General features: G+C 36.1%; 5 protein-coding genes and 1 pseudogene across 5 annotated transcripts; 1 reads left to right on the forward strand and 5 right to left on the reverse strand.

Annotated features, from left to right (window-relative positions):
* Nucleotides 1–4,419: 4,419 nt before the first annotated feature.
* On the reverse strand, nucleotides 4,420–6,967 carry LOC115961765 (receptor-like protein EIX1). Its single transcript, XM_031080689.1, has one exon. It carries the CDS (start codon nucleotides 6,895–6,897, stop codon nucleotides 4,420–4,422), a length of 2,478 nt encoding a protein of 825 aa, XP_030936549.1. The 5' UTR covers nucleotides 6,898–6,967.
* Nucleotides 6,945–20,934, forward strand: LOC115961766. The gene is made up of 4 exons (XM_031080690.1): nucleotides 6,945–7,012; nucleotides 19,246–19,690; nucleotides 19,745–20,545; nucleotides 20,731–20,934. Exons 1-4 carry the CDS (start codon nucleotides 6,945–6,947, stop codon nucleotides 20,932–20,934), a joined length of 1,518 nt encoding a protein of 505 aa, XP_030936550.1.
* A 5,140-nt stretch (nucleotides 20,935–26,074) lies between these two features.
* On the reverse strand, nucleotides 26,075–29,154 carry LOC115961767 (annotated as a pseudogene).
* A 9,848-nt stretch (nucleotides 29,155–39,002) lies between these two features.
* LOC115961768 (serine/threonine-protein phosphatase 7 long form homolog) lies at nucleotides 39,003–39,434 on the reverse strand. The gene has a single exon (XM_031080691.1). The coding sequence runs from the start codon at nucleotides 39,432–39,434 to the stop codon at nucleotides 39,003–39,005; it is 432 nt and encodes a 143-aa protein (XP_030936551.1).
* A 3,852-nt stretch (nucleotides 39,435–43,286) lies between these two features.
* Nucleotides 43,287–44,126, reverse strand: LOC115961769. Its single transcript, XM_031080692.1, has one exon. It carries the CDS (start codon nucleotides 44,124–44,126, stop codon nucleotides 43,287–43,289), a length of 840 nt encoding a protein of 279 aa, XP_030936552.1.
* Nucleotides 44,127–57,119: 12,993 nt separating this feature from the next.
* LOC115961771 lies at nucleotides 57,120–58,472 on the reverse strand. The gene has a single exon (XM_031080694.1). It carries the CDS (start codon nucleotides 58,470–58,472, stop codon nucleotides 57,120–57,122), a length of 1,353 nt encoding a protein of 450 aa, XP_030936554.1.
* Nucleotides 58,473–72,089: the final 13,617 nt, after the last annotated feature.

A 72,089-nucleotide genomic window follows, 5' to 3' on the forward strand; every position in this document is an offset into this window, starting at 1 on the left:
TGTTGTGTTGGTTCAAGGTATATGAATATGACAAAAACAAATTATTGTGCAAAGGAGTAGCAACAACAACATATGTCTCAAGGCCAGCAGCCAGCTCTAGGTCTAGAGTTATAAATGAGCCGAGACAAGACAAGTTGCCAAATATGAGTTGATTTCGAGTTCATCACTGAACGAGATTACATGTTTAAGCATTATTCATTTTTTTGTTGAACAAGTTTGAGTTTGTTAATGAGTTTCTAGATCAACTTATTCTTTTTCTGTTAGGTTTTAGAAGTTGGCAAATTTCATAACTTGTAATCTTGTTTGGGTTATATTGTTCTATTATGACTAATTAGAAGAAGGAAAATTGTATAATTTTGATTGCCCTTCGATCATATCTTAAGATCATTGCATGCCTCTCAACATCACTCTTAACATTGGCTCGCTTGATTAGGATACACGGATCCTATTTTCTAATTTGTTTCGTTAAATTGGATAATGACTTGGAACTCATGCTCTAAATACTTAATTATATAAGGGTACATTGTAATCGACTCATAGAGAGACGTTTTTGGGAGGATTGTCATGCGCCAAGTTGAGGAATCACTAAACCTTTATTTCACCATAACCTGCGAGTATTGAAAGTAAATCTTAAGCTGGTGTTGCCTTTGGTGAGATCAAGACTAATGCTATGTTTGGAAGTTTTGAAGGAGAGGAGAGTAGAGGGAAGGAGAGTCGTGGAGAAGAGAGTAGAGGGGAATGATTGTCTTCCACCTTATTTAGATGTTTTTAAAATTAAGTAAGGGGGAAGGGAATAATTAATCTTTTCATTTGTAATTTTGTTAATATAGTAAGGGAAAATTTGGTAATTCATTTGATTAAGTATTTTTATACTCCACTCTCCCTCCAAATCTCTCCAATTTGGGGGAATTAAAAATGAGGGACTAGAAATAGTTCAAACCCCTCCAAAGCCTTCCAAATCCCTCCCCCTCATTCCTTAAAAAAACATCCAAACAAGGTAATTTAATTACTCTCCCTCCCTCTACTCTACTCCCCCTCCTTCTCCCAACATCCAAACATAACATAAAGCCACAAGGCCATCCATGTACTTTAGCCATGGAGATCAAAATTTTCAGGGTGGTCATTGAAGTTGCAAATGTGATCCATGAAAGGATTTCAAGATAGAAGACTCCGAATTACTTAGAGCTAATTATGGGGTCATGCTAGTAAGTTTTCTATTGGCTAATTTGTTAAGTTGATAAAGTGTGCATAAAAAAAAAATAAATAAAAATAAAAACAAGGGGTCTAAATTTACTTTTCATTTTCCATATATAGTAAATATCATGATTAAAATTTTAATCCTTTACCGGCTATCATAAAAAAAAAAATAAATAAATAAAGTTGTAGTTGAAATTATATTATTTTAGTTAATTAAATAAAACAATTTTCATTTATGAATTTATAAAAATTAGATTCACCATTTTTATGTTGTAAATTTATATATCAATTTTACTACCAAATGAACTATTTATATTATAAATAAATTAAAAGTAATAATTTGATAGCTTAAGAATTTTTTTACAAACTTACACAATCAAATCTCAGTCTATATAAGTATATTTTTATATACATTTATATAAATAAATATATAATATTATACAACTTGAATTAAGTTTCATGTTCACAAGCTTATTCACGAATACACTCTCATGTTTGATCTTGGTTCCTTTAATAGTCAAGCCTACATTTTGGCTTAAACTTAACTTATTAGCTAAATAAGTGAACGTAAATAAGCATTTTCTTTAGTCAAACTCAAGCTATTCATAAATACCTCGGTTCATTTATAGTCCACTCTAGGCCTAAGTTTAAGCCCCCATCACAAAAAAGTCCCCAAATTGATAATATAATTTATATATTAACTAGTTTCTCAACCAAAAAAAAAAAAAATCCATAAATAGGCGTGTAATCTTATCCCCACCTCTAAAAAACCTCCAAAGTATTGAGTCAATAGAAACCCAACTCAATTGGAACTTTACATTGTTTCACACTGACACAACTATAAACCAAACAATCTCTCTCTCTCTCTCTCTCTCTCTCTCTCTCTCTCTCTCTCTCTCTCTCTCTCTCTCAAATTATGCATCACCTAACTTAAACTAAAATAAACTTCATTTGTTAAAAAATTAATAATTTTTTTTTTGTTAATTTTAGTGCATGGACTATGATATTTAATTCTCCATATGGAATTAATTTTGGTTTGGATAGTATTAACACATCAATTTATGTGTTTAATCTATATTTTCATGGGCAAGTTGAGGCTATTGGGTGATTCTATTATTAAGTGAAGTTACGTTAATATGTACCTTTAACAAATATTATTTTTTATTCTCGTCACATTTTAAGTTTAGTATCAATATAGAAAATATAACAAACAAATTTAAATAAAAATCTCAAAAAAGAACAAGAAATTCATCAAAAATTATTTGAAGATAATTCTAACAATTAAAATTATCATAACAATGAAAATTATGTAAAAATAATAGATAATTATACTTCCTTCCCTTGAGATTTGAAATAATTACAGTCCATTCAAACCTCATGGGAAAAAACACTGCTCACTTTGACACCCATTGACCAAACTCTGTTAAATTAATGTTAAAAATTATGTGCACTAATTTGTCATTTGCTTAAGGTAGGTGTCCAAAATTATCCTCTCTTTCATAATTAAAATCCATTATTTTAAATTTTTAATTAAAGACGAATTTAAAATATTTTCATATGACTTTTGTATCTTTTTTCTTTTTTCAACAAGCTATGGAGACTGAAGAGATTTGTCGTTGCAAGTCTTTTGATGCTTGATAAATTTTGCATTTTAATTATAAATATAATGGTTATATTTTTACTAAGCATAGTTAAATTTTGGTAAACAGAATCTTATAGAAATTTAGAATATTCTGTTACTAATATAAATATAATGGGGAGTGTTATTTTCTTCGAACATCAATGGAGGAAAGGTTTTTCCCTTCAAGTTTGGGGTGGAATGTCATTCTCCCAAACTTCAAGAGAGGGGAGAGTAATTACCCCTAAAAATAATAACTTTCAATTTTTCCCCAAATGCAAGTACATATGTTAAAAGTATTTTTTCGAAGTGAAGAAAGATAAAACCATACATAAGATCCATTATGTCACAAAAAGATTAAGTTTATTAGACATTATAATTTTTTTTTTTTTTTAAAAGATCTTTACAAAACCTTACTACAAAAACTTAATTAGTAGTTTGCATGTCAAAACGTAATATCAATGATTTTTAAATAAAAAAATTATAAAATAGAAAGTTATATGAATATTAATTCGTTGACATTTTAATATTAAAAACGCCTTAGTTTTTCTTCTTATGACTCAAAATTTATTGTCTTATTGAATTAATCATGATACAACTATAGACTATATGTATTCTGAAGGAGTAATAGACGTCTTACCTTGCTAACCACCACAAAGGGGTCATCATTGCCTCTGAAAATTCCTCCGCAACCTTGCTATGTTCACTGCCGTTGTTACGTAGAGCCAATTCTTCATGTTGTCCAGTAATAAGAAATAGGCATGTCTCCACGAACGGTTCAACAACAGAGAACCACAAACAACCCAAAAACTTATAGCAAATCCAAATCCTGTTCCGACATAAAACCATTTTCCAAATTCATCTTCATCATCTTTATTGCCATAATGAGCTTGGTGACTTTGGTTTGGTACTTCTTCACCTGGACATTTCTGTATAAGCGGAGGCCCACAAAGTGTCGGGTTTCCAATAAAACACTACAAGAAAAAAGACATAATACAACAAGTATTATTACAACAAAAAAAATAATGGAGGTAATATATATACTATTGCATCTCTAGGTTGTTTTTTGTTGTAATAGTAACTTAAATTTATTACATCAATATGAGATTGTAGCAATAATTATTATGTTACATCGAAATGTGTTGTTGTAATAGGTAACCCTTTTTATACATTGAGATATGTTGTTGTAATAGGTAATCTTTTATTTCACATCGAACTATATTGTTAGTATAGTTCCTCGATATGGTTTTTGAATTGCAAAATAGGTTAATGAAAAAATTATTATTCAAGAAAATGATTTATTTATTTTAAAATTTTTTTTGATAAAAAAATCAACCTATTGCAATGAGATTTTTTCAACCTTTTGCCTCAAATTTTATTACAATGGCTTGCATCAACTTTTTTGTCATTGCAATAACACCTATTGCAACGAGATTTTCCAAATAAATCATTGCAATATATGGTACTTATTGCAACGAAATCTAGTGTTGCATAAACCTATTGCCTCAGAGTTTATTACAACAGCTTGCATCGACTTGTATATCGTTGCAATAACACCTATTACAATGACATTAGTTGTTATTGCAACAACTTATTTTGTTGTATTAAGTCTTTTTTCTTGTAGTGAAATCAGATGCTTTAAAGCTTTGGAGTTGAGTGCTTGTAGGAATTTTCCCAGATAAGTTGTTGTATGATAGGTCGATGTCGCTCAGAAAGTTTAACTCTGACATGCTAGATGGGATTTTGCCTGAGAATTGATTCCTTGATAAATCAAGTGATTGTAACTGCTTCATTTGACCGATTGTTTGAGGGATTTCTCCAACTAATTTGTTTCTCGAAACATTTAGTCCAACCAATTGCAAAAGACTTGAGATTTCATCTGGAAGTTTTCCCATCAATTTGTTGCTTGAAAGGTCAATGATCTTTAATAATCCAAGAATTTTATCATACTTATACTCCCTTCTTTTCAACATAAGCCTCGCATTATCAACAAATTCTTTTTCATAAACAAAAGTCATATTAGTATACATAGTATCAACAAATTTAAAGTAATATCTATGAAAGATATCACTGGAAGAGTTCCCAATCTGAGTCATGGCAGTGAAATTGTTGAGGCATTGTGGAATAGTTCCAGATATATCATTTAGGGAGAGATCCAAGATATGTAAATCTTTCAACCAACACATATGCAATGGTATACTTCCATTGAGATTATTGGAATGTAGGATAAGAATATTTAACAGTGGCAGGCTCTCCCCAATCCAAGCTGGTACTTGTCCAAAGAATCTATTGTTTCCCAAGTCTACAAAACTCAACGAACTACAATTTTTCATGGGCAAGGGTAAATCTCCATAGAAACTATTGTTACTCAGACTCAATGTTTCGAGCTGAGTCAACAAGGCGAAAGAGCTTGGAACTTCCCCAGAAAAATTGTTGCTAGCCAAATTCAAAATGACCAGCTTACGCCAATGCATAAAACAATTAGGAAGTTGTCCAGATAATCGGTTCTCAGATAAGTCTAGGTAACTCAAGAACCCACTGCTGATTTTACAAAGAGACGAAATTGTCCCTGAAAACCGATTTTTAGAGAGATTCAACATCATGACTTTAGTGGGAAAAAGTGGTAATCGACCCCTTATCTGGTTTGCACTCAAATCAATTGCAAGACCCTCATTCTCAAACTTTGTTAACATATTTGGTAACCATCCATATATTTGGTTGCAAGAAAGATTTAAATATGCTAATGTAGGAGGCAGGTCTGTGAACCACTCTGCCGGAATGGTATCTGAAATTTGAGCATCGGAGATATCAAGCATGATGATTTTCGTTTGAGTTTGGATCCAATTTGGAAATCTAGGCCCTAACTTGATAGAGTCTAAGATTATGAAATTCAATTGGAAAGTGGGAACCCACTGGGAGCTGAATTCCAAAGTGAGGGAATTCTTGGATAAGTCTAAATACTTTAATTTGGAAAGATTTGAGAAAAAGGCTTCAGAGATCACGCCCCGCAAGCAATTTGAAGTGACAGCCAAATAGTTGAGGTTATATAGGTTTCCAATGGTTTTGGGTAAAGTCCCACTTATGCTGTTATTTCGAAGATTAATTTCTTTTAACAACGGAAATAATATTCCAAAATTATTGGGCCACAAACCTGAAATTTGATTAGATGGTAAACTCAAACCCTCTAATGAGTCCTTTGCACATCCAGACAAATTATTGAGAAGGTCAACCAGTTGTCCTTTGAGAGTGGTGTTCCCCAAATACAATTGTCGTAAAGAACATATACCCCCCAAGAATTTTAGAATGCTGCCGTTTAGTTGATTAGAACTCAAAGACAGACTTTCAAGAGAAGTAAAAGATTTTGAATAATTGAAACTGGGAAGAGATGAAAAACTCATAGGAGGAAGATCACATGTCGACAAGAACAAGCTTTTTAAATTTGGGAGATGACTCACAACTTCCAGCCAATCATTGGCAGCTCTGAGATTTGTGTCGCTAAGGTCAAGGTATTCTAATGAAGATAGATGAGAGAGCCATTCGAGATTTTCATTAACTTTCAAATCATTTCTATTAAGATGGAGTTGTTGCAAATGCGAAAGGTTTCCAAGTTGATCTGGAAATGAACCACTGAGATTGGCCAAAGAGAGATCGAGGAATGTTAAGTTACTAAGAGAACAAATGAATTCTGGGATATGGCTTTGATTAAAATCATGACCCCTGAGATCAAGAGAAGTCAAATAAGGCAACTCAAGTATTGAAGGACTAATCATACCTCGCAAATAATGAACCTCAAGCTCAAGTACATGGCCTGTTTGATTGTCGCAGTGAACTCCTTCCCAGTTGCAACAATTCTTATGTTCATCTTCACTCCGCCATGAAGATAGCTTGCCATAATCGTCAACGAGGACTTTTTTGAACTCAAGGAGCGCTTGTCTCTCCCCCTCTAGGCACCTGATGTTGTTAGCATCTCCAACTCTAGCCCCTGAAATGAATCCAAGGACTAGACTCAAGTGCACCAAAAGCATTAAAAATGCATGAAGAAGTTTCAGGAACCCTCCACCTAGGAACTTGATCATTGTCATGGCAAATGAGAATAGTGATTAATTTTACAGTGAAAGATGGGATAACGATGAAAGTCAAGCTGCGTTTGGTTTGGATTGCGCTGATTTCCAGTGCGTTTGCGTTTTTCGACTTGCGGTTACTGTTTATGTACTGTTCAATAATCAGTAACTGCAAATTTTAACTTTTCTAACTTTTTTTCAACGAATCAATGCACATCATATACTGTTTATGGACCCACAAATTTCACTTTTCAACAACTTTTTCATTAAAAATGGGTTCCACGGTATTATTCACACATTTAAAAATTATTTTGCTACAGTATTTTTCAGTTTTCAGTTTCAGTTTTCAGTTTTCAGCTGTATTCGAACGGACCCTCACTCTTCGTTTAATACCCGTTTGGATTCAACTTATCAGCATCCAGCGTTTTTGTTTTTTTTTTTTTAAGATGGCATTAATGTGGCTGTGGTGGTTTTTAAGTGGGTCACGTGCATTGTTTATAGGACTCACAAACCTTTTTATTTAATCCCTCTTTTATCTTTTCTTTTGCAAATAAAAAATAGTCATAATTTTGTAATTACTATAAGACCAATTTTCTCTGTTACGTTATGCAAGTTGGAGGACTCTTTCATATTGTTTGGATTTTAAATGATTTTAAATATGTATGAGTCCAAAATCATCAAGCTCAACTCTTTGTCCAATTCTTTATGAAGAACATTTCTCACGTATACTATTCAACCAATTCATAGCCCCACTTGGAGATAAAATTTTGGTAGTCCTTATAAGCTCGGCTGGATTTAGACGTCTCTAATAAGAAACAATGGCAAAGGTGGCAAGCATAGCAACAACAAAGACGCCTTCATTTGGAAAATTTTTGCATATAAACAAATGGTCAATTTTGGAGCCATTCTAATTTGGGATTTCAAATGGAGAGTCATAGTTTGGGATATTTTGTTTAATCCCTCTTTTATCTTTTCTTTTGCAAATAAAAAATAGTCATAATTTTGTAATTACTATAAGACCAATTTTCTCTATTACGTTATGCAAGTTGGAGGACTCTTTCATATCGTTTGGATTTTAAATGATTTTAAATATGTATGAGTCCTAAACCATCAAGCTCAACTCTTTGTCCAATTCATGAAGAACATTTCTCACGTATACTATTCAACCAATTCATAGCCCCACTTAGAGATAAAATTTTGGTAGTCCTTATAAGCTCGGCTGGATTTAGACGTCTCTAATAAGAAACAATGGCAAAGGCGGTAAGCATAGCAACAACAAAGACACCTTCATTTGGAAAATTTTTGCATATAAACAAATGGTCAATTTTGTGATGCTTACAGATATGTCCTTTCTTCTATTTCTTTTTATAATTTTATATCTTGTCACACTCACACAACTCTGCTGCGGAACCCATGCATTGATTGGTTGGGTGTTCTCCAAATTACCTAGTATAAGTAATATCTTTTTCCATATTTGATAATTAAAATATTAAAAAAAATTGTTCATCCTTCAAAAATTCAACCAATATATTGGTTCACCTGGAGACTAAACTTTTGGTACTGAGCTCGGCTGGACTTAAGAGGTTAAGAAACAATGGGAAAGGCGGAAAGCATAGCAACAAAGAGTCAATCAAAGACTCCTTCATTTGGAAATTTTTGCATATAAAAAATGGTCAACTTTGTGATGCTTACAGATTTAGGCTCCGTGTGAATGCAGTTGTATATATGGCTATACTGTAAAGATGGCTTTAGAAGATCTAATTGGTTACTACTCACTAACTCGCTCTCTCTCTCTCTCTCTCTCTATAAAATATAAAATATATAAGTACAAAATTTGATTTCAAACATATTTAGAGGCCCCTCAAAAAAAAAAAACATATTTAGGGCCTTAGGGCCAGTTTGAATGGAGGGGGGAAAGAGGGGGAGTTGAGGGGGATTGGCTGAAAATAGGCTAATTTTGAAACAAATTTACTCTACTCTACTCTTTCTCCCTCCCTCTCAATCCAAACTAATGGCGGCTCCAGAAATTTTTTTGAGGGTGGTTATTAAAAAACTAAGTTATACAAAATCTAATAAAAAGAGAATAATTTCATACATTAACCAAAAATAAAATAAAATAATAATAATAACACACACACATGCAAATACATAAAATCTTACAATTTCCTTCTACAATTTTTTATTTTTTAATTTTGAAATCATTACATGATAGTCATATTATCAATGTTGCAAGCTACATCTCTTCAAAAGTTTAGTTAAATAAAAATTTTCTTGGGCTTTTTTTTTTTATTTGTAAGGACCTAATATATTGTTAAGTGGACCAAAATTTAAGAACAAAATGTGACTACAAACTTTGTTATGGTCACTCTCACTAAATGAATTAATATTGTTACATATTCTGAAAATCTAATCAATGAATTGCATGTTCTCTATATTCTTAAAACACGTTAAAATTTCATGCCAATCGGATGTTGTTTTCTATTCGATCCATAATTTTTTTTTTTTTTTGGGTATAATTTTAGACTATAAAAACTCAAAATTTAAATATTTGATGACGATATAACTATTGATATTTTTATCTTCTTTAAATGTTGCAAGTATGAAGGATTTAATAAGAAAATGTAATTAAATGGTGGATTTGTTAAAATTCACATTCAATAGAAAAAAAATATCGAATAGAGTTGTAGCCTTAATTTACAAGCATGCTTGTTGCCAAATTTTGTCTAAAATTTAATTATGTTGGGCCTAAAAAAAATTTAGGGTGGTCACAAAGTTTTTTTAAAGATAAAAAAAAATCACAAATTTTTAAAATTTATACATAATAATTGTATTTTTTTTTCAAAGTCAGGGTGGTCCTATGATAGTATGATCACCCTGAACTCTATGTTGAGCCACCTCTTATTCAAACAAACCATTAGACTCCAACCATCAATAAAAAAATTACATTAGTTTTTGTCATGTACAATGCATGTGACTTACTTAACCCAACGAACTACATGTGCATTGCATATAACAAGACTAATGTTATCTTCTTATTAGTAGTTGGAACTCAAGGTTCTAAACCTATTCTAAGCCAAACTTTTTTCTAATATAAATAATGACTCTTTTTTTGTCATTTATGATAAAAATAAATCATTTTTTTTATGAGAAAAATAAATAATTCTTGTTTTGTAGTAAATGATTTATATTTTATTTATGTACATATAGCGCATTTAAATGTTGCACAATCGACTCTTTCACATAATATTTCTATTTTTCTATTAAAACTTTAACATTGATTTTTTTTTTTTTTTTTTTTTGAGGAAAACATCGAGATATATATGTTCTTTATCACCATAATTTAACTTGTTTGTAATCCCTGTTTTGGCCGTGTGAACTATTGTAAGGTATTATTGATACCCACTTATGCCTTTTTTCTAAATGCACAAACAATTTTACCTAATGAATCCCTAATGCAAGTATATAGCCCCTATTCTTAAAAACACTAACCCAATGTTTGGATGGACCTTCCCCTTCCTCCATTCCGAATAGAACATAAGTAACTAAAAAGGGAATTCCATAAAGTTACTTTAAGGTATAGGCTAAGAAATTTGAGTGGAGGTCCTTGAAGACCTCATAGATTATATGAGACTTGGAAACTACTATACCAACCCCATCGGTGATTCTGGTTGGTGACTATTATCCCACTTGTGATTCTCATTGTTTGATTGGGGAAGTGAAGAATTGGACAAAATCTGTACTTGTAGAACTTAGAATTCTCTTGAATTAATTTATATATAATATTTTCTTCTAAGAACCCGAGGTTTCTTTTGAATGGACCAACAACTTGGTACCAACACGTAAATGTTTATAATGATGATTCTCCAAAAAAAAAATAAAAAAGATGTTTGTAATGATAATATTTTCAAAAAATTTTAATAAAGAGGGTTGAGTCTATTATTAACGGTACAATCCCAAACGGCAGCATTTCTGTCGAAACAAAACAACAGCAACCAAAGGGCATCGTTTCTATTAAAACAAAGCAACAGCAAGGAATACAAAACGATGTCGCTCTATTAAGTGGTAAATCAACCGGTGCCATATCAGAAATAATGTGAATATGTGATGAGGCTGAGTCTGAGGCTTAAGAATCACCTCCAGTTTCAAAACCTCCAGTTTCTTCCCATTTTAAAATAGATGAGTGACATGTGTAAAAATAATGATCAAACTGTGACGGGAAATCTGTGACGGCGCGTGGGTCGACGGCCACCGCGCGTGTCTCCGAAAATGGAGATCAAACTCTTGGGTTTTGCAAATCGGAGGCCAAAGAAGAGATTTGCAACGTCGATTTCGCGAAAGGATGGAGAAAAACTAGTAGATCTGAAGGGAGGCTCGAACTGATGGTGTGACGGCTGTGGCTTCTTCTTCTTCTTTGTTTTTACAGTAGCTTGGTAAACTCAGCTGAAAGAGACGGGGGGAAAGAAGAGAGAGAAAGAAGGAAAAATAATGCTATGAAAATTGTATTTAAAGTTGTTATCTTTTGACCCTTAGGTGCTTTGTTTTGTGCCTTTGGATATTTTTTTTTGACACTTGTCTTGCATCCGGATAAAAACTGGAGGAAACAGGAGAAATTTGAACTAGAGGGGATCCTATCCCCTCATACAGTGTCGTTTAGTTGAGTGAAGATATTTAGAATTAGTGAACCATGTGTTCACCAGTTATTGGTTAAAGTGATTGGCGGGTTTGGTTAGAGTTTTGTGACGGATCCTCCAACGTGTTCAAATAATAACTGCATTGAGTTTGGGCGAAGAAAATTGGCAAATGCCCATTTCACACAAACTTTTCAAAATTTTGCTTCATTTTTCAAATTAATTAAGGGAATGTTCCTGTTTTGAAACTCGATTTTCTAAAAATCGAGTTTCAATTTCAAACTCGATTTTTGGACAATCGAGTTATAGCAAACTGAAAAATTAAAAAAAAATTCTAAGACTACTCGAGTTCCATGTGAAGTACTCGAGTTCATGGAACTCGAGTTTTTTTTTTTTTTTTTTTAATTTCTCTAAGCCCACGTTCACTATAGCTTGAATTTTATAAAAATTGAGTTTTACATTTGGAACTCGATTTTTAGAAAATTCGAGTTTCAAAATAAGGGCATTCCCCTAATTAGTTTGAGAAAATGGGCAAAATTCTGGAAAGTTTCTATGAAAGGGGCATTTGCCAATTTTGGCCGAGTTTAAGACTTAATTCATGTGGATATATACTGTAATCGTGTAATTACTCATTAATCCAACTTAGTTAATTTCTCTCAAAAATCGCTCTCAAATCTCTCTGATGTCTTATTTCTCCCTGGTTTCCTTCATTTTCCCTCTCTTTCTTTCTCTACTTTCTGTTTTCAATACCGCTATTAGAGGACTATGACTACTCACAGACTCACCCCATTATGTAGGCCCACCATTAATAATCCAGCATTTTTTTTTTTTTTTTTAAGAAGCACGTTTTAGCAACTTTTGAGAGATTCTAGTGGGTTTCATGTACTGTTTACAAGACTTACAAAATTTTTTTTTCAACAAAACATTCATTAAAAATAGGTCCCACAACACTATTAATATATTTAAAAATTATTTTGCTACAGTATTTTCAGTTTTCAACTTTTAGTAAAATAAGCGGTATCCAAACACACCCTAAAATTATTCCTATGACCCATTCACTGAAAACTGGAAAGTATCTGGTGAATTGAGTGTATATGTTTTTAATTTGTGAGACTCATATGTAAGCCCCATCCACATACCCCCCCCCCCCAAAAAAAAAAAAAAACTTAATCCTATGAAAGATAGCACGACATATAATCCTTATTTATATTCTCAATTCACTTTTAAATATTCAATTGAAATGTTTAAATTTCTTATATATGTTAGTGATTTAAGTTTTTTATGGAAATATGAATAATGATTACATATTAATTATTTTTGTTTATATCTTTTAATTGTATGCGCATGTAGTTGTTTGAGTTATAACTTATATGAGTATAACTAGATTATATTATGGATTTTTCAAATTTTCTTTCAAATCCTTTTTTTAAGAATTTTATTTAATTCCCATCTCAATTACATTTCTTATTTGTATTTATCTATTGTATGATCATTAATTTTTTATTTAACTATATACTCATTTTTGTTGATTAAATTTCCCAAATATTTTTTAAATAAACTTTCTTTCAATGTTATCTTTTAGTCCTTCCCCTAGATTAAGCTCATGAATCCACTGTTACCTTTAAGTCACTTTAATCTAAATTGCACGAAATTGACATTTAGTGTACATATGGTAATCTCATAGTTTTTAATAGTTTATTTGTATAGTATATATATACATAAATTTTTTATATTAAAAGGATAGTTTGTAAAAGAAGAAAAGTTAAACGTGGAATGTTGTGTCATCTAGAGGAAGAACAGTGAATTTGAATTTTGAAACTTAGAGTTAGTGAACATATTCAAAATTTGAAATTTTAAGGAATAAAATCAAAATTACTTCAAGCTTTCAATTTAGTCTATATATATATAAATATATATATATATATATATATATTTTGATAAGATTTAGTCTATATTTTAATTTATAATGGTTGAGGTGATAATAATTTATGTATTACAATCATGATATGATTCGTGATTTTAATAAAAAATATTATTACATTGACCAAAACATACAACCTTCACATGTTATGAAAATTGAGAAGCACTACATATATGCTATAAGTTTTATTGTATTAAATTTAAAAATTGATGTGTCACCAATCATAAAAATATATTTTAAATATTTATTTATAAGTAAATTGAAATCCATCAATGATATTCATTGCCATGTCAATTTTTAAACTTATAATAACTTTAACATTTTATTGTGAAATTTGTTATATGATTTTTTTAAAAATAAATACATGTGATCGCAACGCATACTGGCCACAATGACTTTAATAACTTTAACATTTTATTGTGAAATTTGTTATTTGATTTTTTTAAAAATAAATACATTTGGTCGCAATGCATACTGGCCACAATAACTTTAACCTGGACTTGACGTTTCTATTTGCTTATTGATGAGGGAATTTGCTTATTGATGAGGGAATTGGGGGAAAATCTCTCATTCACTAGGCGCAGGAGACCTCTCTCTCATGGGCTCCACACGTCTCAGGCGCCTGGCAAAGGGACAGCCTTAATATTGACTCCACAGTCCGCAAGGACCACAACAAGGTGGACAAACCAGCGTGGCTAATTTACATCCAACCTTGAAAATTCGCACGTACTATTCAACCAATTCATAGCCCCACTTGGAGATAAAATTTTTGTAGTCCTTAGAGCATTCCCATCAGCTCTCTCAAAAAAAATACTATTTTGACGCACCAAAAACCTACTTTATCATTTTAACACATCATTTTACAACATACTATTTATCAGATGTTTTATACTTCAATTCTATACATTAAAATAATATATTTACCCAAAACCCAGCAAATATACAAATGTACAGCCCAGTCGCCACCGGTTCCAACAGTCACCGTTACAACCACCGCCACAACAACAACCACCGCCACAAACTACAACTACAATCACCAGATCCTCCAACAAATTTCAAATCCAAAAGCCTCAACCAAAAAAAAAAAAAAAAACTCAAAATCTTCAACAAAACCCCAACCCAACAGATCAATCAATGACCAAACTCAACCAACCATCAGCGACGAGATCGGCGGTGAGAGCTGTGGAGGACGACGAGCAAAGAACGGCGACTACCCTTGGGCGAGCAGAGCTTCAAATCGACGAGCAGAAGTTCAGATTGGCGAGCTTCAATCGGCGAGCTCTGCTTCAGGTCAGAATCGCCTTCTCAGGAAAAAAAAAAAAAAAAAGAGAGAGAAAGAGGCGCAGAGACGGAGAGATGGAGAGATAAAAAAAATGAAACTAAGAAAGAAATAGGGAGCAACGGAGAGATGGAGACCAGAGAGGAGAGAGAGAGAGAGAGAGAGCTGTGTTGCAGACGGATAAAGATGTGTTGGGAGGAGAGAGAAAAGTGAATAAAATAAGAAAAAAAAAATTATAGCATTGATGTCCATACCGTCTCATATTTGAGACGGTACTATAGCGGTGTGCCAAATTTTTTGGCATTTGGCATACCTCATGAGGGTCTATTTTTGATGTTTGGTGTGCCAAATGTCAAATATGTAAAAAATTTAGTAATTTATTACTGTTTTAAAAATATGTAAGGTTAAAAATATGTAAAAATTTATTACTTTTTTTTTTTTTAACTTGAGTTAGTTATGAAATTCAAGTTCTAAAAACTCGAGTTTTTTGAAAAAATATACTCTAAAAAATTTTTAAAATTTTTTAATAGTACTCGAGTATCATGAAAAACTCGATTTTGGCAAACTCAACTATCAAAAAAATGATAAATCCTTACATATTTTTGAAACAATAGTAAATTGTAACGTAGTTTGTGAAAATTTTCGCAAACCCATTTTTGGCATCTAGGTCTGCTGCTCTTCCTGATTGAGTTCTTGTTGAGTTCATTATTAGCTTTATCTAAAATTGAAATTGAAATTATTGTTTATTTAATTTTTTATTAGTTTATGCAAATTCAATAGGCAACATACTTGACAGATGCTTAAAAAAAAAAAAAAAAAAAAAAAAAGAGATATCCTTGAGTATGCCCGGATAGAAAAAATGATGAGAATTTACACCAAGCAACAACTTTTTTATATAGGGAAATGTAAAAAAATAAAAATAAAAAAAGATAAAAATTGTTAAACAATTATCAAAAAGCTGGAAAAGTATAATAAATGCAGTAAAAAGCTGTAAAAGATTGTTGTTAACAAGTATCTTACTGTGCCCGTTAACATAACCCTTTTATATATATATGGATCAGGTTAATGAGTGCCCTAAAGGCACATATTAATTTACTATTGTGTAACCTTAAGCACAGATTAATAAAATCCTCTATATATATAAAGGGTTATGCTAACGAGTGTCCTAAGGGCAGTGGTTAAGAATTAATTTTAGGAAAAGTTTGACATCACTTTTATGGGAAATGAAAAAAACTGTTAAAACATTAATTGTTTTTTTTCTCATAAAAAATTTCTTTAATTAGGGCACTCGTTAGCATTTCCCATATATAAATATGTGTTAAACATCAAACACTGCCCCTCTCTCTCTCTCTCTCTCTCTCTCTCTCTCTCTCTCTCTCTCTCAATATCTAGAGTTTCTCGTTAACAACAACCCTTATATATATATATATATATGGGAAATACTAACGAGTGCTCTAAGGGTACTCATTAAGAATTCAGTTAAAAAAAGTTTTGACATCACTTTTATGAGAAATGAAAAAAACTGTCAAAATATTAATTACTTTTTTTTTCTTTTCCTATAAAAACTTTCTTTAACTGGATTCTTAATCAGTGCCTTAAGAGCACTCGTTAGTATGACCCAATATATATATTTATATATATATATGTTAAACATCAAGCACTGCCCTCCTCTCTCTCTCTCTCTCTCTCTCTCTCTCTCTTAGAAATATCTAGAGTTTATCTCAATTTCTCTCTCTCTGGAATTCTCTAGAACTCACACATTTTCAAATTGTCTAGAAGGTTTGAGAAAGCCATTATTTTATTGTCAATAAAAGAAAGAAGTTAGAAGCTAGTATAAATAGCATAAATAGATGTAGTGATGGTTGAAGTGAAGAAAGGTAATGTAGCAGGTGTGAGAGACTTGTGAAGTGAGTGTGTGTCATAAAAACATCAAGTGAGACGTTTGAAGTAGTGTGTGACGTGAAGTGGAGCACGTGAAGTGAAGAAAATAAAGTCAAGTGTTAGGTGAAGTAAATTAGAGAGAAGTGAAGCAAAGTCAACAAAGAAGAGCTCTAGTGTCAGTAGGTGTGAATGTGAATTTGGTGAGTGGAGTGTGTAGTAGTGCTACGTGTGTATCGGTGCAATAATAGTACTTGTAAAGTCTTTTTTTTTTTTTTTTTTTGAAGTGGAAATATATTCATTAAACCAACCAGGAAAAACATATAAAGAGCCTGCAAAACAGGACAGAGTAACATTAACTACACAGATCAGATTGCATATCAGATTGCAGAAAAGACAGAACAAAGGGAGGGGCAACGCCCTCCCAAATTTGGCAATTTCCAGTTTTTCTAGCATGCTGTGCGAGCTCGTGGGCCACTAAATTGTAACTTCTACTTAAGTACTTGAAATGGCAAGATTCAAAAGACTCACAAACTTGATAAATTCCCTAAATAAGGGAGAGAATGTGCAGAATAGATGTGAATAGTGATTGAAAATAGTAAGTTAGGAACCATTTGAAAGATTTAAGAAAAGTGATATCTCGAGTTTTAAAAACTCGAGATTCAAGTTAAAAAGCGAGTGTTATAAAGTCGCTTTGCAGTTGTTGTGAACTGCTGAGGTGGCAAAAACTATGTAAAAATCGAGTCTTTAAGACTCAAGATTTAATTAAACAAACGCCTGCTTTTTAATTAAATTTTGAACAGAACTCAAGTCTTATAGACTCGAGTTCCTCTAGGACTAAGTATTAAACACGCGTTCTATAGAAATTTATTTAGTCCACACTTAGCCTCACTAACCTCTCACCCAAAAACAGAGCATCCTCAACTCTCACCCATACACTCAGCCTCACTAACTCTCATACCTCTCACTCATCACATTGCCTCTTTGACTGCTCTTCCCTCTCAACAATTTCATATTTCATGTAAGGGTTTTTTGATTTGATTGTTATTGTAGTTGGGTATTAGTTGTCTATGGGTTTTGCCACTAAGAGAACTTTCCAATGGTTCTTAGTGTCTTTAAATCTTTTTATTGACTTCTTATCACAATTCATGTTCCCATTTTGTGCTGCCAAACGCTGCATTAATTTATTTGTTTTGAGTTTTGTTATCTGATTTATTCTGAGCAGTAACAAAATTTATTTATTCTAAGGATTTTGGGCTTTTGACTTACCAACATATGTAAGATATAAGCTCATATTACACCTGGTGTAACTTTTTTCAATGTTGCACTATTAAATTAATAACTTTCATTGGATTTCCATGCTTGCAAAATTCGCAGATGATTAGATATATATGTAAATTTCAAGGGTTTTTTGTTTTTTGTTTTTTGTTTTTTGTTTTTTTTTTTTTTTTTTTTTTTTGTTTTTTTTTTTTTTTTTTTTTTTTTTTTTTTTTTTTTTTTTTTTTTTTTTTTTTGTGCTTTAAAAATGTTCGTAAAAATATGAGTTTATGGATTAGAATTAACTAATGTTTGAGTAAAGTGTTTGATTAAATTGAGAAAACTTTCCAATGGTTCTTAGTGTCTTTCGGTCCATGGGTATTAGTTGTAGTTTTCTACTAGATGGTTCTTTGTATTTGATTAATGGGTTAAACATGCTGCCAACCTTAGCGTATTGGAAATTCCTCTTAAGATCAACTTTAACTTGCTTTCAAGCATGTAAGAAGTAAATATTTGTCCAATAGCAAGGTTAGAAATTTAAGGTAATCAAGGTTCTAGTATCTTCCATTTTGTTCAATAATAAGCTCTCTACTTCTTTTTGATAAAATGTTAGAAAATACGCTATCTACTTCTAGTATAGGTTAATATAGATGTGTATGTGTGAAAAAAATATTATGGACTTTAATCTTGTAACGACTTTTCACGGAATCATTACCAAAGTGCTCTGTACAGAATAGCAAAGGTTCTCTTATTCTTTTTCGAAGGGGCTTTTGTTGAGAACAGTCACAATCATGAAGCAGATTTAATTTGTAATGAGTGTGTGTCGTGTGTTCATTAGGCTAAAAGGTCCATTCTGATGTGGTTATTAAAGGTAGTCTTGGAATCTAATAAAATGGTTGACTGGGATTTCAGTTGATACTAATGTCTTAGGCATGAAAGATGTTGGAAATACTAAAAAGGTCTCGATTCTTTTTTGTTTGGGGGGGGGGGGGGGTTGTATGTGTTACAAAAAAAATTTGGCTGTATTTGTGTTACAAAATTATATGATATATCTTTTGCAATTATTTATTCCCCCATTATCTTTTGCAATTTTGTATGTGTTACAAAAAATTGCGTTTGCAATTATCTTTTACTTTACATGTGTTTGCCTCTCATACCATCCTACTGTAATTAGCCTCTTGTATATAGGAAGGACAGATGGATTTGTATATGTCCAATTGTTAAATATAGTCATACTACAGCCAAAATTTTAGGAAAAAATGTTCAGTTTGTATCATGAAAAGCAAATTAAAAAAATTTCTCGGCTGCTTCTTTTTATTAGAAAGTTAAAGACCTGCTTCAAGTTTCTTTTAGATCAGGGAACTTGAAAATGTTTGTTAACTAACATAGTAACTTGACTTTAACAGGTTCACAATACCTGAAATTGATATAATCATATACCACGGTGGTCCGTTGAAGAATGCCAATGCGAACAAGGGATTGCCATTTAAAGGGCCGGGTATAAAGACCTATTATACCCAAATTGATCGTAGGTTGAAGACCCTTGACGAATTGAAGATGATGGTTATGGAAGATTTGTGTGAGAATCCTACTGTGCACAGCATACAAATTACTTATCGTATGCCAAGTGAAATCCTGAAGCACCGGATTAATTACAAGTATATGGCGATAGAAGCAGACAAACATGTGAAGATCATGTTTGACAAGTTGGAGAGAATACCTGAAGTAATTAACATTGAGTTGTACATACAGTTGGAGCCACGTGCAGAAGTTGGTATCGAGGAAATCCAACAAACACAAACAAGTTTACAAGTTACAGTTCCGGATGCTCAATATGAGTATTTTACGCATGTAGAGCATGATGATGTTCATGCCGATGATGATGATGATGATGAGGAGGATGAGGATGAGGATGATGATGATTATGACGATGAGAATGAGGATGAGGATGATGATGATGACGACGACTATGTTGATGAGAGTATTGCCATTGACGGTGAAGATTTTGGCGATAGAGATGAGATTGAAGACAGGATTGAACAAGGGGACTTTAGGGACATTGATGACGATGAGACATTGGACGGTAGTGAACCTGATGCAGACAATGTTCTTAGTGTCCAAAACATTACAGACACAATCCCTGCCTACTCACCACTTGCCTTGTCATTTTCTGAAAATACTAGGGAAAATATGGTTGATCTTTCACATATTGAGACATCATTTGTGTCTACTTGGAGAAAGGGGATGAATTTGTGCAAAGGCTTGACTTTTGCCAATAAAGTGGAGGTGCAGTGCATATTAACAAAGTGTGCCCTCAAGGAAAACAAACATTTTATGATCAGTAGGTCGACTACGACAAAACTTTGTGCGAAATGCGTAGATAAGTCATGCAAGTGGTATGTCTGCGCAATCATGAAGCCCAAGTTCCACAGACTATGGATGGTCACCGTGTACAAGGGTCCTCACACGTGTATACGAATTGGGGTGCGAAATGATGGTAGAATGATAAGTTGTAATTTTATTGCAGATGCCATCCTTAAGAAGTTATGTGAGGATCACACTACCCCAATTAAGCATCTTAGATCTATGATAGAGTCGAAATATGAGGGACATAAGCCTTCTTACTACAAGGTATGGGATGTGAAACAAAAGGCGATTGGGAAGATGTTTGGGAATTGGGAAGAGTCTTACCAAAGGTTGCAAAAGGTTCTAATGCATATATTGATCAGGATCCGACTACCTAGGTGTTCTATCGTACCACATCCACCGGTGAAGATGACACAGTATTTTTGAATTATGTGTTTTGGTCTTTCGGTCCAAGCATTGATGGATTCAAATATTGCAAGCCGGTTATCAGTATTGATGGGACCCATCTGTATGGTAAATATCAGGGAAAGTTGTTGGTTGTAATGGCAACCGACGCTAACAACAAGGTATTCCCTCTTGCCTTTGCTATTGTGGATTCTGAGTTAGGGTCCAGTTGGAGGTGGTTTTTACAATGCCTTAGAGATGCGATTGGCCATGTGATACCTAACGAAGACATTTGCATAATTTCTGACCGACATCTCGGTATCAAAAAGGCCATTGCAAACTAGCCTAGAAGGGATAATGGAAGACCACTGGTATTTCATAAATATTGCTTTCGACATGTTGCTAGCAACTTCAACACACATTTTCAGAACTCGACTCTAAAGTCAGCGGCGTTGAAAGTGGGATATGCTAGTCAGGTAGTGAAATTTTATACCATAATGGAGACCATTAAGCAGGTGGAAATTGAGGCCATTAGAAATAAGAAGAAGGTGACGGGGAAGGATGGCAAGGAAAAGAATCAAGATTATCTTCCATACACATACCTAATGGGCGAGTCTATGGATATGTGGACCCAGTCACATGATGGTGGGAGACGTTTTGGGGCAATGACAACCAATATATCAGAGTACTTCAATGGTGTACTGAAAGGTGCACGGGGCCTTCCTATTGCCACGTTGGTTGAGTTCACTTGGAACAAACTTGTTCAATATTTCCATGACCGTCGCAAAGAATACCATTTTGAGTTCTCAGAGGGTAAGAAATTGAGTGAATATGCCTTCTCCACGTGGGATGGAAATAAGCGTAAATCTGAGAAACACTATCTCAAGCCATTTAGCAATGAAGAGCTGATATTTCAAGTAGTTACCCAACTCAACACGTGTAGCGCAGGAGGGGGAAACCACAGTTATGAAGTTCGGTTACAGGAAAGAACATGCAGTTGTGGGAAATGGCAAAACATAGGGATCCCGTGTTCACATGCAATTAGAGTATGTGACTATTTACATATTGATTCGACCACATATATTCACCCATGTTATGGTTTGAACAATGCCATCAACACTTATGAGCATGCATTTGTGGTTCCTAAGTCGCAGTCATTGTGGAGGGATCCCATAGGGCCAAAGTGGTTGCCTAATCCAGCATTGTTGCGGGCCAAAGGTTGACCAGTGAAGTCAAGAATAAGGAATGAGATGGATGGAGTAAGGAATAAGGATCGAGAACTGGGATGGCGGAGGGAGGACGCAGATTTGATAGAGAGTCAACCCAAGCAGACATGTGGACTGTGTCATGCTTTCGGGCATAACCTCAAAAAATGTCCGCAGTCCCGTGGCACTTCCACAAGCGGTCATGTTCAACACTAGGTAGGTCGATGGCAAATACTTATGCATCGGTTAAATATTTGTTGTTTACCTAATGTTTACTATTTTCTCTCCTAACGTGATCACTCTACGTTTTTCAGGCATGCTTCCATGGACGATGTTTTTGTCGTGCGGACCGCCGATCTTAGGAAAAGTGACTACATTGTATTGGCTCTATGTGAACATTTTGGTTTTTGTTGAAAGTACTTGTAATTCTCTATTCAATGTACCTCTATGAAGATTGTGATTTGAGCAGTATGGTTAGAACTGCAAATTAAGCGTGGTTGGGCATGTTTAGAATGTTGATACTGAGAATGCCTTTTGCTACGATGTAAGTGCATTTGCATTGTAAAACCATGTTTATGCAGAGAGCGTAAAAGTTTCTATAGTTTCGTGCGTACTGAGAACGCGTTTTGATGTAATTTAAGTGCATTTACATTCTCAGCTTCTCTGCCTCTCAATGAGTGTTTATGGATTACATTCTCAGTTTCTTTATCTCTGTTTCTCAGCAGGTGCATGCACACGTTTCAGTTTCTGGTTTGTCTGCGTGACCAGGAAAAAAAAAAATTCCCAGTGAATGATTTCAGGAATGAGCAGAGGAAAACAAAGAAAAAAAAAAAATTCCCAGTGGAACTTGAGTCTATGAAACTCGAGTTCCACTGGAAAAAACAGAGGAAAACAGAGCAACCTCTCGGACTTCTCGGACTAAACAGAGCATTGATGCTCTTTTGTTCTCAAGAATTAAATACTCGAGTTCCACTGGGAATCTCGAGTTTTAAACACTCGAGTTATTTTATTTATCTATTTTTTTTAAAGCTCAAAATTTTTGTTCTTTTCTACAAATGAGCTTTTTTGAACTTTTTAAGGGAAAAAGTTGTGTTTATGTTTTTGTAATTTTTTTTTTTAACTACTTGGCCTCCTTTCAATTTCTAGTTTGTCTGCGTGACCAGGAAAAAAAAAAAAAAAAGTCCCAGTGAATGATTTCAAGAATGAGTAGAGGAAAACAAAGCAAAAAAAAAAAAAAAAAAAAAAATTCCCAGTGGAACTTGAGTCTATGAAACTCGAGTTCCATTGGAAAAAACAGAGGAAAACAGAGCAACCTCTCGGACTTCTCGGACTAAACAAAGCATTGATGCTCTTTTGTTCTCAAGAATTAAATACTCGAGTTCCACTGGGAATCTCGAGTTTTAAACACTCGAGTTATTTTATTTATCTATTTTTTTTTAAAGCTCACAATTTTTGTTCTTTTCTACAAATGAGCTTTTTTGAACTTTTTAAGGGAAAAAGTTGTGTTTATGTTTTTGTAATTTTTTTTTTTTTTAACTACTTGGCCTCCTTTCAATTTCTGGTTTGTCTGCGTGACCAGGAAAAAAAAAATCCCAGTGAATGATTTCAGGAATGAGCAGAGGAAAACAAAGCAAAAAAAAAAAAAAAAAATTCCCAGTGGAACTTGAGTCTATGAAACTCGAGTTCCACTGGAAAAACAGAGGAAAACAAAGCAACCTCTCGGACTTCTCGAACTAAACAGAGCATTGATGCTCCTTTTGTTCTCAAGAATTAAATACTCGAGTTCCACTGGGAATCTCGAGTTTTAAACACTCGAGTTATTTTATTTATCTATTTTTTTTAAAGCTCACAATTTTTGTTCTTTTCTACAAATGAGCTTTTTTGAACTTTTTAAGGGAAAAAGTTGTGTTTATGTTTTTGTAATTTTTTTTTTTTTTTTTTTAACTACTTGGCCTCCTTTTATGTGGGGTAGATGTGAACACCGGGATTTTTTTTTTTTTTTTTTTATAACTTTAATTGATTGAGCTCCTGTGTTACCCCAATGCCAATACTAAAACCAATACTATTAGCTCTAAATTATAATAAATACATGTTCATAAATGGTCCTCCTCATGGAAGTAGCTTTTGCCACATTCAGTCTTAAATTAATTGGAATCACCGGCTCCTATATTGTTATGCCTTCCAGCTAGCATTATTGCTAGGTTATATAAATGACATGCATATGAATGATCATTTTAAATTCACATATACTCTATTTTCGAATATGAAATTTTAAAATTTTTATGCTCATTGTAATTCATAGAAATTGACTCTCGTCTCACATTTACCCTTGTTTTTTCTTTGTTGGCAATAATGGGGAGAGGGATTGGATTACCTCAAGATTTTCACTTGTGACTGTTTTTAGGAAAACTATAAGCAACATAAACATGTTAAGCAAAAAGGAAAAAAAAAAAAAATCACAACAATAACTCGAGAAGAAATCAAAGCATCAGTTAATGCGATTACTCACATCTATCCCAAGGATTTTATTAACACCATACATGTGATGCTACATCCATTTCAAAATTCCTATAAACTTTACATTCAGAACAACAACGTAACCTATAGATGCATTACATTCGATAAATTATTCCTCTCCATAACACCAAATGAGTGCTTTTGACAATATAGTGAAATGATCTTAACTCCAAATAATATGAGAAACATAAGCTTTTGATATAAAAAATGTGTCAAGTACCATTCTTTTCTGGGAGTCACCTAACAAAACATAAAATTTCTGCCAATCAAGGCTTAAATATCCACAGCTCAATACATAGTTCTCTCTATCAAAAATTTGCAATCACACTAAGAAATGGCACGGAAAAGAAAGTTATCCACCCTTTTAAGACGGTAACCAAAGCAAGATATGTGGCAATGACAGTGTTGGTCTCAAATATTTCATTCAACTTCCAACTGTCAGTCATTGGAGATGGCTTTACCCGGTCCTTTGAAATCGTCATGATGGTCCCTAATGCAAATCACAAATAGAATTTGATCACATTTCCCATATAATGCAAAAAACAAAAATCTATCATTCAAATCTTTATCAATTTAATTTATTATATATTTTTTGCAAACTCTTTAGTTTCTTTAGAAAGAAAACGAGGCCAAGAATACCAGCTAAGTAATAGAAAAAAGAAAGAAATATTTGCAAGAGGCTCTTTGAAATAATACCATCATTCAATATTGCGATTATCAGAAGCATGAAAGGTGGGAAGTTATATTCCCATATCAAAGCTAGAAGCACGAAACCAAGCTGCAAAAAGGTTGCATTAACGAATTATACGGAAGTTGAAACAAAAAAGCAAGAATTAAACCTTTAGCACTTAAGCTAGTGAAAATGAACTAAACAAAAAGTACTTAAATGCAAAATACTCCTAGCTTACCAATGTCCTTATGGTTATGGAGACAGCATATATTTGTATATTCATGCAAGCTAATTAGTTTTACCATTAAACAAAATAAATATAGAAACAAAACTATGAAGAAAACACATGACAAGTTATGTGTAACAATCATGTTTGGTACTACAAAAGTTTCTGATATATTTTGCATGCTTATTGCTTAGACATAAAAATGACAAGTAGCAACTTCAAGTCTGGGATTCAACCTTCCAAGGTGATGTTGAGAAGCAAGTTCTTGTTAGAGATTATGAAATGGGAAAAGCAATTGCTTTTCAGCAAAGGATCCTGAATTTGAAGGAGGTTCACACTTTAGATGGATATCAAATGTAAGTCCAACTTACATTATTTATCTCTTTATCAATTTTTCCTTGGTCGATGCATCTTTTGGCTTTCATGCATACGGTGCTGAAGCAAATGCATCTTCTGCATCGAATGTTGACGAGCTTCATCAAGAAATCTCAGTTTGTTCACTAATAGTCATAATTCCATTGATTATTGTGTGGACACACACACATATTCCTTGGAGTATTTTCTAGAAAATCCATAGAGGAGGTACAAGAGAAGAAGATGTTGCTGGAAAAGCTACAAGTCAGAATGAATGAAGCAGAAGCAAAGGCCAACAAGCTTAAAGTGTCATATGAGAATTTATGTGGTATACTAACAAGGTTTTTACATTTCATATTTTGTTTTTATTATAAATAATTCCAATTATACATTATTTTTTTCTTCCATAATAATATGTTAGAGCTCAATCACACAATGGGAAATTGAAAGTAGGAAAAAGCAGAAAATGATCTGATAAAGCTTGAACAAGCCCTGCATGATGAAGAAGCGGTCTACCTTCTTTTCCTGGAATCTTCGCCTTCCAATGCTTCAAGAGGTTTGATATAACAATGATATCTATGTGTCTACAAATAAAGCAATAATTATAATCAAAACCCAATGCAATTAAAAATTTGAAAATGTATCTGATAATAACTTTTTTTTTCAAAACATTGAATCTAATACTTGCCTAAAACGAGTATATTTCTTAATGAAGGAATACAACTGGCTGCAAGGTCGTAGTACTGAGTGCACAAAACTTTCACTATTTGTGGGGTTTCGGAGTGGTTAAGGTTGAACCCACAACAACTTTTGGTGAAAGGCACTTGTCATTGCAACAAGGCTTGACCACTAGTGCAACTGCTAATTCTGACCACTAGTGCAAGGCTTGATTGAAGGCACAATTTATATGTGCAACTGCTAATTCTCACTCTTAACATTTTCAAAACTCATTATTAAAAGAAATTAATTTTAAAAGTCAATCGACCATACCTTAACCCTTTTCAAAAGATCTTTTGCATTATTGTCATTCTTGAAGTGTTCTCTTACACGCTACAAACAGATAGAACAAAGAAGTTAGACCACAGAATTAACGAATTTGATGATTTATAGGCTCCCTTGAGCATACTTTGCAATAGCCCCACCCTTCCAAAAAAATTCACCCTATGTTTGGATGGGGCAGTTCCAAACATACCCTAAAGGATGTGGGCCAATCAAATTAAGGTCCTAGCAATTTAATCATAGCTTCAACATGGTAATGAGTTGCAAAAGTCCAACATCATTTATCTAAAATGTGTAAAGTAGTGGCATCACTCCCCAAAGTGATGGGGAATCAATCTACCTAAGAAGCATTAATTAGAGCTAAATGGATAAATGGAAACAACATACCTCTAGTATCTTATTGAAAGCCTTTGCCAAGGCTGGTTTAAGATCAGCTTGATGTAGCTTTCCACTTTCATAGTAAGCAACCAATTCTTTAAAGCTTTCGAAGCTCTTGGATTGTAAAGAAAACTTACATTGGAAGAAAACAATTTGAGTTACTATTCCCAATGAAAAATGATTTTGGAAAAATGGCTCAAGCAACTATAGAAATTACTTAAGGAGCACGCACTTTGAACAAGATGCAAGGGTTGACCATCATGTGAAAAGGTAGATGTCGTAGAATTTACTAAATAAAATAAGTAAAGCTTTCATAATAAAATCCTTATGACTTACTTATCACCACCATTCTCTGCACTGCCCTCTATTACAAACTTTTTAAACCAAGATAAAATGAGGTACTTCACATACTCCAAGCATGGATTCCCTTCCATAATATCTGGAGGACAGTATGCTCTCTTTATCTTCAAATTTACTTTGGCCTACAACATGGAGGCAGACTAAATCTAAGGTTAACCTAGTTTTCTAATCCACTATCCTTATGCTATGCGCAACTAATAAAGAAAACACAATGTAACCCCTAAATGGCAATTTGATACCCCTATACATGCACCCTACCTCATCATCTTCCATAAAAATTGAAGATAGTGGATCACTTTTCGACATCTTCTCCTGACCTTGTTGTAAACTGGGTAACATGTTTGTAAATTACCAGTAAGCAAAACAAATAAAGACCAAACAACTATACACAAAATGTTACAGGATACAAAAATAATTAGACAAATAGTCAGTATAAAGAATTAGGAACATACAGTGTGACAAAATAATAGGCTTGTTTTTCCTCTTCATGTCATCAGAGTACTCTCTTGCAAGTACATTCACCTTTTGATGATCCATTCCCAGTTGGCAAATGTCGGCCTATTTATTTTATAAAAAATTCATACAGTTGAAAAAAAAAATTTATTTTCCACAAAATCAAATGGTTTATTCACAAACTAGAAGTGAAGAAGGAAGCACCTTCAAGAAAAAACACATAAGCACATTACATGCATGGGTAGAAATTTGTGCTGTAGTGAACTCTTCCTCATCACTTCGACCCATAATGTGACCACACCTATAGCAAAATATAATAGAAGTAAAAATAACGACCACATCACCAGCATATATTAAAGTAACAATAATAATCATCATACAATAATTCACCTTTTTATCCTTGAAACCATATTCCTTTGTGTTATATCCATCACAAGAGGCTAGTACTCATGAGCTTAATTCAATTTATCTCCTTCGAGGACCACAGAAACTCCACCTTCCCTCCATCAATATCCATCCCAACGGCCTTCCAAATCTCAATGAGGTAGCGCCCAACAACATCAATTTTCTTCAACTCACCTCCCATCTTATTGGTTAGCTGGGCAAACCAATCTACAATCCATATTTTCACTCTGCACCCAGCAGATGTCAGCTTGTTCACATTTATTGCCTTCATAACTCCCTGCAAAAAAAAAAAAAAAAAAAAAAAAAAAAAAAAAAAAAAAAAAAAAAAAAAAAAAAAAAACGGTCTCCAACCTCATAACATAAATCATACCAAAACCCAATAAAGCAACACAATTCTAAAGCCAGTATGACAGTATCAACAAATACACAAATATAACGTCTATGGACTCTAATCGAGTGTTGTCCCAAATACACAAACGTGTCCCATTATTATGGATTGCAGGTTCTTTGAGTTAACTTTATGATAAACGCTGCTTGCTATAATGTCCAACATAATCAAATTTAATAGTTTTATCCATGAGAAATTATCATAGTATTCTGAGTTCAAATCATGCAGCCACTATCACGGGTAATGATTAAATTGAACATTAAACCTTTAATACAAGTGCTGATTTTATGACTAAACCATTAGAGCATACTTATCAAGACTGCTAAATATTTGAGCATTTACAATTTCAGTTCAATTCCTGCTTTATCAATTTTAACATACCAATTTACAATCCACCAAATATCAAAACTTCTATTATTTTACCATTTCATTTAAATATTCTTTTTTTATTCGTTCTTTATGTTTTCTTTATTCTTTCTTTTTATGTTTTCAAATAACTACCATTAAACAAATATTAAGTTTTTTCAAATAATAAACCTCGGGTTTCTTTTTGAGAAGATTCTCGAATGACTCTTTAAGTTTCTTGGCCTTTGCTTCTGCTTCATTCATTCTGACTTGTAGCTTTTCCAGCAACATCTTCTTCTCTTGTACCTCCTCTTGGGATTTTCTTGAAAATACTCCAACGAATATGTGTGTGTCCACACAATAATCAATGGAATTATGACTATTAGTGAATGAACTGAGATTTCTTGATGAAGCTCGTCAACATTCGATGCAGAAGATGCATTTGCTTCAGCACCGTATGCATGAGAGCCAGAAGATGCATCGACCAGGAAAAAATTGATAAAATTTAAAGGACCTGCATATTCCAGCCCATAAAAGACCTGCATATTCTAGCCCATAAAGGACCTGCATTTGGGAAGTTAAACAAATAAAGTTTAAAACAAATTTATGCAATAGGTCTTCCATGAAATAAGAAAAATCAAAATAATTTAGTTATTACATAATAATGCAATAAGTATGGGATAAAAATTATGTTACCAAGAAAGTAATAAGCAATAGCCACTCTAGCACATACACAAATTATGTTAGTGATCTCGTACAAATATCAAGATTACAAAATTAAAAACATCCTCTAATCCAATCAATTGACAAGTTGCTCATCTAGGAAGTTGTATTGCACATAAGCCCCATAGAGAGGAATATCCATTTACAATATTCTCTACGTAGAGATGAAGGGGGATAAAAAGATTCTAACTTAAATAAGATTACAGCATAAATTTTAAAACTTCAATAATTTATTTTAGAAATTTTTCTAAATTCAGTAAGAAGAAGATAAATTTTATTTTTCTCATAAAAGATTACATTATAGATGTCGCATGCTATCAGTGATTTTACATTCTTAACAAAATGAAATTAATCACCACTATTGAACTGTGATATAATTAAAACTAGCCTCTAAGCACGCGCATGAGCTCTTCTATTTTTTTGGGTAAAAGTTAATAATATGCATAAACTATAATTTGTCTTTAATATATTTTCCAATCAAGAAAAAAAACCTAAGGGTGTGATGAAAAAATTATTTTACCACAAACGCTTAACACTCATCACACCCCTAGGTTTTTTTTGTGATTCGGAAATACATTAATCCCAAATTATAATTTGCATATTATTAACTTTTACCAAAAAAAATAGAAGAGCCTCTGAGCACACGCGTGAGTGCGTGCTCAGAGGCTAGTATTTTTTATTTAAGTAACCACATGACTGAATTTTAAGAAAATAACCTAAGGAATAACACTTAAGGTACTATACTTAAGACTAAAAATTTGTAGTATTTTTTTTTTTCAATTCAAGCCAAAAAAAAAAAAAAAATCCTAAATTTTAGGATTTCAGAATCTCTACTAATGGCCTACTAACCAGCACAGTTTCCCATTATAAAAAATTTAAAAAAAAAAAAAAAATCATGTTTTAGGATTTTAGAATCCTAAATTATCTTTTTGTTTTACATTTTTTTTTTTACTTTCCTTATTATGTTTGATAGTTGAGATTCAGGATTTTGGATTGTGCAATATTGTTAAGGATAAATTGCTATGTTTAAGGATAACAATATCCAATAGAGTTTTGGTGAAAAATAAATCCATTACTTTTATTGTTTCAGTTAATAAATTGTGATCATTGAACGTTGCTTTGATAATTTTTTTACAATTTCAAGCAAAAAAATAAAAATTTAAAAACCCACGTTTAGGTATTTTTATTCCTAAAAGTTTGCCTATTATTTAGAAGCCATTTTTTCTATGATTTTATAATTATATCTTTAAAGAAAAGAGGAAAAAAAAACGTTTTTAGGTTTTTACCCGGTATTTTTATTCCTAAAATTTTGCCTATTATTTAGAAGCAATTTTCTCCATGATTTTACAATTTTATCTTTAAAGAAAAATAAATAAATAAATAAAACCGCCGCGTTTTAGGTTTTTACCCGTAAAAGTTAGTCTATTATTTAGTAATAATTGTTCTATTTTTCTCAATCTGTGGCATTTTATTTTTTTTTACAAATATATTAGTAATATGTATATAATGGTCAATCACTCTCCTTTGCCTATATATTTTATGCTTCGAAATAGAGGTAAGTGCAATATAATTAATTAATACATGATACTTATCCAAATTGCACAATTTGTATTTCTTTTATACAATTTGATACTTATCCAAATTGCACAATTTGTATTTCTTTTATACAATTTGATACTCATCCAAATTCCACAGTTGTTGTATTATAATATTGTAATCAAAGAAATTCACAGTAATATTGTAATAAAAATGAAGAAGAAAAGCAATGACTAAGCTTTAACCTACAAATGCATAGAAAAAAGAAAAATAGAAAAGAAGAAAGAGGATAATCATAAGGAAATAAGAAATTAAAGAAAGAACCAGAGTAAAAATAATTAGACTGCCATTAATTTCTTTATAAAACAAAATAGAAAAGCGCAATGTACATTGACATACCTACAGAATCGAAACAATTAGAATTGAACTTTTTTTTTTTGTAAGTAAATTTTTTATTTCTTTTTTGGATTTTGAATTTAGGAAAAATGATGATTAACAATACCACAATCAAACAAACCATTAACCATCATAAGTAACCATTTACAGTAATTATTTATTCAATATATATTGCCTGAGATAGTGAACGTCGAAGTTGATGAATTCGTTTTTCTAATTATCATTGCAAAACAAAAATAGAAATATAATCACGAAGGATCAAATAAGTTCAGATCTAAGATGTAATGCTTAACATATATAGAAGATCAGAATAAGAATGAGAAATTACAAAATACGAATGGAGACAGCAAAATCGGAATCAAACAAATGGTTTGAATTTATAGCGAAAATGAAGAGGAAGTACTTGATTTGGAGGGAACAATACAGCCTTACACCTTGGCCCAGGCTCTTCCTCACAAAATTCTTCGCGAAATTCCCTAAACAACTTGTCTTGAATTCTTTCCAGCTTTCACACTTGGAACCATCACCCATCATGCGGTAGTCAATGAATTTTGACTGTGCGACTGGTAAATACGTGGTAGAATTCGTTCAGATTGGGTTTCTCCATTCTCGTATTCTGTGCAAGAGAAAACCATTAGCCAAGAAAAGTTACCTACCTTAAAATGTCAAATGCTTATAAACATAACTAACACAAACTTATTAGCACATTCTACAAAATTGCATGATAAGGCTAATTAGATGTCTAAAACACGAAAGGTAAGAAAAGTTAACAATTGTTTTTTTCTTTCCAAATCATAACTGCTTTCAATTTTTGTTTGCCGGAAAAGCACAAGTATATTCATCTGAGTCAAACTGTTAGTTCTGAGCTTAAAGAAAAACCAAAAAAAGAAAAAAAGAAAAAAGAAATAATAAATAAATAATAAATAAAAAACCCAAATTTGTAAATATAAATTTACTCACTTTTTTTACACAACAAAATACATACAATCAGTCAATCAGTCGATCACGGTGTTACTCTTATCCCTAGACCACTAATCCCTTTCGCGAAGCAAAATCAAACATATACAAACAATGTTCAAAAATATACCTAGATACCTAGAATGAAAAAACAAGTTCTTGCACAAAAATTAAACAATCATACTGCAACTAGCAAAAGTGCTATTTAATGCTTGCAATCCTGATAGAATATACCTAATTGAAACACAACTTAAGAACTGCTATTACCTCAATAAAAAAAAAGAAAAGAAAAATGTAATGACTGACTATCTCAAAAAAAATCCAAGGCCACAATCAAGCAGAGTTAACATTTCTACAATCAACAACTATTAAAACCAATACAACCATGATATATGATATCTTTTATATATATAAGACATTTTATGGTGACCCAATTAATCATTGACATTATTTATAAATGTGAAATACAACCATGTACAAGAAGAGAGAATGGTCATGAACTAATGAACTAACAACTGACAAATCCTTAGAAAATAATATCATTTGTTAGGGGGACTTTTTAAATAAAACTTGTATTAGGCTTGCACCATTTGCACTTTTTCAATGAAATTATCAGTTTAAAAAAAAAAAAAAAAAGAGATAGACCATATGCGCAATGAAACATGTGCATCAAAAACTGTTCTTGTTCGTTAAATAATCTTAGATTTGGCGAATACAAAGATGCAATCCATCACAATACAAATATTTTTCATATTCTTAGAAAATGAGATTAGGAATAAATAATAGATAATTATAAAGTACAAGTAGAATAAAAAATGGCTTTGGATTGGATTGGATTGGATGGAAAGGGAAGCTGACCTGAACGATCCAAAGAGCAGTGGTGGTGAGCGACACCCCACAAGGCAGCAGACTGAACATCGATGGGCTGAAGTCTAGGCCAAAGAAATTTCATGAGTCCTCCCGATCTAGATGCGATCCCAGCAGACATTTTCAGATATATTCGTCTCAAATCCGAATATGTTAGAGTAAAACAAATATAATGAACAAACAGGTACATATGACCCTGCAAGCAATACACATCCAAGGAAATTAGACCAAAAAAAATACAGAAAGTTAAGCATTAAAGCCTACAATGAAAGTTAAAATGGATGTAAAAACAGAATTGGTAGCAGATAACCAATGTGCCACTACTACTACAACAACAAAGCCTTAGTCCCAAAAGACTACAGAAACAAATCTTGACAATTTGTTCCCTTGCATTAATAGACATTCCTATGTCATTTGGTGTTTTTTTAATTTATATTTCTTTGAAATGATAACATTTCAGAATTTATGTGAAAAAAATACAACCAGTTACAAAATTAGCTATGCCCTGTAGTAGGGGATTCTATACAAGCAAGGAACAAAACGCTAATAGAGTAAACACAACCAAAATGAGGATGCCAGTGAATAAGATAGGGGGAAAAGAAAAATATGAATTGAAGAAAAATTCATGTCGGCCAATGGCCTTTGGGCTTGATGGCACTTCCATGTTGGGTGGTGGGTAAGATCACAGGTTGATGTCCTATTGGGTGCATTAATAAAAAAAAAATTAAAAAAAAAAATATGGGAGAGACTAGAGCAGCAATGCCTTCTAAAGAGGAGGAGGTGAGAGTGCAGAGAATAAAAGCAATGGACCTTATCTATAGGTTGTAGAATTTTTTTTTGCAGCAAGCAAAACTTCACAAAACAATCAAACCTGTAAAGAAATTTATAGGACTCAATTTTCCTAATATAGAAAGAGTCCAAATAACTAATTGAATTCATAGAAGGAAGCAAGAAAAAATATGAACCGATAATGATAGGAAGTCCAACATAATAGAAACATCTTAACAGGAAGAAAAACAGCACCGTTTATAGGCATGTTAGAAAAGAAATAGAACCTTCTTACCATAGAAACTCTCAAGTAATACTTCATAAATGTGTGAATCCACTAATTTCCTAGAATACACCTAGGCTAATATAATAATAATAATAATAAATATATATATATATAAATATAATAAAATCAAATCAAATCAAATCAAATGAAATAAGAAAACAGCTCTAACAAGTAACAACTACAATAAAGGAAAAATTACGAAATTCCCAAACAAAGTTTCTAAGATGCAACCCCACATCAGAATTTTCACATCAAACATCATAAACTACGAACACCTTACAAGCTAAAGAGAATATCAACTACAAAACACTGAAAGAGTCCATATATATATATATATATATATTGCAAGAATCTAAACTCCAAATAGATATTACAAAACCCTTAAGTCACTCACTTCATCTGGTGGAAGCCGAAACAACTGACGATACTCTTCACTCTTCACTCTTCAATGACGTTGGAGACTGTAATGGAAAAGTAGAAGAGCTAAATAATGTTAGAACATAACATTCAAAACATATCTCCTTATCAACAAAACTGAACTGTGTCCCTCATTTGTTACATATTTCATATTCCCATCTATGAGCTATGTCCTGTATCTGTGACATGTTAAGCATTGCAAAGTGTGTTTGGGTTAATCAATTTACCCTAACACACGCTTCGCATTTATACTAACAACTTTAGTACATTATTACACATTTACCTCTTAACCTAAGAAGCATGGACACAAACACAGCACAAGACATAGTGACAACAATTCTGAAAAAATAGCACAAGACACAACAGTAACATAGCAATTAATTAATTAATATTTTGTGTATTTTACATTTTTAAACAAGTTTAATGTTAGGCTTTTGTTAATGAGTGCTGTAAGAGCAAAACCTTTTTTTTTAGGAAGGACTTGAAACTTCGACGTTGTGGTTAATAGCCACATGCTCTAAGCTCTAAGAGCAAAAGTTAAGGTGCATTCAGCTTGTTTTACTACAAAAAGCCTTATTCCCAAATTTTGGGATTGGCTAAAAATCCTCAACAAATTAGTTAGCATCAGCCACATGTATTTTTTTTGTTCACAGCTTGTATGACACAGAGAAAATTTGATAAGCCCGGTCTTCAAAAAGAAAATAATTCAAAGCCTCTTCCGGAAGCCACTGACTCTCAAATCATCAAAAGCAACCAAAAAGAAAATGAAAGAAGAAGAAGGCAGAACATATGAAGGCAACTAATGGCAAGAATGCTAATGCGATGAGAGCAGCAGTGAAGGTCTAAGACCACTGCCAATGGGCTGAGACCAGTACTGGCCACGTCAAAAATCCCACTCTCTTTCCCTTTTTTTTTTAAAAAAAAAAAATTGATTTCATCTCTGTGTTGCAATTATGTCTGAAACATGTCTTGACTGTGTCCAAAAAGAATCTTTGGACACCACATCAACACATAAGCAACCGTCTCTAAGGCATGTCTATATCAAACATGGACACGCTAAGGTTTTTAAATTGTTCGTGCTTCCTTACTCTTAACATGTAAATACTACTCATAACACAATCACTCAAACTAGGACATACATATCATATAATCCCAGCTGGCCATATAGTAAATCCAATCAGATCTTGCATAAGGGTTTAGTAAACATATCTGCATATTGAGCTCCTATAGAAACATATGGCATGACAATCACTCTATTTTCCACTTTTTCCTAACAACATGGATTGTTTTGTAATTTACAAATATAAAGCAACACCAAAACAGCAGTATTACAAGTTATAAAAAGTCACCTTTTTATCGTTGAAGAAGTTGGCATCAAATAACTCAAATGCACATCTAAGGGATGCAACGTCATTACTCTTTTCCGGACACTCACCATTCTTCTTACTGTCCTGATCAAACAACACAAGATTAATCTATAACAGAATGTGGTAGACAAGCAGCTGTACCTGTACTTTGCCTTATAGTTTAATAGGCGTTACTTGAATGTGAAACTATCCAAATGTACCTCAACTTTCTGATGGAACATTTTCCAGATTTTTTTTTATAGGTTCTCACCTCTTTTATTTAAGTTAGGGTGCAAAAACAAATGGAGTTTAGCACCACAGTAAGTACTTAAAGCATTGGTGATTTCCAGTTTAGCATAGACTGACATAGAGTGACTACAAAGCATTGACATAGAGTGACACCACTAAACAAGATAGTTAACAAACCTCTTTTTCAAGGTTCACGAATTTTGCGATTTTTAACCCTCGTGTAATGTTTGGGCGGGGGAGGAGGCTACGGTGCATCATCCTTAGGCTCATCGTCGTGCTGCAAAAAGGATGAATTTATAAAAGAGCCATTACTGAAGGATGAATTTATAAAAGAGCCATTACTGAAGCATAAAGATTGATTAATCTCTAATCTTACAAAGGGCTGCTCCATCCATCAATTAAAAGAATGCATTAATGCATATTGAGAAGTCGATATTATGGTCCAATTCCATGACTTTAGCACTTACTCAAGGTTCACCAATTTTGTGTTTTTTAGCCCTCGTGTAATGTTTGGGTGAGGGAGGAGGCTGCGGGGCATTATCCTTGGGCTCATCATCGTGCTGCAAATTCCATTAGATGCATGCAATCAATATTCGGTATAATGATAAGAATAAAGTGAACTAGAAAATATATTATTACATTCTAATTAATGTTATCATACCATAGAGCTGCCTCGGTGTCCTATTTTGTGTCCACCTATCCCACAAGTGAGTGCTCTTCTAGTGCGTTGCAATCTACCTTGTGGGGGTGAGGGCTGATGAGGGGGATGCTCGTCCGGTACATCAGTATGTGGTTGTAGAGTGTCAATCCCAACCGGAGGTCCTAGAGGGTCAAATGAGGATGCGGTAGGTGGGTAATGATGCTCTATGTAGAGGCCAGGAATGGGTGCAGTAGAGCTGGTGGGTGGGTATGAGGGTGTCTCGGGGAGTATAGGAGGGGTCAAATTTTGATCAATACTGACATCAAAATTGGGCTGCGAAGGTGAGCTGGGTGAAGCGACCTCGGGCTGAGGAGATGCATCTGGGATGGGTGGAGGGACCTCAGGTTAAGGAGATGCGTGCGAGATGGGTGGAGGCATCTCAGGACTAGTTACAACTCGAGGGGTTGTTGCACGCCGACCACGGCCCCTGACTGCACTTGTGATTGGGCTTGCTGTAGCAGGCCGACCACGACCCTTAGCTACGCTTGTGCTTGGGCTTGCAGTAGCACGCTGACCACAGGTCAGTGTACTTACGGGTGTTGCGCTTGTGCTTGGGGTTGCAGTAGCTGCTAATTCAATCTCATGCCCATTGTTTGCCTGCCCATTTGCTGCAGGACCACCACCAAGGCCAGCCACATTATTTAGGACACGCCGGACATGGTTGTGAGCTTGGCTGCCTTCAGGAAGCATCTCCAACAGCGCTAAATGGCTTTGAATCTGAAATGGAGAAAGAACCAGTACAATCAGATTTGAGACATTTATGTATCAATTAATGAATGGATAATATAATACTTATTAATCTACTCAAATACTCAACTCAAAACTAACAGTTCTATTAGAATACTATATGTATCAGAAACTCTTTAATTAGATGTCAGTCAAATCAAACCAGATTTGCTGAAAAATTCATAGAAATTGATTCTACGTTCATACATGTACTCAAGTAAAACGAAGTAGGCAATAAAATGTAATTAGAACACATTACCATTATATCTAATTTAGCGATGTTGCGGTTGACATTCTTTCGAGTGATCGGACGGTACCAGAGGTAATAGGCATGATTGCGGGGCATCTCACCAATCTGAGGAGGTGCATGACAAACTTGTTGTCGTCTCATTTCCCATGAAATGATATACGGTCCATGCTCCTCCCTCCAATTCTTTTCCACCTTCCCACGTAAGTCTATTTTATGCAGTCTATCACCGTAGACAACATCGTCAGGCCGCTCCTGTGCCAAGCCAAATTGTCGAAGGACACGGTTCGGGTGGTGTCTCTCTACCATGCAAAAACACACAAGCGGCACCCTTGCTGTCCACGTATCCCTCCCTGCAACGCAGAACTCAGGAAGGTGGCCAAAGTCTGCCTCGTATGGTTGCCACACAATCTACAATAGAATCAAAAAACAATTATCATAGCATCTTAAAATGTGAAACAAGGGAGAATACATAGATAAAGGGAAAAACAAAAATTATAACAAAAGATATGTTAAAGGATGAAGCAATCATATTCTTAAGGAAAATTATCATAACCAAACAGAATTTTTGAATATTATTACCTGGTCTGGCTGCATTGTAACTAATTGCTCACGATAGTGGATCAAGGCCGTGTTGGATGGCCTACTCTTCGAGGTTGGCACCCGCACCCACTTACAGTTACGAGCGAATAACATAAGAACGATAATACAATTTAGTTACTAAGAAGAGTATATTGCATAACACACTAAATATCAGGAAAAGACTTACTTAAATGCAAGTGGAGCATATGGCCATGGGCCATAATCACATCCAGGTGGGGGCTCTATCCTCAGGCACAAGAATGGCAACCTTGCCCATGCCCAATACTGGACCAAGGTGCATGCCCCACCAATCTACGATGCCCCTTTCTCGCTTGCCCGACACAACTCCCTGTACAACCAAGCCAGGCAACCACTACCCCAACTATACTGTGGCAGATCACGAAGGTTGCGAATGAAGTCCAGGAACGTCAGATGCACCCTATCTCTTGATTTGTCCATGAAAAGTTTATCCCCTACTAGCGCTAAAATATAGCACCGGGCATACTGGTGTATCTGCATCTTCGTTGCGTCATGAGGCAGTGGCGCTGCAATGGCCTCAACAAGTCGGCTGATGAGAATTCTTTGCCCCACCAAAGTTTTATTGTCATTCGGCAGAGTAAAACCAAGCAAGTCCCTACACAGTTGACTCCAATCCCCATCCACCACAACAGTCAACCCAACCAAGACCTCACCATCTATAGGAAGTCCGAAAATTACCTCCTCATCTTGTAGGGTGATTGACATCTCACCATGTGGAAGATGGAACGTATGAGTCTCCGGCCGCCATCACTCAACTACGGCCGATATTAGGCAATGATCTATCTCTCTGGAAGGGGCTCTAAACAATCCTTCCAGCCTTAGCAATTTGATAATGTCAATCACTCGATCATCTTGCATCTGAACGTTTGCCATCTCCTTAGTACGACCACGACATGTAAGTGGGCCCGAGTCCTACAAAATCGATAAAAATTATAGCGGTTGTTAGAACTAGAAATACAACTTTGAAAGAACTTGCTAACTAAAAGTCAAAGACAAAGTAAAAATTAAAGTGGTTGTTAGAACTAGAAATTTCACCTCGTCATTCCAAATTGCCTCCGATCGATGATATGGTTGTCGCGTCAACAATGACCTCTGAAGCAGACCGGGGTGTAAGATCTCTAGCTCCTCATCGATCTAAGGCTCCATACTGCAAAGAGTGCTACTGTAAGATCATTAATAGTGTAGGGGCAAAGGAGTGCTAGTCTACATGCAAGGAAAATCTATATTGAATAGCAGCTTATTGGCATTATTTAAAAAAGGATGCTAAAACAATGATGAGTTAATAAGACAACTTTGTTTACAGAAAACTCAAAAACAATGATAAGTAATTTTGTAAAAATGCTTGAGAAGCATTAATAAACACAATGTGCTTCTTCATATGGTAGTTCATTTTGTTGTTCTAAAAACACATGGAAAGATTGTCAAATTAAGTAGAATGTAACAGAAACTTTAACTTCTTCACTATAAAGATCACTAATAGAAACACCTGTCCATAGAATCTTCAGCCATAATGTTGAGTGGGATTAGCTACAGTAGAGATGTTTTCTGGTAATGGCGGAAGAATTGAGCACATTTGACAAATCAAACTGCTTTAAACTAGTAAAAACTGTTAAAGGATCCTTTAATTTTCCAGTTTCATAGGATGGCAGAGGATAGCACCAAAATGCAGTACCAAATTGATAGAAAGAATGAGTTTACGACTTAGAAAGATGGGCAAGAAATGCAGTACCAAATTGATAGAAAGAATGAGTTTACGACTTGGAAAGATGGGCAAGGCTAAGTCTCTTAGAGCAGGCTAGGGTTGTTTCAACTCTTCAAGAGACAAAATCTTGGAAAATGCCTCTCAGTTATGCTTTCTTGTTGATTATAAAAGATGACTATACTATTTTTTTGATAAGTAATTATAACAGATGACTACAATATGCACTACCTTGTCTATTTATAGTTACACAAGGATGCATGCCATTGGCTAACTGCAATGCTTTAAATATATATATATATATATATATATATAAGTAATAAAGATTTATGTACTGTATGTGGGACCTACACAATGTGAGTGTGATAGTGAATGGTCTTACTAGAGTACCGGTGTAGAACAAGGCAATTGATTCTTCAATTTTTCATTTTATTTAATTAAACACAAGCTTGACCAAGTTGAGATTTAATTGGTTTGGTCAAAGTAAACCTGGAGTGGGAATATGGATTATATTTTAGTACTAGGAGGCTACTGGTTAATAAGGGCTAAGGAATGGCATCATTAATATTGTAGTGATATCGTACTGATAATTGCTATTTGATAAAACCTATATCACTACATTTTAATACTAATTAGTTACTAACAAATACTATTAGATTTTCTTTTGAGTAATCTCATTAATTCATTGGATATTTTATATTTCACATATCAAATGATTCATCCAGTCAAGCAAATGTGGTTTCAGTCAATGTGCCCATTAATTTAAAATAAAAAGCAAGTCCACTTTTTAAGGATTCAATTCATACATAAATGACTTGCTACTGTAAAATAGAATTTTCTTCAAAAAATGTAAGCTTGCAACCTACCCCAATTAAGCAAACTACTATAGCTTCTATTTCTAGAAGTTATCATGGTATGTTTTATTCCTAATCATTGTTAGTACTATTAAAAGAAAATTACTATTTGGGAGAGGTTTGTGTTCTTATATTGAATTATTTTTAGTAATAAATTATAAATTAGGACAATATTTATCTAATCACCCATGTAAAACCTTTTTTTTTTCATATTTGCTTCCCATGTTGGGAAGATTAAAAGTATGAACCCAGATAGAAAATAATAATCTGACCACTTTTTTTTTTCTTAATTTCAACTACTCCATTCTACCAAACATGGGGAAAAAATCAATCTTTCATTTTCTGTTTACTGAGCTTGAGCCATCTCATTGGAGACCATTTGTCAACATTTGAGACTTCATAGCAGAACTGTCATCATATGATTCCAGAATTACTATTTTATTAGCATCAAGCAGGGATAAGTGGTTAACCAGATTTAGTTTGTTGCAAGTCTTTTTGTTCTTGGTTCTTAGCCCCCATAAAAAAGAGTGGGGTTATAAGTGCTTAACCAGCATAGCTATAGTGAGTTGAAAATCTCTTTGTGTGAATTATGATAAGAAAGACATAATTGTTAATCTATGCCAAACTATAAGAAACTCAAAGCGTAAAAGCTAAAGCGAGACACAAGAAAAAAGTCATCCCCACAAAATCAAAAGGTTAGTGGAAGATTCATAGTCCACCCCCAAAAGCTTCAGTATTCTTCAATCTTTAATCTTCACACCATTCACTACCTAGTTTATTTATTGAATAAACTATAGTGAGATAATTGTAATAAAATAATTATATATATATATATATATATATTTGGATGGATGATTGGATCAGATGGTTTCAAAAAACTATTAACCTCAAACTCAACGCAACCCAAAATTATTATTTTTTTTTTCAAACCCAATCTATCAATCTATGGAAACCAAACAATGACTCATTCCTTATTCCCATGGCTGAACCAAATGTGGCACAACCCCAAAACCATGTCCACGCTCAAATACAGATGTTCTGGTGTAAGTTCTCATTTTTTTCAAATGAATATTCTCTCACTTATTACTTCACAACTCATACACTGTTCATAGAAGCATTTCATCAAACCCATAATTTGCATTACAAACCCACAAACGAAAATACATACAGAAAATTAAAACAAACCCAAAACAAATCAGTGAAAATACCATGAAACAAGATACACAAACAAATCAAACAAAACCCGTAAACAAATCAAATGAAACCCAAACAAACTAGATTAAATATCAATGTAATCCAGATATTAACACTTTTTACACTATCCAACAATTCAAATGCTCAATTAGTTAAAAAAAATTAATTTTCCAAACAACCAAACTGAATAATATACATGCATTCACTGAAATGACATGAACCACCGAAACCCAGAAAGATCCGAAATTGAAAAACGAAATAGGTAACATCATGAAATTCCAAAACCTAAGATTGGAGTTGGAGAAAGAAAGAGTACCTTCGGCGCACGGTGGGTCAATGGGAGCAGTACTGAGTTTGAGTGGTTGACTGTCAATGGGAGCAGCATTGAGTTTGAGTGGCTAAGTGTCAATGGGAGCAGCACCTTCGGCACGGTGAGTTTGAGAGAGCGGAGTATCTGAGAGTGAGTTGATTTTGAAATTTTCACAATGAGGGGATGAGTTTGAGAGAGCGTAGTGTCTGAGATTGAGAGATTTTGAAAGGGTCTGAGACTATAGTTTGTTTTAAGTGGTAACTGAAACTCGGTTTTAGAAGAAAAAAACGTTAAATAGAAACCGAGTTTATAAAACTCGATTTTGGAAAGCGAGTTTTATAAACTCGCTATCCAAGTGGAAAACTTTGGCCACGTCATCATATGAAAAACCACAAAAACGAGTCTTAAAATCTCGATTTTTAATTGGATCTCGAGATGCTAGTATTATATATTCTTTCGTAACTGGGCAACTAACGAAATTCTTAGCATATTACAGTTATTTAGAAAGGGTGTTCCTGAATAAGGTGGCCAAATATGCTCCCTGTAGCTTTATCATTAACTGCTTGAATAACTGCCAGAGCATCAAATTCAACAATAATCCGAGGCAGCTGAAGCTCTTGAGCAAAAAGGACACCTTGCTCCAAAGCAAAAACTTCCGAAAGCTCTGTAGAAAAATAAGACTGAAGCGGCAAGCACAAAGCAGCCACTACTTGACCATTGAAGTCTCTAATAACAACACCCACACTGGAAGAACCTTCTTGTTCTGAAGAAGCACCATCAACATTTACTTTAAAAACTCCAGGAGGGGGTGGGCTCCATCTAGATGAGGCAGGCCTTACTAAGCCAAAATCCCAACTAGTAGAGCATGTAAATTCTTCCACAGCACTTCTTGCTCTATGCCAAACTTGGAGAGGGGAAAGACCACCATCCTTATGCACTATACTATTTCTGTTAGACCATATGGCCCAAGCCGTGGCAAAGAAGAGCTCCAAATCTTGAAGAGTTGAGTGAGAGAGGACAGATAGAGCCGAGTCTAGGAAGGAATTTTTAAATCCTTGGGTGTGAAGAGGATTTTCAAGCCAAAAGTCCCAAACCAAGGATGAGAAATCACATGTAAGAAGAGCATGATCAACAGATGCAGCATCATTTCCACAAACAGGGCAGGCCATATTTTGAGAAATCCATCTTCTAAAAATGGCTTCCATCATAGGGAGACCATTGACACAAGCTCTCCAAGCAAAAACCTTGATTTTTGCTGGCAAGTGGAGATGCCAAAGCCGCTTCCACAAGGGCTTACAAGGATCCCCATTAGAACTTTCACCTTGATCATTTGCCCCCATCAGACTGTGAGCTACATGATAGGCACTTTTGACTGAGAATTCTCCACGCCTATTTCCAATCTAGATTATTTTGTCTTCTGGAAGGGTGCGGCTTAGAGGAATCTTCAAGATTGTTTCTGCTTCGAACGGGAGAAAGGTTGCCCTAACCAAATCCACATTTTACCATTTTGTTATTGGGTTTATGAGAGATGAGACCATTGGGAATTGGGGAATAACATTTGGGGGGGGGGGGGAAATGACTTTGTAGGTGGACAGGGTTGGCAGCCATTTGTCATCCCATATGTGAATTAGTTTCCCGTTGCCCACTCTCCAACGAGTTCTCTCTTTAATAATGTCAAGGCTGCTATGTATGCTTCTCCAGGAGTATGATGGGGAGTTACCAAGCTTAGCATTTAGGATGTCTCCAGAAGGGAAATATCTTGATTTGAGAATCCTAGCCACAAGAGAGCTTGGGTTTTGCAAAATTCGCCATAACTGCTTAGCAAGCATTGCTTTGTTAAAAGCTTGTAGATTCTTGAACCCCATTCCACCGCTTGCTTTCTGTTTACACATTGTTTTCCAGCTCACCCAACACATCTTTGCTTCTTGCTACCTTTGGCCCCACCAGAAACTTCTCATCATACTCTCAATTTCTTCACATAGGCTTTGGGGAAGAAGGAAGCACCCCATAGTGTACGTGGGAATTGCTTAAGCAACTGCTTTTATAAGGATTTCTTTACCCCCCATAGAGAGAAGTTTATCCTTCCACCCGGCTAACTTTTGTCCAATCCTCTCTTTGAGAATAGAGAAGATTTGTTTCTTCGATCTACCAATGAAAGATGGGAGGCCTAAGTATCTCGTGTGTCTAGAATCCTGCATAGGGCCAAGAGTAGCAAAAATCTCATCCTTGACTTCTTGAGATGTACTGGGGCTAAAGAAAATGGAGGATTTCTCGGTATTAATTTTCTGACCCGAGGCTTCCTCATAGTTCTGGAGGATTTGCTTCAATACTCGACATTCCTCAGCACTAGCTTTGCAGAAGAGAATGCTATCATCCGCAAATAACAAGTGAGTGACTATTGGGCAATCCCTACATATAGAAATGCCTGTCCAACTATGGTTTCGGGCTGCCTCGTGAATAAGAGCAGAAAGCCCTTCAGTACAAATAAGGAAGAGAGTTGGGGAGAGAGGATCCCCTTGCCTAAGCCCACAGGAAGGATTAATGTTCCCACAAGCAACACCATTTATTACAACAGAATAAGATACCGAGGTGATACACCTCATAACAAGATCCATCCACTTGGAACTGAAGCCTAATTTCTCCATATCTACCTTAATAAAGCACCACTCAACTCTGTTAAACGCCTTACTCATATCAAGTTTGGCGGCCATGTAGCCTTCCTTGCCTGCATTTTTGTGGTTTAGAAAGTGCATTAACTCAAATGCCACAAGCATATTGTCAGTAATAAGCCTGTCAGAGGTGAAAGCATTTTGATTTTCAAAAATAATATGAGGAAGTAGGGCCTTAAATCTATTTGCAATGGTTTTTGATATGAGCTTGTAAACAACATTGCACAAGCTTATGGGCCGAAAATCAGCCATCTTTTTGGAATTATTAATCTTTGGGATGAGAGCAATATTGGGTCTATTAAGGCTAGCCATAGACATATCACCATTAAGAACATTCAAAACTATATTAGTAATGCTACAACCCACTATATTCCAATATTTTTGATAAAAGATGGCAGACATACCGTCCGGGCCAGGTGCTTTTGTGGGATGCATCTGTTTGAGGGCGGTGGCAACCTTCTCCCTGGTGAAGTTCTTGTTTAGACTTTCATTCATCTCTTTAGTCACCCTTGTAAAGTCTTAACTCCGTTTGATAGAATTGTTAAATAATTTAGGCGTAAATGTTCCTTTCGTCTCTATATTTTGGGGTCATTTTTATTTTGGTCCTTACATTTTTATTTTATCACTTTTAGTTCCTAATCAATTAGCACATGTCATATCAGTTCTTGCCGTCAGCCAACTAACAGAAAAAGTTGACGTAGCTGACGACACTATTAAAATAATAATGAAAAAAATTATTTTGGCATTAAAAAATGCCACATCAACATTTAAGTTAAAAATTAATTTTAACTAAATAAAAAAAATTAAAACCAAAAAATAACATGAATTGAGATTTAAGAGTGCCTTGAACAAGAACAATAAGAACAAAAATCTAGATTTAAGAACAAGAAGAAAATTTTCCTTTATTTGACTTTTTTTTTTTCCTTAGAAAACAAACACAAGATTAAGCAAGAACAAATTTAGATCTAAGAACACAAACCCATAAATTGAAATCCAAAAATTAAAAAATCTCAAAATTACCATTTTCTCAAACCTAGCAAAATCATCAAATCCCAAAGCACCAAAGTACCAAATCAATCCAAAAAATACAACACAACCAATCCAGACAAAAAAATCTCAAACTCAAAAAAACCCATCTCTGAACCCAACAAACCCACCTCACTCTCAAAAATCCAAACTAAAAACAACAAAAACAAGACATAAAAATCAACATCAAAATGCTGGCTCTAAAACACTATGAAGATTTTTCTGATTCTCTCATTAGCTTTAATCTTCCGCTTTTCTCTAAGCAATTCCATTGAAGACGATGTGATGTGCTTGCAAGGCGTGAAGAACTCTCTCTCCGACCCGGCCAACAAATTGAGTTCATGGACCTTCACGAACTCGTCCGTCGCTTCAATCTGCAAGCTCCAAGGAGTTATGTGCTGGAACGAGAAGAAGAACCAGCTCATCAACCTTTAGCTTCTGACGATGCAACTTTCCGGCGAGGTTCCGGAGAGTCTGAAGTATTGCCAGAGCCTTCAAACCCTATATCTCTCCAACAACTCCATCTATGGTCCAATCCCTTCTTAAATCTGTAACTGGTTGCCACAGTCCAATCCCTTCGTGATCCCCTAGATTTGGGGTTTGTGGACCCATTTTTGCTCTTTGATTTTATGTAGTTCAGTTTCATAGATCTGGGGTTTGTGGACTCATTTTTGCTATTTAATTTTCTGTAGGTTTGGATTGTGGTTTTTGTACTTTAGGTTTTTGATTTTCTCTAAGTTGACTTCTCGTGCTTGGGTTTTGATTTCTATGTTCTTCTTGGGTTTGTGTCAATCTTCATTTTCCTGTGTTTGCTTTTGTTCATGCTCTTTGATTTGGCGATGTTCATGTTTTTTTTTTTCTCCTGTAGGTTTGATGTTCATGTTCTTTGATGTTCATGTTCTTTTATTCTGGGTTTGTTCTTTGATTCTGGATTTGATGTCATTGCTGGGTTTATTTCTTGATTTAAGAAGAACATTGAAGAACAAGTTCTTATGTTCTCATGTTCTTAGATCTCACTTCATGTAATTTTTTGTTTTTAATTTTTTTATTTAATTAAAATTAATTTAAATGTTGATGTAGCATTTTTTAATGCCAAAATAATTTTTCTTATTATTATTTTAATAGTGCCGTCAGCTACGTCAATTTTTTCTGTTAGTTAGCTGATGGCAAGGACTGATATGACACGTGTTAATTGGTTTAGGGACTAAAAGTGGTAAAATGAAAATATAAGGACCAAAATAGAAACGATCCCAAAATGTAGGGACGAAAAGAGCATTTATGCCAATAATTTATTTTTAATTTTTAAATAATATTACATAAAAATGATAAAAATTTACACCAAATAACAACTTTATATATATATATATATATATATTTATATATTTATATATATAGAGGTGTGTGTGTTAAACAACAAGCATGGCCTCTTTCTCTTTCTCTAGAAATATCTAAAGTATATCTCAATTTGTCTCTCTCTCGAATTCTCTAGAGCTCAGTTTAAGTTCAGCCACACTTTTTCAAATTGTCTGGAAGATTTGAGAAAGTCATTATTTTATTGTCAATAAAAGAAAGAAGCTAAAAGCTAGTATAAATAGATGTAGTGATGGCTGAAGTGAAAAAAAAAAAGGTAATGTAGCAAGTGTGAGAGACTTGTGAAGTGAGTGTGTGTCATAGAAACATCAAGTGAGACGTTTGAAGTAGCGTGGGCAAAAATTGCCTAACAGTCTATTTCTGGGAAAAAATTAGGCGCGTGGCATGCGTTCAAAGTTATTTAGTAAGTTGGACTCTTTTTGACCAAACTCGACTTTGGGCTGGAAAACGAACACTATAGTGGCGTTTTTTTAGTTCCTATAGCAGCGTTTATATAAAACGCCACTAAAAAAAATGCCACTATAGTATTCGTTTTCCAATCCAAAGTCAAGTTTGCCAAACTCAACTTTCAAAAAGAGTCCAACTTACTAAATAATTTTGAACGCATGCCACGCGCCTAATTTTTTCCCAAAAATAAACTGTTTGGCAATTTTCTCAAGTAGCGTGTGACGTGAAGTGCAGCAGGTGAAGTGAAGAATACAAAGTCTGTTGGGTGAAGTAAATTAGAGAGAAGTGAAGCAAAGTCAACAAAGAAGAGCTACAGTGTCAGTAGGTGTGAATGTGGATTTGGTGAGTGGAGTGTATGTAATAGTGCCGGTGCAATTATAGCGCTTCTAAAGTCTTAGTGTGTATTGGTGCAGTAATAGTTCTTGTAAAGTGTTAGGTCCATTTGGTAGAGATGGCAAGGAAGTGTTTAGCAGAGTGCCATGTGTGTATTGGTGCAATAATAGCGCTTGTAAAGTCGGTGCAATAATAGTTCTTGTAAAGTGTTAGGTCCGTTTGGTAGAGATGGCAAGGAAGTGTTTAGTATAAGAGTTTGAGTAATGTTGTTTGAGTGTTTTTTATATACGTGTGGATAAAAAGTATGTGAAAATATGTGTAATATTGTTGAAAATGTTCAAAAGTGTGTTTGAACTTACCTATCAATCACTCTTACTCATTTTTAGTTTTTAAACAACATTACATATTTTTTTTTGTACATTTTTTCATTTACACGTGATGATGCCGTAATATCACCAGTGAGCAACACAATCCACGCTCGCTCCAGCTAACAACCTGCAAGAAGAAAAAGTGATCTCGCCGTGGGCACCGGTGTGGTGTCGACCAAATACCCTCCAACAGTCAAATTAGAACTGTTCTCAACTCTAGAGTGCTAGAGAGGGTAAATTATGTGTACCTTAATTTGCGAGGGTATTGAAACTTTTATAGTAGAAGAAAGTCGGCTTCTCTTCCTTGGACTAGAAGTCTTTTCCTTATGGGACTCTTCCTCTAACAATCCCAAACGTGATGGACAAATATTTCCTTGTCGAGTGGGTTTTTTCATTAAGGCGGATCTTCTAGAATTATCCTTGTGCGAACATCCTGATTTCCCTAGGATTCCCTCGAATTCCAAACGTGTACACCAAGTATTTCAAGTGATGCTAAGCCCTGGGCCCACGTTTAATATTGGCCCATGAGTCCGAATCCGTCAGGCCTAATGTTGCGCGATTTCTTACCCCTTCAGTTGCCCCCTTCACCCTATGGTCCGTCATGTTTTTAAGTGGTCGGATCATTAGGGTGACAGTTAAATGTAATTGGGGATGACGATCAAGGATTGCTAATGGTGACGGTTGAAAATTTTGACGTTTCCAGATGGAACATATTGACGGATGAAGATTCATGAAGTTGACGGCTCCTCAAAGGGTACGATTCGTGGATGCGTGCTGCCAGGTTGTCACATTAATGAAGCATGCCACATGTCATTCTTGGATTGGATGGTGTATCGGATCGAAGCGTCGCTTCGTCTTCCGTGCATCTCTCATATATATATAGCGCACCTCTCTCCCTTCATTTCTAACAGTTTCAACAAGAAATCGTTGTCAGAGCGAAGTCGTCAGCCTTGTCAGAGCATTCCGTTGAGAATCTATACCCGTCGGTTATTTCAACCGTCAACTACTCTTTACACAGTGTGGTAAGTACTTCATTCTCATTTTTCATCATCATTTTTTTAAGTTACATTTTGTATCTACATTTTTGTTAGACCTACACACCCGTCAATAATTTTAGACCCGTCAGTCTTCGGTTTTATTGTCAATTTGTAGGAAATGCCTAGTGCGTCAAGTAACCAGTCAGTGGTTCGTGACGGGACGGAATACGAGGAGGTATACCCGTCCGGTCATAAAGACCAAGAGAGTCCCGGCGAAGATAGGAGTCTGTCTGCCTCTTCTTCATCCTCAGCAGATGAGGATATGGAGATGGTTGAAGAAGAAAGTTCTTCTAATGACGACGGGGATCAAGCACTGGGACCCGTCGTCGGTGCTGATGGACTTAGGGAGTTCATCATGCTACCAGAGTGGACGGTGCATAGATTCAGATCCATCATCAAGAAGAGACACTTCAGCACTTTTAGGACCAACTTCCAAATTCCAGACAACATTTCCATCCGTCTATCATATGTGTCGGAGAAGTGTTACTACGAAGGCGTAGAAGGTGTCGGAGTGTACGAGCAAATGCTGAAGGCAGGACTTCGGTTTCCGCTAAGTACACTTCATAGAGAACTCTTATATTATCTGGGACTGTCCGTCACCCAGATATCTCCAAACGCCTGGAAGGTCTTCATAGCGATGAAAATCCTCTATGGAGCAATGTCGGACGGACGTAGGAGGTTGACGGTGCATGAATTCCTTCATTGCTACCGTCCAGATGAGATCGATAGATCAAGGGGGATGTACAGTTTCGCTAGTAGAAGCCCTCTGTTGAAGGTCATCTTTGAGACTCCCGACTCAAATAGAGACTGGAAGAGTCGTTACTTTTTTATAGAGGGTAACACGTGGATGAATCGTCCAGGGGAGACAGAGTACATGCCTGTTGACATAACTTGGGGAGTGATACACCCTTCACGTATGCACCCGTCCGAATTTTGTAATCCTTTTCATACCGTCCATTATAATTTTTATAACCGTCTATTTCTCTGTAGGTAGACGACGCCCACAAGTTAGTCTTGAGGAATTTAGTTTCCTTGAAAAGATTTTCCAAAAGACTAAGCCGGAAGAAAGGACCTGGGCCAAGTTAGTGAACCCAAAAACAATACATTGGTATTGTGACGGTCCTGAGCCTACCCAAGAGGCCATTAGATATGACGAAAGGGTTCATAGACGTAAGCCAGTCAATGTTTTACTTAAACAGTTTATTTAATCGGCATGTAAATAACTTCATCCGTCATATTTTGTAGAGATGGACGACGCAAAAAGGAGGGCATTGATCAAATCTCAAGCCGCGAAGAAAAAGGAATCTGGCGAGGTGGTTCCCAAGGGGACGGCTCCATCTTCGAAAAGGAAGCCGTCAACAAAATCAGACCGTCCGTTGAAACAGCAAAAGGTCTCTCTTGAACCCGTCGTGCCGTCACCCCAGCTAAGCACGGGACTGGAAAGGGTTTGATGAAAGCTCCGGCCACAAACCAAGAGAAACCTCCTCCTCTCCTCCGTGATGACTCTAAGTTTGCTTTGGAGAAGCTTTCTTCTATTATTACGACGGAGGACTACGAGGATCTGGGAAATCACTCGACGGAGGCGATGGGAGAGACGGGTCTCTTCGCTGTTGCTCAGGTAATTTATGACCGTCAACCCTGGTTTGTTTCCATCTATGTCTTTGTTTAGCACAGATCATGATACGGGCTCTCTTTTTCTTTTAGTCCTTGGTCATGATGAAGGGCTTAATGGATCGGTGTCTCAACCGTGAGGCCACTTTGGACCAGGTGCGTCTAAAGGCTGAGCAGACGGAGGAAAAGCTTGGTCAACTTCACAAGTGGAAGTCCACTATGGAGAAGAAGCTGGACCTCTCGGAGAAAGCAAGGAAGGAGCTAGAGCAAAAGACGGATGAGGCATCGACGGCCCTGGAGATGAAGGAAAAGGAAATCAAAGAATTGAAGGAAAGGGTCCATCATGCTAAAGAAGTAACCGTTCAGGAGTATCGTAATTCTGACTCCTTAATGAGCGAGCTGGCGGACTCTTTTCTTCAAGGCTTTGATGACTCGCTCCGTCAGATTAAGAAGGTCTATCCTAATCTGGATGTGTCAATGATCAAAGTTGACGATCAAGGCCAGACTTCTGCTCTTCCCGTCGCTTTTGAAAATACGGAGGACCTTTTTGGAGATGAAACAATTCAAGGTGACGGGGAATCAACCCTGCCGAAGAATGTCCCGGACGTCGACCCAAAAAATGTAGATTGTTGACCTTTTGTAATGTTTTTGGTATTTGAGGACGGTTTTGTTCCTTCTTTTGTGTATTAAACAATTATACTCTGTTGGTTTTATCCGTCACCGTCTACTTTAAATTTTATTTCTGCTTTATATCAGCCTTTATAGTGAATAATGATTTTTGGAGCATAAACATCTGTCTATGCATAACTTTGTTGACAGTTGAGCATTTATCCTCATAAGGGTTCTCCCCTATCCGTCCTTTTTTGGGAGCGACGTATAATCAGTCTTGCACTATGGGGATTCGTCCACTTTGTGGATGTAAACTCATTTTTTAGGGGGTCCGTCTGCTTATGTGGACTTGTAAACTTTCTCACCCTTTGGGTGACTCGTCCATTTTGTGAACATATTCATCTTTTGGGCGATCCGTCCACTGCGTGGACTTCGTAGATTAGTTTGTCGTTTAGGTTATCCGTCCACCTTGTGGACAGCTATTTCTATCATCATGGTGATCCGTCCACTTTATGGGCAGTTCTTTAATCATCACGGTGATTCGTCCACTTTATGGCAGTTATTTCATTGTTAAATTGATCCGTTCATTCTGTGGATTTGTAAATAATTCCACCGTTTAGGTGATCCGTCCACTTTGTGGACAGTTCTTTCACACTGTTGGTGATTCGTCCACTTTGTGGAGAATGTAAATTATTCCACCGTTTAGGTGATCCGTCCACTTTTTGGACAGTTCTTTCACACTGTTGGTGATCCGTCCACTTTGTGGAGAATGTAAATTAGTTCACCGTTTAGGTGATCCGTCCACTTTGTGGACGTAAATTTGTTCACCGTTTTGTTGATCCGTCCACTTTGTGGATAGTTCTTTCACGCTGTTGGTGATCCGTCCACTTTGTGGATAATGTAAATAAGTTCACCGTTTTGGTGATCCGTCCACTTTGTGGACAGTTATTTCACATTATTGGTGATCCGTCCACTTTGTGGACATGTAAATTGGTTCACCATTTTGTTGATCCGTCCACTTTGTGGACAGTTCTTTCACGCTAATAGTGATCCGTCCACTTTGTGGACATTTTTCATCCCCTTAATGATCCGTCCACTTTGTGGACCTGGCCTGTGTAATATCCATGTGAAAAAAATCAAAACTTTGTCTGAATATTCTTCTTTAAAGAAAATGCGTTTGTAGAAAAAGTACCTGCCCCCTTGGGCTTAAAAAGGCACAAAAAGATTGTAGCAAAAGTAAAAAGGAAAAACTAGTAAATTGTAGCTAAAAGAATAGAATAAAATAAATTTGGAAATTGCCGGTTCCCAATATTTTCCTCTACTGGTAGTATTTCTGAAGATGCTCCGTGTTCCAAGGGTGTTGTAGCTTTCGTCCGTCCATCGTCTCGAGGTGGTAGGTTCCCTTCCTTTGCCATGACGCGATCCTGTAGGGTCCTTCCCAGTTGGGGCTGAGTTTTCCTTGTGAAGGATCTGTGGCGGCACCCATTACTCTCCGTAGTACGAGGTCCCCGACCTGGAAGTCCCTGTGCCTCACTTTGTTGTTGTAGTGTTTCGCCATGAGATCCTGATAGCGCGCCAACCTCTGTTCTGTTGTTGCCCTGACTTCGTCCAGTAGATCAAGCTGGAGGCGCATACCCACGTTGTTCATATTCTCGTCGTAGCTCTCCACCCGATAACTCGTGAGCCCCACTTTTGTGGGAATGACAGCTTCGGTTCCATATGCGAGTCGGAATGGGGTTTCTCCTGTAGGTGTTCTCGCTGTGGTCCGGTATGCCCATAGGACGCTTGGTAGTTCGTCTGGCCAGATACCCTTTGCCCCCTCAAGACGGGTCTTGATTATTTTGAGCAGGGACCTGTTCGTGACCTCAACTTGCCCGTTTGCCTGTGGGTGTGTGGGTGACGAGTAGTGATTCTTGATCCCTAGCTCAGCGCAGAAGTCTCTGAACATGCTGTTGTCGAACTGCTCTCCGTTGTCAGAGACCAGTACCTTGGGCATCCCGTACCTGCATATGATATTTCTCCAGACAAAACTTCGGATGTTTTTCTCCGTGATGGTGGCTAAAGCTTCTGCCTCGACCCATTTAGTGAAGTAGTCTATGCCAACGACCAAGAATATCAGCTGCCGGATAGCCGTCGGAAACGGACCCATAATATCAAGTCCCCATTGTGCGAACGGCCAGGGAGCTGTCATAGGTGTCAGCTCTTCGGACAGCTGCCTTATGAAATTGCTGAATCTCTGGCATTTGTCGCAAGATTGGACATAAGCTTGTGCATCCTTCATCATTGTAGGCCAGTAGTATCCTGCTCGGATCAATTTGTGTACCAGTGATCGTGCGCCTGAGTGGTTTCCGCAGATACCCTCGTGTACTTCTTTCATCACATAGTCTGCTTCTTCTTGGCATAAACACCTTAGGTACAGTCGAGAGAAGCCCCTTTTATATAGGACATCCTTCATCAGCACGAACCGTGACGCTTGGACCTTCAGCTTCCTTGCGGCGCCCTTTTCCTCTGGTAACACCCCGACCCTTAGGTAGGAGATCAATGGCGTGGTCCAGTTATATTCAGAGTTCACCACCTGCATATTTGTCCCGTCATCGATAAGTGAAGATATTTGGACAAATGATAATACCTGTTCAGGAACCAGCATGAATTCGGCTGATGCAGCTTTTGCTAGTTGGTCAGCCCATTCGTTCTCTTCTCTTGGGACCTGAATGAATTCGACTTCGAGGCTGTTGATTCGTCACTTCTTCCAGATATCTCTTCATTCTATCGTTCTTGCACTCGTAGTTGCCATTGATCTGACTTGTTACCACTTGTGAATCGTAGTGGACAATTATGCTTTTTGCACCCGCGGCCCTCGCAAGGTCTAGCCCCACGACTAGGGCTACATACTCTGCCTCGTTGTTGGTTGTTGGGAAATCCAGTCGGATCATGCACTGTATCGTGTCCCCCTGCGGAGTTTTAATCACTACTCCGGCTCGTCTGTTTGAGGATCCATCTGTATGGATACTCCACTGTTCCTTCTCTTCTACCAACTGGTCCCCCCCGAGTGTGAACTCAACGATGAAGTCAGCTACTGTCTGTCCTTTTATGGCCGTCCGTGGGCGATACTGGATGTCGAATTCGCTTAGCTCTATTGCCCACAAAGCCATCCTTCCTGCTGCTTCTGGGCTATGCATGGCTTTTCTCAACGGCTTGTCCGTTAAGACAATGATTGTATGCGCTTGGAAGTATGGCTTAAGTCTCCGTGCAGCAATTACTAACGCGAAAGCCAACTCCTCCAACTGAGGGTACCTCTCTTCTGCTCCACGGAGCGCACGGCTGGTAAAGTAGACGGGTTTCTGTATCCCGTCCTCCTCCCTTACCAAGGCTGCGCTTACTGCGGCACTCGAGACTGCCAAATAAAGGTAGAGTTCCTCTCCGTGTATGGACGGACTGAGCAGCGGTGGAGACGATAGATACGTCTTTAAGTCGTTGAAAGCCGTTTGGCATTCATCCGTCCACTCAAATGACTTTCTCAGAGTTCGGAAGAATGGCAAACACCTATCCGTCGCCCTTGAGACGAACCTGTTTAGTGCTGCGATCTTCCCATTTAAACTTTGGACCTCCTTGACCGTCCTTGGTGGTTCCAACTCCATTATCGCCCGTACCTTCTCCGGGTTGACCTCTATTCCTCTTTGGGATACCATGTAACCCAAGAATTTTCCCGCAGTTACTCCGAACGCACACTTGTTCGGATTCAGCTTCATGTTGAACGATCGAAGCGTGTCGAATGTTTCTCTGAGGTCGTCTAGGTGATCTTCTTCGTGCACGCTTTTAACCAACATGTCGTCAACATAAACCTGAACGTTCCTACCAATCTGATGTGCAAACATCTTGTTCATTAGCCTTTGGTATGTTGCTCCAGCATTTTTGAGTCCAAAAGGCATTACCTTGTAGCAGAATAATCCCTGGCTTGTGACGAAAGAGGTCTTCTCCTGATCAGATTTGTCCATCCTGATTTGGTTGTAGCCAGAGAAAGAGTCCATGAAGCTGAGGAGCTGGTGTCTTGCAGTCGAATCCACAAGGGTATCTATCCGTGGGAGCGAGTAGCTGTCTTTGGGACAAGCCTTGTTGAGGTCTGTGAAATCTACGCACATTCTCCAGCTTCCGTTGGCTTTTTTAACCATAACTACATTCGCCAGCCAGTCGGGATAATATACTTCCCGGATGAAACCTGCCTCCAGTAACTTCCGAACTTCCTCGGCTATGGCCCTATCTCGCTCCCGAGCGAAGACTCGTTTCTTTTGCCGGACTAGAGGGAAGGAGGGCGACACATTCAACTTGTGGACCATGACCGATAGGTCAATTCCCGGCATGTCTTCATGATTCCAGGCGAAAACGTCTTGGTTATTTCTTAGGAAAGTTGTGATCATCTGGCGTATGGGCCAACTGGCTAGTGTGCCAATCTTAGTTGTTCGTTCAAGCCATGTGTCGTCAAGTCTTACTTCTTCTAGCTCCTCAACTGGCTCTGCTAATGCTCGCTGTTTCCCGATGCACATTGTCTGCTGCTAATCCTCCATCTCTAACATGGCGATATAGCATTCTCATGCTGCTACTTGATTCCCCTGCAATTCTCCTACCCCATATTCCGTCGGGAATTTGATCATTAGGTGGTATGTTGAGGTTACCGCCTTCCAGGAATTGAGAATGGGTCGCCCGAGGATGGCGTTGTAAGCGGACGAGCAGTCGACTACGAGGAACGTTATCTCCTTGGTGATCTGCTGAGGATAGTCACCTGCCGTCACAGCTAGCGTTATTGCGCCCAAAGGGAAGACCTTCGTACCCCCAAATCCTACGAGTGGGGCGTTCGTTGGGGACAATCATTCCTTGTCAATCCTCATCTGCTGGAATGCTGGATAGTACAGGATGTCTGCTGAGCTGCCGTTGTCAACGAGGATCCGGTGCATATTATAATCCCCAATCTGTAGGCTGACTACTAGCGCGTCGTCATAAGGATGGTGAAGTCTCCGAGCGTCATCCTCTGAAAATTTTATGACGGGGTTATCTATCTGCGGCATCTTTGGTATTGATCCTGTGAGTTGGACGCTATGGACCATCCTGAGGTAGGTTTTGTGGGCTTTCTTGGAAGATCCGACTGCAGTTGTGCCCCCTACGATCATTCGTATGTCTCCTATGGGTGGTCTAGGGCGGTCGTTCTCCCTTCGTGGAGCCTGTTCTTCCGACGTATCGGTTCTTTCCCTGCTGACGAACCTCTGTAGTTTCCCCTGCCTGATTAGGGCCTCAATCTGCTGCTTCAGGTCATAGCAGTTAGCTGTGTCGTGACCGTGGTCCCGGTGAAAGCGGCAATACTTGTCTCTCGGTCTTTTGTTGGGGTCTCCCTTCAACTTTCCAGGGAAAGTCAATGCTCCTTCATCTTTGATTTGCATAAATACTTGGTCGATTGGGGCGGTTAACGGGGTGAAATTGGTGAAGCTTCCAGTGGGTGGTCTGGAGCGCTTTTCATCACGTCGATCCCCGATTTTAGCGACCTTTCGCCCCCTGTCTTGTCTTGTGTCTTCCTGCCTTTCCCTCTTCTTAGGCCTTTCCTCGCGGGCCAGCAGCGCATCTTCTGCATTCATATACTTGGTAGCCCTGTAAAGGACGTCCGTCATGGTTTTTGGGTCATTCTTGTATAAGGAAAACAAGAACTTACCCTTCCGTAGCCCGCTAGTGAACGCGGCTACGAGTATTTTATCGTCAGCTTCGTCAATCGAAAGGGCTTCTTTGTTGAAACGAGTTATGTAGGCTCGTAGCGTCTCGTCTTCTCGCTGCTTGATGTTCATTAAGCAAGCGGTGGACTTTTTGTATCGATGTCCGCCTATAAAGTGTGAGGTGAACAGGACGCTCAACTCCTTGAAAGTATTGATGGAGTTTGGTGTCAACCTACTGAACCAGACCCTCGCAGGCCCCTTCAGCGTGGTCGGGAACGCCCTACACATGATCTCGTCCAGTACGCCCTGAAGGTGCATCAGGGTCTTGAAGGTCTCTAGATGATCGAGTGGATCCTTGACCCCGTCGTAACTTTCGATCTGCGGCATCCGGAACTTTTGTGGCAGGGGGAATGAGTTGACGGACGCGATGAATGGTGAGTCGGTCCTGTTCACTAAATCATCGGGATCAGAAGATACTCGCTTCTTGAGGGCGTTCATCATGACCTCCATCTGCTCCTTCATCGCCTACATCTCGGCGACGATAGGCGGGGGGGCAAAATCCATGAGAGACGGAAGGCTCACGTTTTGCCGCTCTGGTCGGCTTGGGGCATTGCTGCCTTCAGGCTTCTCCTGCTCCCTTCGCTCGGCACTGTTACCTTCCTGGTTTTGCTCCTGAAGGTTGGGTCCTACATACCTTTGTCGTAGTTGCTCCTCCAGATTGTGGTTCTGCTTTGTGAGTCGTTCTACTGCTGTCATGAGTGTCTGGACCTGCCTTTCTAATGCAGTAGATCTCGGTGGTTCGTCTTCTTGAGCGTTGTTGGTGGTAGCCATCGAGCGAGTGAGTACCATGCGACTCTTATGTCCGGGAGGCGATGATCTGGCTTAAACTTTTCGCGTCTTCCCACAGACGGCGCCAACTGATGATGCCGTAATATCACCAGTGAGCAACACAATCCACGCTCGCTCCAGCTAACAACCTGCAAGAAGAAAAAGTGATCTCATCGTGAGCACCGGTGTGGTGTCAACCAAATGCCCTCCGATGGTCAAATTAGAACTGTTCTCAACTCTAGAGTGCTAGAGAGGGTAAATTATGCGTACCTTGATTTGCGAGGGTATTGAAGCTTTTATAATAGAAGAAAGGCGGCTTCTCTTCCTTGGACTAGAAGTCTTTTCCTTATGGGACTCTTCCTCTAACAATCCCAAACATGATGGACAAATATTTCCTTGTCGAGTGGGTTTTTTCATTAAGGCGGATCTTTTAGAATTATCCTTGTGCGAACATCCTGATTTCCCTAGGATTCCCTCGGATTCCAAACGTGTACACCAAGTATTTCAAGTGATGCTAAGCCCTGGGCCCAAGCTTAATATTGGCCCATGAGTCCGAATCCGTCAGGCCCAATGTTGCGCGATTTCTTACCCCTTCAACATGTATTTTAAAAAACTACAAACAATATTACTCAAATTCCTTTACCCCTTATAATTCAAAGAATCAAGTTTTAAATAAAAGCTTTTTGTTCATTCTTTGGTTCAACAATTTAGCGTCAGAGTTTCCGTTAATTAAAAAAAAAAATATATATATATATATATATATATATATATATATGGAAAGCTATTATGGTATGCATCCTTGCAGAAGTTTATCCAATAACTAAATTTTCTATGAAAAAATAAAGGCATAAATGCACTTTTAGTCCCTACATTTTGCCCTTTTTCCATTTTAGTCCCTACATTTTATTTTTTCCACTTTTAGTCCCTAAATCAATTAAATCGTTCCATTTTGGTCCTTTCCATTAGCCCACTACCGGAATTTGCTTAAGTGGCAGCCGGAGGGATTAAAATAATAATTAAAATGCCACATCACCATGACACTCCAACATATAAATTTAAAATTTTAATTTATTAATTTTAACAAAATTAAAACACATAAAACAAAATTTAAAACATAAAAATAAATCAATTTGAATCAAACACACAAAAAACCCAGAATTGTGGTGACTTTTTTTCTCTCTCTTCATTCTCTCATCTCCTCTCTCTCTCTCTCTCTCTCTCTCTCTCATGTTGCTCTCTCTTCTCTTCAAACCCATTCTCTTCAAGGCTGAAACCCATGGTCATGAACACCATCACTAGAGCCACCCATGGCCGGACCCACTGTCACAGTCCACTGCAAGCCATCACCCACTTTCTTATTATTTCTCTTCCCTCTCTTCCTTCTCTCTCTCTCATTACAGATCAGCGGATGGTGTCGAGATTGGTGTTTAAGGTTTGGTTGTTTGAAGATCGGTATTTGGGGTGTGGAGATCGGCCTTTGCCGTAGTGGAGATCGGCGTTTAGGGTTTCTATAGGGCCTGCAGATCAGCGTCGGCATGGTGGAGATCGGTGGGTTGTGGAGGTTATAGGCCGTGTGGGTCGTGTGGTGGAAGTTTTGGGATGTGTGGGTCATATGGTAGAGGTGGGTTGTGTGGCGGTGGCGTGGTGACAGTTTCTGGGTTTGGATATGGTAGAGGTGGGTTTTGTGGCGGTGGCATGGTGGCAGTTTCTGGGTTTGGTTGGCAGTTTCTGAAAAAACAACCCATGGTCTCCACCAATCAAAACCCAAACCCACAACAAACAAAACCCATACCCACGGCAAGCAAACCCAGACCCACAGCAAGCAAACCCACGACAAACCAACAACGAGCAAACGACGAGCAAAATACATGCAAACGGCGAGCAAACCGAAAACCACCAACCTAGATCGCAACCACCGAAACACAAGACCAACACACCAAAACCCAGATCGCAAACCGAAAATCACCAACCCAACTACCACCCAAATCGACCAACCACCACCATTGAAACCCAAATTGCAACCCACTGACCAAAATCTTAACCCACCGGCCAAAATCTTAACCCACTACACCCAAATCACAAGACCCATCACTGATCCACAGCCCCTCCAATCCACTGCCAAAAAATCGAGAGAGAGAGCCCAAGAAAGAATAAAGAAGAAAGAAGAGTGAGAGAAGATGATTTTCTGGGTTGTAAGCTGATGACTGATGACAGATGTTCTTGGGTTTCATTTGATTCAATGGGTTTAATTTTGAATTTGTGTTCTTGGTTTGATTTTCTGATGTATTTTTATGTTTTAAATTTTGTTTTTATGTTTTTTAATTTTGTTAAAAAATAAATTAATTTTTTAAATTTATATGTTGATGTGTCATTGGTGATGTGGCATTTTTATTATTATTTTAATAGTTCCAACTGCCACCTAAGCAAATTCCAGTAGTGGGCTAACAGAAAGGACCAAAATGGAACGCGTTAATTGATTTAGGGACTAAAAGTGGAAAAAATAAAATGTAGGGACTAAAATGAAAAAATGACAAAATATAGGGATTAAAAATGCATTTACGCCAAAAATAAATGCAGTAAGTGGGAGCACTCTTTGAACCAATTTGTGGTGGTGGACCAATTTTCTTTGTTTCTTTTCATTATTTGTGCGACATTGATGGTGGAATAAAAAATTGAGTTACACACATATATCTGTGCACGCACATTTATGGCAAACCCATTTTTGGCATGTAGTTGAAATAGCTTTTACATTGTTGTGTTCATTGTGCACACAATAAGATCCTACGTTTTCTACCTTCTTCAGTCAAAAAAAAAAAAAAAAAAAGATCCTACGTTTTCTTTGTAGTAGCACTGATTTTCAATTAGTTTTAGTGTCATCTAATCTCACCCATTATAAAAATGAGGAAATCCGGATGCAAGATTAAATATTTACTCATATAATGTAGAAACAAGTTGATAGGTTTTTTATATTTCTTTTTCTTTTTAATTGTTGTGCCATTATGTCACCCTTTCTTTCTCCTTTAAAATAATCATCATGTAAACTGCCAATGGTTTGGCATTCCTCCCCCATAGGTAAGATGTGAGGATAAAGTCATGAATCCAACTTCACTTCTATGTGGTTTCTTCATCAAACTGGGGCTACAACATACAGGTCAGATAAGAATACTTACTTACTATTAAATATATTATTAGTAACGCGATGTGTTATACATGTTGTATATGTTAGAGTGGATGTGGAAGGGGAAGTATAGAATTAGAACCGAGAACACGAGAGTTACGTGGTTCAACCTTATCGGCCTACATCTACGAAGGAATTTCTTAAGGGCCATAACTTTATTGTATAAGAGTGTAGTACAATAACCTGTGTTACAATTAATCATAACATGAGTATATATAGACGATTAAGCCCTAAACTACTAGTACAAGCAGGACTGAGCTTTGGCCTATTACATTGGGTTAATATGTCTAATATATCTCTAACACCTTCCCTCAAACTTAAGGCGGAAGCTCGATGAAGGCTTGAGGTTGGATAAACATGAGAAGATTCCTTGGAGATGCCTTGAAGAATGCCTTTGAAGAAACCACAATGAAGAATATGCCAATTGACCAATTTCAGAGTTTCAAATGAAGAAACGGAGTCCAAAATTGGAATTTACGCGAAAAACTGAGCATGATAGGCCATTTTAGAAAATTTTGACTTTTGGTCAAAGGTCAATGCAAAAGTTAAAATCAACGAAAGTCAAAGTCAACAGATCTTGGTCAAAGTCAACGGTAAGTGCTCATGGGTCAGATTCGGGTGGTTTGGGTCGGGTCGATTCTAGTTAACGGTCAGCTAGGTGACGTGGTACTGATGAGGTAACACTGCTGGCGTGGCGAGTTGTGTGGCTGACGTGGCTTTTGTTGATGTCATCAAATGACGTCATGGATGACATCATCGCAAATTTCAACGTGTGACTGGTGCGTCGGTGGTCTACCGTCGCGTGGAGGAGAAATAGAATCTTGGGATGGCATGTGAAGGCGCATGTGGTGCCAGATGAGAGCCAAATTTGCGAGCTACCTAGATCGGCAGATGACAAGGCCTTCATGGCGACGCATGTGCCCAGAAGACGATCTAGGAGTCAGGAATCTGTGGTGGCGCATAGGAGATTTTCCAGAGACAATTGTGGTGCGTGGAGGCACGTGGCAAGGCTTCGGGTGACCAGATTTCTGGGTTTTCCTTACGAGAAGTCGAGAGGCATGGCATGCTTGAGAGATTGAAGACATGGCAATGAGATAGCAACGGTAATTCCATGGGAGCTGTGGGAAGCAGCAAAGTCCAGATCTGTGGGCAGGTAGTGTCACTGTGGTGGATTTGTGTTGAGACATAGCAAACTTCTTTACAATGTAAAGATAGTTGTTTAATGCCAAGAACGAAGTTTGGCTCTGATACTATGTTAAATATATTATTGTTATTAACAACGCAATGTGTTATACCATGTTATATATGTTAGAGTGGATGCGGAAGGGGAAGTATAGAATTGGAATACCAAGAACACGAGGGTTATGTGGTTCAGCCTTGTCGGCCTACATTCACAGAGGAATCCCTTAAGGGCTACGTCTTTATTGTATAAGAGTGTAATACAATAACTTGTGTTACAATGAACTCTAACATGAGTATATATAGGCGACTAAGCCCTAGACTATTAGTATAAGCAAGAGTGGGCTTGGGCCTATTATATTGGACTAATATGTCTAATATATCTCTAACACTTACATCCAAAAAGAAAAACCTAATATGTTTACTTTTGGGGTAGGATCTTTTTTTTTTTTTTTTTTTTCTTCTAATTGAGACTCAGATGACCCCAACTTTGAGAATGAACTTAGTATCAGGTTCATTATTATTATCATTTCTATTTATTTATAATTTCTCTTTATTGTAAGAAAGAAATAATATTCATTTTTTATTTTTAGTATTTATTTTTGGGTTGCAAGTGAACAATTTAAACATCTCTTCTCAAGGTAAGTGGCAAAAATTAGAAAGGAGAATATATTTGGTTGATATTGATAGATTAATTGGCTATAACATGAGAAGTTGTGCAACTAGATCTTAGAGAGGGCTGTTTCAAAAATGAAAAAGAAAAAGAAAAAAGAGCTTAGAGAGGGCTGATAGTGTAGTAAGCAAAATAAAAATTTAAGGTTTTTCTCATATAATGTGCAGGTGTTCCCCAACTATGTGTGGCTCTGGGTTAGATGTAATGTGGGAGTTTATGTAGCCGTCCGAGTTTCTCACTTTATTAGCAATATTTTTAAAAATGGGTGGTCTTGGCCGTTGGATCCATGGATAAATAAAGAAGGGAGTATTTCAAAGACTAAATTTTCAGTTCATAATTTGTATAAAAGAGATCGAATCAAAATAGCTATTGAACAATGGCTTTGGTTTACTAGAGACCTCAACGTAGTATGTTGTTTTAGCTAGAAAGATCGTTACCATCCCAGTCTCATATGTGGAGTTGACATTGTGATTTGTATATTGTAGAATAAATGGAAGATCCAACTTCAACTTACAAAGCCTGTTACTTGGCCTCCATTGGTATGGCTTTGCAAATTATGAAATCAGTAGCATTTTCTATCATGAATAGTCTAATCCTTCTTTTTGAGCATTTTTTTTCAAGTTTAAATAATACTTATGCTTTTCTCTACTAAATACCACTTCTTAATCTTCTTCCCCCATCCTAGTAACTTTGTTGTTATCATAGATTTAGTGCTTGTTTGGAGTTGCTATACGAAGTAAAGCGTTAATTGTAGAGCTTTAGTGGTATAGAGTTTTTGTGATATCAAGCTTTAATTGAAAAGTTCTGTAAGGGTGTTCGGCAAATTAGAGTGAATTAACTAGTGCATTATCATATCTTGTTAATATCAGTATGGATGATATTAGTATATATTGTTTGGTTGGTTTTGAATGTATATAGCCGCTTTTATAATGTATAAATAGGTTAATTTACTTGGGAAAAAATTTTAAAAAGAAAAAACCTATAGCCGCATTTATGAAACGCAGCTATAGCCAAAAAAGCTGCGTTTGCAAGTTGAGGAGCTATAGCCGCGTTCCAAAAACGCGGCTTTAGACTGTGTCTACAAACGCAACTATAGGTCAAATGGGGCTATAGCCGCGTTTTTAGGAGAAACTCAGTCATAGGAAGCATTTTTTGTAGGAGTTGCTATTTGACTATTTTTGCCCAGAAAGCATAGCAACAACAAAGATGCCTTCATTTGGAAAATTTTTGCATATAAACAAATGGTCAATTTTGTGATGCTTACTGATATAAGTGATATCTTTTTCCATTTGCCTTATTCATAATATCTTTCTCCAAACGTGGTTCTCCAAAAGATATTATAATATCTTTTTCCATATTTGATCATTAAAATATTTTAAAAAAATTGTTCATCTTTCAAAAATTCAATCAACTTATGCCCCAATTGGAGACAAAGTTTTGGTACTAAGCTTGGCTGGACTTAAAGAGGTTAAGAAATAATGGTAACGGCGGAAAGCATAGCAACTACAAAGAGTGAACCACGTTTTCACCCGTTACTGGTTAAAGTGATTGGCGGGTTCAGTTATAGTTTTGTGACAGATTCTCCAATGTGTACAAATAGTAACTACATCGAGTTTAGGCTTAATTCATGGAAAAAAATTGGGCTTTGTCCCTTTCAAAAAAACAATTCAGTATTTTGCCCTCTTTCCCAAACTAATTAGGGAAATGCCCCTCTTTTGAAACTCGATTTTCTCAAAATCGAGTTAAGTCCTATAGTGGCGTTTTTAAGGAGTCTATAGTGACGTTTTAAGGACCTATAGTGGCATTTTGTAACTCGATCTCCATGAAATCGAGTTGTAGGTAAAAAAAAAGAAAAAAAAATTGCATGTAACTCGACTTCATGAAGATCAAGTTAAAAAATGCCGCTATAAGCTCCTTAAAACGTCACTATAAGCTCCTTAAAACACCACTATAGGGCTTCAGAATTTTTTTTTTTTTTTATAACTCGATTTTGAAAAAATTGAGTTTCAAAATATGGGCATTTCCTTAATTAGTTTGGGAAATGGGGCAAAATGCTGAATTTTCTTTTTGATAGGGGCATTTGCCCAATTTAGTTAATTTCTTCTCTCAAGAAGCACTCTCAAATCTCTTTGATATTTTATTTTCTCACTGGTTTCCTTCATTTTCCCTCTCTTTCTGTCTCCACTTTCTGTTTTCAATACCGCTATTAGAGGACCATGACTAGCTGCATCTTTGCATTTATCTTATTACTTCGCTTTTTTTTTTTTTTTTAATGGATTATCTCACCTCTTTTTTTATTTCAATTAATTTATTAAATTACTGATGGTTCTAAAAATTTAAACTCTTGAAAATTGATAAATTTAATTATTTAACCATAATTATAACATAATTTATGCTCATATAAACATGTGAGAACATCATATATATATATATATATATATATACACATATAATATGATGGGTCTCTTTCTATTCAACCTTAAGACACCAATGTGAAAATTGATAAATGAATTGATGTCTTGGTTTTTTATTATTTTTTTAGGAATTGATGTCTTGGTCTTGATCCTTAATATACCTTGGATGGGGCCATGGGGTGATAGGTTTGAAAGAATTTTAGTCCGCCATAGATGACATATTGGATTTGAAAAAAAAAAAATTTGGAATGAATTGATATCTTGGTTCTACTCCTAAATTAGGAGTCCTAATAGAAGCTTGATAGGTATACTTTGATTAATCCGAAGACAATTAGAAATTGACTGATCGAAGGAGAAAATGGGATTCCAGTCCCTTAATTTTCTCGAAGCGTTAAGTTTCCTTGTTCTTTACCAAATCTTCCACAGACAATTAGACTTTGTTTCGTGGACATGTGAGCATGTGCTCCGAGAATCTTTATGCTCTCATGTTTTTATTATTATTATTATTATTATTATTATTATTATTATTGTGGGGGCCAGTTAGTCACTAAAATTATTAAAGTCAAGTTAATTGGGCCTGTGTCCCATCCGAGAACGTAAAGCTGTCCGAGGAGGCCCATATCAGGTTGTACGGGTAACCAAACGAAAGGAAGAGTAGATGCCACGTAAGGTGAGTTCAGTATTCGTCCGAGGACAAAATCCTTCTCGGTAATATGAGTCCGAGGACGACCAGAACACCACCTTGTTACAAACGTACTTCGGAGCTACATTACCACTAAAAGTGGGATATGGGACCAAGGGTAAGAAAGAGAAGGCAAACAAATATCTATAACAACAGCTGCCTCCGCATTAATTTCCTCTCAACCAACTCTCTGGCCGCATTAATGTAGAGGTGATGCCTGAACAGTGATGGAGCAGCCTTACAACTGTTAGTTGGAGGTTTCAGAAGGTGTGAGATGGGACAAAAAGAGATCTCCTGAACCCAACTTACACGTGTGTGGTGAAGATGATATGAAGAGGGCAGTATATAACATGAAAGAAAGTATTGAGAAAATGGGATCGGAACATTAGAAAACAAAGAGTACTCAGGAGAAAGCCTTAAGAACAAAAGAACTAAACTTGTTTCAAAAGAAAAAATTAATTGTTATAGCTCTGTTAATCCATCTATAAACGTGTGGTTTAATCGTTTTTCTTTTAGAGTTAACCTAGTTCTTGAACACCCACGCTTTACAAATTTTATTGGTTGGGCCTTTAACGTGCGAACCCAATACCAGTTTGGGGTCGTTACAAATTGAGTCCTTACAATTATCATTTCAAATATGGAACACTCTTAAGATGTGGAACATCCTTTATGTGTTTTTTTTTTTTTTTTTTTTTTACATGTCCAGCATTAAATGTTTGTGAAAATATATAATGAGTAGCTCATGTAATAACATTGGTCCATATTTAGAGTTATATTTCCATACAAAATAATACCACAAGAAATTTTATATTACACTTAAAAGCTCCAAATAAATCTATGTTTTATAAGAAAACCGTACTAAAATTTTGTGTATTTAACAATTTTTTCTTTTTAATTTACAATAATTTTCTTCTTAATCATGTAAAGGGCAGGACACTTGCTACAAATCGAACTTAGACTCTCTTAGGTGAGCCAAACATGGCTGTTGAGCCCGACTTTTCTTTTCTCCTTGCCAAGTCTTTCTTTTTTTTGGGGGGGGGGGGGGGGGGGAGATGATTTGGTATTGGCCTACAATAATTAATCCATCAGAATTCTTTGATTTTGATGGTGAGAGGTTTTCTTGGGATAGAAACCTAGCTGTATATCATCATAGGACACACTCTCTCTCTCTAAACTCATTTTTGGTTGACTTGAGTATTTGCTTATATATTATGGACGAGTAGAGCACAAATTCAAAGCCTCAAATCGATCAAGGGCATGAATGAAGAACTCAATATCCCTAAGTCTCGATTGATTGAATTATTGAGATTGCAGTCCAGCTAGCTCCTTGAGCTATTCTTGAATCTTCACCTTGATCTTCAAGTACACCACTAAGATACTTAAGGACTTACAATTTAACTCAAGTAATTTAACATGGTTTACCAGCACTAAAGATACATAAACATAATGATGTCCTTTTTTGGCAATCCATGACAAAACCAGTTACAAAAGTAAACTAGATTACAACATAACCTAAGTTACAATAGAAATAGCCTAATTTACAACATTTGATCCTGATCCCAATTAGCCGTTGCATGAACTAGGAACAACGTACTATATATCTTAATTAGCTTCAACTTGTCTATCTTGAAAGCACGTAGAAGAAATGTTATCAATGCCATGAGGAATACAATGACAAGTGATAACAATTATACAAATCAAGATAAATAAATTCAATTCACAATGCCAAAAGATACATCAATTCAATTCAAATCTAAGCATGTGAAACAACTAGTAAATACCAAATAAACTAATCTAGCTATATAATATCTAGAAGTTGAAGTGTAATATTTATTGTTGCTACATTCCTGTTAAGCCACATCAGTATAACATTTCAATCCACTTTGCTCCATTTTAGTCTACTTTGGTCCGTTTAGTCCATTTGTAGGGGGGAGATATTCCATAGGGAGAAGACATTGTGTTAATAAGAAAACTTTGTTTTGTTTGTTTTTCATTATGTTCGTTTTCTTGTTTGCTTTATGGTGCTTTGAGTTATGTTTAATATCTATGCTTTGTTATTCTCATTGCATCGTGTTTGTGTGTTAAACATGCATACATCCTTATGTTATTGTGCTTCATTGAATGCATGTTCAGATGATCATTTGCTTTGTTATGTGATCATTGTGGTCATTTCTATATGACTGTTTTGGTGCATGATCAAGTTGCTTATATGTTTCACATCATGATTACTTGATCGCAATTTATTTGTTACATTATACTTGTCCTTTTATTACTTGCTTTACCTTGAGGGTCTAATGTGTTTTGTGCAAGTGTTTTAAGTTACAAGTATATATGTTCCAAGTTCATCATAGCTTCTAGATTTAGGTGTAAGTGAGTTTTGCCATTGTTTCCAAACTCACGTTTAAGTCTAGAGTCTGTTTTAGGGTGTTTTGTCACGAAATAGCCAAAGGGGGAGATTGTTAAGTTATGATTTTTATCATAACATTAGTGTTGGCTTATTCCATGACAAAAAGTGTTGTAATTGCATAAATTTATTTCCTTGTATTTTTGTGGGATTTATTTGTAATGCGTTTAGTATTAAGTGGTGGAAATTTGATCAAGACAACTAAAAGTCACATGAGGAGCACATGCTAAAAGCTAAAGAGTCAAGTGCCAGTTGTGGAAGTTGAAGAGTCATGTGCTAGCTGTGCCAGCAGTTTTCGCTACTCAGGCAGCCCGCAAGTGACCCACGAATTTCATTGGTTAGAGGATTTTTTAGTGTGACCTATTTGCCCATCACTCATATTATATATACCCTCATTACCCACAAAAATGGTAAGGAGCCTATTGAGAGAAAAACCCTAAGAGAGGTTTCTAAAACACACCCACCTTATTAGAGAGAGAGCTACTCATTCTTAGAGAGAAATCTTTGTAGTATCTTCTCCTTCCCTCTTCCATTGTTATACCCATTGAGAGCAGATTTGTACCCAAACACTACCCACACCCATTCAAAGTGTTGAGAGTGCTTTTGGAGCTTAGGAAGTATTGGAAGATGCCAAAGATGGCGGATGCAATATGGAGCTTATTGCGGGATCTGGAAAGTTAGAGAAGACACGGCTCAGCGTAACCTTGTTGGAGCAAGAAGCTTGGAGGGCTTAGGTGCATCGGGTAGATTAGGCTTGGAGGGTCTATTGCTATTCATGTATCCCAACTGATTTTCTAATGGATCATTTACCGCTTGGAGGGCAGTGGAGAGGTTTTTCGCCGAGTTCTTTGGTTTTCTCTTTGATAACACGTCTCGGTGTTATCTTTGTGTTTGCTTCTCTCTTCCCTACTCTATTTCTTTTAATTGCTATTGTGTTTGTGATTAATTATGGTTTAGTGCATTTTGCCAATTTGGGAATTGCTTATATTTATCATTCCGCACATCAATTGTTTGAATATAAGGTTTGTGTTGGTAATTTTGTTATTGGGGGTCTGAACATTCACTAGTGTTTTATACACCAAGTGAGCTTTCACTATGTAAACCAAAGCAAAGATCAAATTGAAAGCATGAAAAAATTTATATAAAAATATGTCTCGTTATAAAATAAAAACCACTTTAAAAAAAGGCTAGCTTGAAAAGAAAATAGAATTCACACATCCATTAGCATTGTTGAAGCATGCATTACTCACCTAGTATCGTGATTGAAGTTTTATTATTTCATTCAAGGTCACACCTATATTATATAGGTGTCACATACATCATATAGAAGTTTGATTGAAAGAAGGCCTCCAACTCTTCATGCCTAATGTTTTTAAAGAATTGTAAGTCTATCCATAGTTCCTCTTATGCATAGATACTCTTATACTATTTTCGTGGTATGAGTGGGCAGATGTTTATGATTATAATTTTGTCATATGGATTACATCTTGTAGGATTTTAATTTTTGTTAAATCTAATCCCTTAATCAAGAGTTTTGTAGCTTGATATTCTAATAAAATATTATTTATTTAATAATAATAATTAATATATAAAATGTAGATTGCAACTTGAGGAAAATAAAAACAATGAAAACGTGGGATGGGATTTATGTAGGTTGCAACTTGAGGAAAATAAAAACAATGAAATCGTGGGATGAGATTTAAATTTAGAAAAATTTTAAAAATAGACTTTTAATTAGAATAAAAAAATGACTAAAATACCCCTCCTCAAAACCTAAAAAATAACCAAAATACCCCCCAAAATCTAAAAAAAATGACCGAAATATCCCCAAAACCTAAAAATTACCAAAATACATCCTAAACCTAAAAAATTACCAAAATACCCCCTAAACATAAAAAATGACTGAAATACCCTTCAAACCTAAAAAATTTACCAAAATACACCCTAAACCTAGAAAATGACCAAAATACCCCCTAAATCTAAAAACTGACTGAAATATCTAAAACCTAAAAAAATACCAAAATACCTTGAAATCTAAAAAATGATCGAAATACTCCAAGACTTAAAAAATGACTAAAATAACCCCAAAACCTAAAAAATTACCAAAATACCCCCCCCCCCAAAACCTAAAAAAATGACAGAAATACCCCTAAAGCCTAAAAAATTACCAAAATACTCCTTAAACCTAAAAAATGACCGAAATACCTCCAAAACCTAAAAAATGACCAAAATACCCCCGAAACCAAAAAATTACCAAAAAACCCCAAAACCTAAAAAATGAACAAAATAACCCCAAAACCTTAAAAAAAAAATTATTGATAACCCCCCCCCCCCTTGAAACCTAAATTATGACCAAAATACCCCTAAACATGTAAGATGACCAAAATACACCTGAAACATCTAAAATTACCAAAATAGAGGTTTAGGGTATTTAGGATGTTTCAAGGATATTTTCGACAAATTAAAGGTTCTAAGAGTATTTTAGTCATTTTATAGGTTTTGAGGGAATTTTGGTAATTTTTTAGGTTTCGAGGGAATTTCAGTAATTTTTTAGGTTTCAGGGTTATTTTGATCATCTTTTAGCTTCTAAGAGTATTTTAGTCATTTTTTAGGTTACGAGGGCATTTCTGTCATCTTTTAGGTTTTAGGGTTATTTCAATAACTTTTAGATTTTTTAGGTTTTAGGGGTATTTTGGTCATTTTGTGGGTTTTGGAGGTATTTTTGTTATTTTTTAGATTTTGGGGGTATTTTGGTCATTTTTTGGGTTTTGGGGGGTATTT

The sequence above is a fragment of the Quercus lobata genome, chromosome 9 (genome assembly GCF_001633185.2).
Source record: "Quercus lobata isolate SW786 chromosome 9, ValleyOak3.0 Primary Assembly, whole genome shotgun sequence".
Taxonomy (NCBI): domain Eukaryota; kingdom Viridiplantae; phylum Streptophyta; class Magnoliopsida; order Fagales; family Fagaceae; genus Quercus; species Quercus lobata.

Bases quoted from the DNA above. Each gene is read 5' to 3' on its own strand.
- LOC115961765 (XM_031080689.1), bottom strand. From the start codon at position 6,897: ATGACAATGATCAAGTTCCTAGGTGGAGGGTTCCTGAAACTTCTTCAT.
- LOC115961766 (XM_031080690.1), top strand. From the start codon at position 6,945: ATGAAAGTCAAGCTGCGTTTGGTTTGGATTGCGCTGATTTCCAGTGCG. The intron at 7,013-19,245 runs GTTACTGTTTAT...TGACTTTAACAG, and splicing joins TTTGCGTTTTTCGACTTGCG to GTTCACAATACCTGAAATTG. The intron at 19,691-19,744 runs GTAGAGCATGAT...GAGGAGGATGAG, and splicing joins AATATGAGTATTTTACGCAT to GATGAGGATGATGATGATTA.
- LOC115961768 (XM_031080691.1), bottom strand. From the start codon at position 39,434: ATGTCAATCACCCTACAAGATGAGGAGGTAATTTTCGGACTTCCTATA.
- LOC115961769 (XM_031080692.1), bottom strand. From the start codon at position 44,126: ATGGGGGCAAATGATCAAGGTGAAAGTTCTAATGGGGATCCTTGTAAG.
- LOC115961771 (XM_031080694.1), bottom strand. From the start codon at position 58,472: ATGAAGGAGCAGATGGAGGTCATGATGAACGCCCTCAAGAAGCGAGTA.